Genomic DNA, 72,089 nt, shown 5'->3' with positions numbered 1-72,089 from the left:
TCAACTGCCAGGTTGTGTGCAATGCCCAAGGCATTATCATGAATATCTGTGCTGGCAGGCCTGGCAGTTATCACAACTCACATATCTGACATGTATCACAGCTGTACGAGATGATTGCTTTGCTGGGGGATGCTAGTTATGCACTGGAACCGTGGATAGTGACACCCATCAGAAATGTGCACACACCCACTGAAAAATGCCATAATGAGGTGCACACACAAACTAGGGACATCATAGACCATGCATTTGGGCTTCTGAAGTCAGTGTTTTGGTGCCTCAATATATCTGGTGGAATCCTGCAATACTCTTCAGCCACATGTGCCATACTAAACAATATGATCCTGTGGAAACAGCTGCAGCAGGATTAGCAAAGGGAAGGGATACACAGCCTCCCACCAGAGCCTACATCACCACAGCCGTAGTCACAGTCATAGGAAGACTTGGAGGAGGAACTCCCTGATGACGTCCCTGGAGGCAGATGTAGACATGACCAGTAAGAGACAATGCATAGCATATTCATTGACAACCTCAGGCCCTAGGAACTGACACCTTACTCCTACACACATACATATGGTAAAATTGTTGATGCCAGACAACCCACACAACCTGTACCTATCCAGGTATTGGCTGTTTACTGCTTGCATCACACAGAGTCAGTCCTGAACTAGAGACCTGTCAACTGCTGCATTTGCAAGGTAAGTCTCTAACCTACACACTACTTGTAAGGATTACTATTATACTGTATCATATGTATGGATTTGCTGCATTTATGCAAAGAAAAATAGTGGGCTATGTGGACAAAAGTAACAGCTACATGGGACTACAGATACCCAATCCAGTAGTATGTGTTCCTTAATAATCACTGGGCCTCATGGTTGGAATATTCACTACATCAGTCAAGAGATATATTAAACAGTGGGGTCACAAGATATTTGGACTATTGTCTTTCCCAGCAGATCATGTACTGTTGTTCCCCAACCCCCAACACAGCAGTGTTCCCATATAAGTGCTTTAACAATGGTATATCAGCAGACCAGACAATCTCATGGCTATACCACAGAACTCAATCACACACTGCATGTCACACATAACACAGGGATAACAACTTACATATTTATGCTGTTGATTGTGTGATGAAGCACTCCACTCTGTCTGGCAGCCTGTGTGGCTCAGTGGAATAGGGAAGTTAGCATGGGGGATGGTGTTGATGCCTCTAATTTGGAAGTAGGCACATGTTATGCATGTGAGGTATTATTATGTTGGTGTTTTCACAGACTGTCAGTTTGTGTATGGTGTAGCATTATGACCCTTAGTCACATATTTAGTACGGCAAACAGCTGGGGAATGCTGTGGACATATTGAGTGGCATGCAGTACTGCAGAAACAGGGACAGCTGTCTGTAATGTGTCTCTCAACCTCTTAGTGCAAGCAATCCTTTCAAAGCGTGACAAAATGGAGGGACAAAGGCCCACAAATAGGGGCATATGTTAAATACCGCTCTCATAAACTTAAACAGTTGCTAAAATAACAAGGTTTATTTCAACAGACATTTTTCCTGAGGGATTTGTAGACAGAAACAAAAATGTATGTCACTATTTAGTGACTTCAATCCTAAGTTCATCCAAGTGATTTGCCAGAAAACTACAAATTTTATGTGTAACAGACCAAAATTATGAGTCAAAACTCTGGACATTCTGCAACATTCTGGACAGATGAGACGTAAAGTCTGTAACACACAAAATCCCGGATTGGAGTATGAGTAAGTCTGGTCTGGAGTCACTTTATAAGTACAGTCACACTAGCCATGCCCAAATACTTAGTTAAAATGAGTGCAATTCTGTTGCCCCATCATCAGACTAACCTGTTATATATATATAGATATGTCTATACATACAGCCATATACATATACATATCCATCTGTCACAATCTCTCTTTCACATAGTATATCTATTGCTATGTAGTGTCAAATAGATATATACCGATATATATATATATATATATATATATATATATATATATATATATATATATATATACACATACATACATATATCACAATTATACATAGACTCTCCCCATATATCTACCTAACACATACACGTGTCACACACACACACACACACACACACACACACACACACACACACACACACACACACACACACACACACAGCTACATTTATATATCCATGTCTGTATTGTCCTACATACCCTAATAATAGTGAGCAAACTGCCACTACCACACATCCATACTGTTGCTCAAAGGATCCAAACTAAAGGTGCAACAGTACATATTCTAATTACCTACACACTCCTGTGCCTGCTGGATGTCACCATGTAGAGAGATGCAGATGAGCAGGTAGACTAATGTATAATGTTGTCAATGAATGCATGGACAGGGCCCATTGTTCCTGCCCACAGGTTTGCCTATCTAACTGCAAACAGCCGCATATGGCTATACTGGTAAATGCACACACATAGCTAGGATAATAGTTATCCCACTGCCAGGATACTAGATGCAGATAGCAGAAAGCAATATCACTCTGCAGAAAACAGATGCTGTTCAACACAAGCCTTGTTTGTGTAATGCACAAGTAGTTTGCCTGCAATTACATATACAACAGATTTAACCTATGGCGAGTGCAATAAGTACTGTGATCTATAATGAATAAGATTAGATAGGTAGGGGCTCTAATCTCACTCCAGGCTACTTGGTTTGTGTGCGTGTGTGTGTATGCCCCTGCAAATCATCTGCTATGCTCTCATGGGATATCCACCTGCAATGGCTATACACTTTTTTGCCCTATAACTTGCTGCTGGTTTCCACACCACCCTCTTCTACAAGGCCTGATGATATCATCTACCTTAAGACTACCAGCTGACAGTGTAGCATCCAGACTTAAGCTGTGGTGTGTGCAATAAATACTATGATCTATAGTTTGTAAGATCTACATAGGTAGGGGTTCTAATATCACTCAAGGCTATTTGGTGCACACGTTGTGTGTCCTCCTACAAAACAACTGCCATGCTCTCATGGGCTATCCACCTACAATGGTTAAGCACTTTTGGCCCTGTAACTTGCTGCTGGCTTCCACACTGCTCTCTTCTACAAGGTCTGATGATGTCATCCCCCTTAAAATTACCAGCTGACAGTGTAGTATCCAGACTTAAACCATCGCACATGTGATAAATACTGTGATCTGCAGTGTATAACACTAGATAGGTAGGGGGTCTAATCTCACTCTAGGTTACTTGGTGCCCATGTGTGTCCTGATAGCATAAATATGAACATCTTGATAATAAGTAGGGTTTTGCAATATTTTATTTGTAGCATGTGATGTGGCCCCTCAAAGGACTGACCAAAACAAGGCCTACTGATGTCTTCAGGCATAATATGTCCTGAACTGATAGTACTAGCAGACATGAGGTGTGTTGTTATGCATCATGTACTATGATCTGTAGTCTGTATCATTACATTGGTAAGTGTTCTCATCTACATACAGCCAACTTGCACTACGTGTGTGCCTTGGCATGTCCTGTACACTGTGATTGGAAGTACTGCTAGCCTCAGTGTAGCCATGGTTGTGTGTGAGTCTGTTAGAGCATTTCACATCATGCTATAGAACATAGGACATTTGAACTTCACTGGCATAATGGCCATACAGTGCTCTCAACCATAGATATCTTTATAGCCATAGTTACAGGATCAACACATATTGCCCCAGTTCAAGAGGGACATAGGCAGATGCCCTGTGTTGAGTGGGTTAACCATCTACTATGCCTCCTACAGATAGACAGCATATGCACAGTGCCCATATGCAAGCCACATATCACCTCTGAGTAGTCTATGTGCCACAGGTGACAATGACACGCATTGCAGACTATTCCCATTGAACACATACTGAAGACGTGAAGTGACCTTGTCAGGGACCATACTGTTGTGTGCAATTGCCAGTACTGCTTTGAAAGGTACATCACCAAATGGCCATTGCACTCAGATATTGGCATGCTGAGGGAAGAGTACTTGGAGGTTATGAGTATGTCATATACAGGTGACTGTGGCTGCAGCTATGCCATATGATTCCTGCCATACCACTGTAGAGACATGGTACTCTGAGGCACATTAGGTGTAAACCTATGTGGCCAGGTCTGTGCAGCCAGTTCATTCACCCCTGAGTATGTACATCACATGCTGTGATTGATGTACTTCTTACCATTTATGTAGGTCTAACTGATGGAATTGATACTACATATATATTTGCATAGAGTTTATGGACATTACTATGTCAACAGGCATGTGTTCACAATACCCTCTTGCAGGATAGTGGCATACACAGAGAGACTATCAGTGCTCACAATTTGCAAACATCAGCCAAAATTGTTAGCCACAGTCAGTCAGTAATTGCATGTATTGTGGTTGAATGGATTCCAAGTAGTAGAGGATCCAGGGCTGCTTCCTTTTGAGCACTGCTGCTGACAGATCAGCTATTGGAGATGGATGTCCCTATGATGTGTATGTATGCCAACAATGGGCCATTTAGTGACCCCTACAATGACAGTATTGTGGATGCCTAAGTTGGTGCTTTGTAAATGTTGCCTAAGCGAGGCATATAGTCAGACAGCTTGGCTGAGTCTAGGGGGCTGTTTGCCCTGATGAACCCTCACCCAGGTCCATGGTGACCACCTCAGAAATGTCCAACACATGTAACAGTCCTGCTCCCCCATCACACATCCAAACTGTGTACAGTCAACTGTGTGTAGAACACATATATGTGTGCTGATCAGCTCCATGATTATCGCCCCTATGGGCTTACAGATATGGATACTCAGACAAAGAGGTGTATAATTATGTTGGTCAGTGGATGCACCATCTCTTTCCAAGGGTAAAACAATTGCCATTGACCACTCAGCTGTTGTTCAGCCAGTAGTGTCGGTATGATTGCAAGTGTGTCTCAGTGGTGTAGAAATCCTTGTCAGATTACATGTGGGATGCAGCCTGGAATGTTATCATGTGGAATAGATTCATTGGTTCATAGGTTGGTACTAGGCTATCAGCCCTAGGGCCTATACATGCCTAGCCATAACAATTCCCTGGCTATTTCTTCCCAGAATATTTACTTTCCTGGCCTCCTGTCTAGCAGGGAGACTGCCGTGATCCCTGGGGTGAATTTCCTATCTCACATCCAATCATCAAGGCTCCTTTTGAAGAGGGCCAAAGATGTTGTGTATCTCCCAATGAGAGGCCAGTTATGAACTGATCTGTAAATCTGGAAGTTATGGGACAGGTTGTAGGAATGTCATGTGTTACAAGTGGGGACAAGGGATTGCAGTTGATGCAGACAGTGTGAGTGTACAGGTTAGGTATGAGTCCAGACCCATCATATGTGGCATCATGATGTATGAGGTTACTGGCAATCTGGGCCTGTCCTTTGTGGTCACATATGTAACTACACTGTGCATTGTGGTTCTGCTTTGCATGGGTGGCTATTTTTGATATTTACCATGTCTACATCACAAAAACACTATCTGCTTCTTTTCACTGAGGAGGTAGTGCCTCCATGTTGGGAGGGGGGGATCCTCATCTCAACTGTCAAACAGCACTGTTCACATGTTATTGTACAGCCTGCTAATGGCAGTTGTCCAACAGTCAGGTTAGCTGAGCCATGACAAGTCTGTGACCCTCATGTCGCATACAGCCGAGTTCATGCCATTGTAATGCTGCTGACATAATGTATGGATGTAGAGCTCTGCATACTTTCCTGTCCCATCTGAAAGGGGAGGTGCAGTCAAACTATGTCAACCATCCCACAGGAGGTAACAAATGGCTGTCTTGACATATATGTCTGTATTGTCTGCAAGGAGGGTATGTGCCGATAGTTGTAAGGAAACTGATCTGTGGCCAGATCCCACCTGGGAGGACCTCACATTGGAGGTGCTGTACTGGTCACCCATATTGATAAACACATGATGCACTACATTGATTCCCCATGTAGGGATGTCATGGTACTTTTACAGGGCATTGTAGGTAAGGAATTGGACCATCCTTTGGGCAAAGTGAGCTGCAGCATGAATAAGCAACACAGTGTGTACACATTACACTTCCCTAACATGTTTGTCTGTGCTTTGCACAGACACTTTGCATGACTCCCTGCAACATGCTGGAAGTAACTGCAATACTGACTTGCACAGAGGACAACTAGCATGTAGTGCCAAACAGTGTCCCCAGATCTCTGAGTTATGTCACCTGAAATGCCATGATAGGAGTTAACATGGAAACAAGCACTGACACTGTCACACACTTAGTGACACTGGACAAAACACTATTTCCTCTCAAGCCCAGATCATGCCTACTAACTGTAATAGGCAGAGACCATTGACTGTTACACTATGGATTGGATGTCGGACATATGTCTCACTCCACCAACCATGCCCTGACAAGGTGTATGACAATATTAGGCCAGCAGGCCTGACTGGAAACTGTACATCCTGTACAAAGTGTTATGTCAGCTGGTGGATAGGCAAGTGTCTGACAGTCATACTCTGGGAAGATAGCATTGGGAGACCTGTGCTGCAATGACACTAGTCACCAGTGGGGTTCACCATCCTCCATTAATGGCATACCCAGTCTACCTATTCCTTACCTATTCCCTCTCTGCAGTCACAGCCACTGTCAGTGACCTCTGACTGAGTACACTAGCAGGTGATTGCATAGTGGGAGCTGTCACAGACTCACACAGAACCAACAGTTGTCCAGGATGGCCTAAGACACAGTCAGTTGTACTTTGAGCCACTGACAAAGACTAGCTGCCAACTACTGCACAATACTACCCTGTGGGAAATCATCCATCCTTGCAACATATTGTAGTGTCCACACATCGCACACAGTTTAGTCATTACACATGGAGTTATGGACAGACAGAGTAATGTAGCCTTTGACTGTCACTGGTCAGTAAAATATGGAGATGCATTCACTGTTGTACAACCCATACTGACAGGTTTTGGATGTAAATCCCAGATTGTCACTGCTATACTGAATGTCACAGTCATCACAACTTTCATTGTGTGCAATGGCACCCTTGCTATGTCACTACACAGGCATATCGTACAACTGTAGTAGCCACACAGGTTCCTTGGTACACCAATACACAGCATAGTTAACATTTCCTATGGAGTTTATGTCATGGCTATACATGTGTAGTCTGTCTCCTAAATGCTTTGGAGGGGATGTGTATGGCTCTATACAGGGAGGTGTCGGATCCCACTGTGTACCACCCATGTATCTGTGACAGGGCTAACACATGTCACCTGTTCTACATGCTGACGACATCACTGTGGTATACATAGTACATGATGCAGAGACAGGAACATAACACATACAGTATGCCGTACATGAAACTGGCCCCACATGCATGTGAAGCACACACCTGCTGTGATACAGCATGTGCAGGTTACAAAATGGGATGCAAAACATGACAATCATAGCGAGTGTCAGGCAACTGTTTGTACTGGACACAGGATATTTATAGATGGGTCATCTCTGTCATCACAACTTGTAGATGCATGAGTTTCCAAAACCATGGTGACACTTTTCAAGGGTAGCAGACCTGTGCACAGATTAGGGATGCATGGGTACAATGAATATTGCCATTGTCCTTGTTAGCCTGTTATACACATATGAACCTATGGAGTCATGCAGTTAATGTGCTATACCTTGCTGAAGACATATTTCTGCTGTGCTGACATGCCATCGTGTGCTGCTTTTTTGCCAGTGTGTATCCATAGGTTACACCAACAGTCTCCTGAAACAGAAACAAGTTCATGACACATTTGTCATTGTGTAACTATACAGCCATTACAACAGCATACAACATAAGGTGCACAGGATTATGTGGCTTACTCATGACAAATGCCAGAATACAGTATATTTCGTTAACCACTACAAGTGGCATGGCAAAACGACACTGCATTATGGAAGTACACGTTGACTAATACAGTCACGCTGTGTATCAGGCACATAGCTTCATTTCCCTGCATTGATGGTGAGGATGACAGGGATGTGTCACAGGTATTATCACTTGCACAGGGTGTTGTGTGGGGGTGCAGGAGGTTTAGGCAGACCCAAACACTTGACGTGTGTGTGTGTGTGATCGGGAAGTGAAGCAGGTAAGTTGGACCATGGAAAGTGCTGTGTGTGTCTGTAGGTGACCTGTATTTGACTGTGGTGTGAGAGTGTGTGCGTGTACACAGTCAAGCTCAGTGCTAACCCTACACATGTGTATGTTCATAGGTTCATAGGTGTGTACTAGCTAAAGGCCCTGGAGTCTTTACAAGCCAAGCCCATAGGATTACCCTGACATCCTGCCACCTGACCTTAGTTCCCATTGCCTCTGTCAAGTAGAGCCAATGGAGTGATCCCCAGGGTGAATTTTCTATTTCTCATCCACTCATCAAGACTTCTCTTGAAGAGGGACAGTGAGGTGCTCTGCTTGACATGTATGGGAAAAGTCTATTCCATAGCACGGGCAGTCTCTGGGTTATGAACCTGTCACTCCAGCATGTTCTGTTGATTGTGGTAATGAGGTTGAGGTCTCTGGAGCATGTTGTGTGGAAGGATTGGGATTTCTTTAGATGTAGCATTTCTAACAGAGCTGGGTCAGACATGGCTTTGTAAGTCAACCAGAGATCCCCTCTAAGTGGGAGATATGAGACCGAATAGTTGGAGGTTTTTGAGTCTGTCCATATAGGACAAATGTTTAAGGCCTAGGATCCTCTTTGTGAGGTACTTTTATGGCCTCTCCTGTTGTTGCAGGTGTCTAGTGAGGTACATGCCAAATGGGGCATTGTACTCAATGATTGGCCTAATGAGAGAAGAGTAGAAGGAGACAATGACCTCTTTCTTCCTGGATGCAAAACACTTAGTAATGAGATGTGCAACATAAAAGGACTTTCTGACCCCAGTGGCAATATGGTGGTCAAAAGAGAGGTTGCTGTCAACCTGTGTTCCCAGATCTTTTATAATGCCTTCTGTGCTCAGTGGACTACCATCAATGTGGTAATTCAAGGGAACTGGGTTTTTTTTCTCAAGGGGGATGAGAATATATTTTTTGGCATTGAGCTTAAGGACATGGTTCTGACACCAGTCATTGTTCTCAGTGAGGCCTTTCTGTAGGATGTCAACATCACTTGGGGAGTTAATAATAGCTCCCAGCTTGCAATTGTCTGTGAACTTTGTCAGCCAGAGTCCCTTCATGTTGGCCTGGACTTCTGAAAAGTAGATACCTAACAGGAGAAAATCGAGCACTGAACTCTGTGGGACTCCACTCGTGACTGGTCTGCAGTCTGACTTGGAGTCAGCTACTTTCACACTGTGAGTTCTATCCTGTTAGCCAGTTTACAACCCCCCTATTGATATAGGGTTTGAGTTATAGTGAGTTTTTCTGTAATTCCTGATTTGAGGATGGTCTCAAAGGCCTTGGCCAGATCAAGGTAGGCTGAATGAACCACCTTGCCTTCATCCACAACTCTAGTGACTGACTCAAAGAAGTTGACCAAGTTGAGCAGGCATGGTCTACCCTTCACAAAACCAAACTGTGTAGGATCCAGAGTTTAGAGATTCCCTATAACCCTGTTTATTAGGTCCATGATGATGTGTGTCATAGCTTTGCATATCAGACTCATCAGATTAATCGGGCGATAGTTCCCAGGGTCTGTAGTCACTGCTGTTTGTGGAGAGGAAGGACTGTAGCAGTGCGCCATTTGGTAGGGACAAAGCTTGAGGTGAGGCTGTGATTGAACAGGGCACACAGGTAAGGTGCCAGTTCACTCTATACTTCATGTAGAACACAGCCAGGGATATTATCATGTCCCATAGAAGCTGTATTCTTGGCCTTGGACAGTGCTGTTTTAACCTGTGCAGCAGTAATACTGGTTGCCTGGCAATCTACTGGTATTGTGATTGGTCTTTTAGGGGGGAGTGAGGGGTAAAGTTGACAATGAATCTGTCGGCCAGTATATTGGCAATATCTGTTGGCTTGGTATAGGAGATACCATTATGCAGTAGCTCAGAGTAAATCTGGGTATTGTCATGGAGATTCTTTATATAACTATAGAAAGTCTTTACTATCTGCTGGAATTCTGTTTTCATAGCTAGCTTTAGAGGATTTGATGAGGGATCTCAACTTTTTGTTGAGGCTGATAAGGGAGTTTTTCCAGTCTTGGGACTTCACCTTATTTCGCATCAATTTCCTCCTTCTGTTGTAGAGTTTGTTAATGACAAAGGACCAGCAGATTGGCTTCCTTTTTTTGGAGGAGAGTGCCTTGGGTCTATTGGGTATGCTGAGAGCCATACATTTGTGTACGTGTTCGTACAGTGCATTGGTGTATGATTCAGTGGTCATGCAACTATTCTGCATTTGCATGGGTGCCGTGAAGTTATCCACCTCTCTTTTTAGGAGCACAAAGTTAGCTTTGGAGACGTTTTTCTTGGTGGTTACCTTTGTGGGGGATGGGGGGTGGGATGGATATGGATTTCATAGGTTCATAGGTAGGTACTAGGCTATCGGCCCTAGGGCCTACATAAGCCTAGCCAGCAAGGTTCCCTGGCTTACACTACCCAAGAAAGTTATTTTCCTGTGCCACTGTCGAGCAGAGACACAGAAGTGATCCCCGGGGTGTATTTCCTATTTCCTATCCACTCATCAAGATTTTTCTTGAAGAGTGCTAATGAAGAACTTTGCTTGACATAGATGGGTAGCCTGTTCCAGAGTATGGGAAGTCTCTGGAACAGGAATCTATCCTGCCAGCATGTCCTGTTTATTGTGGTGACAAGGTTTAGGTCCCTAGAGCGTGTAGCTCGGAGGGATTGGGATTTCTTTAGGTGTAGCATGTCCAACAGATCTGGGTTTGACCTAGCTTTATATGTTAGGCAGAGATCTGCTATGGAGTAAAGCTGGAGTTTTTTGAGGCAGTCAGTGTAGGGCATTTGTTTGAGGCCAGTAATCCACTTTGTGAGGGACTTCTGTGACCTTTCCTGCTGCTGCATATGTCTTGTGAGGTAAATTCCAAAAGAGGCGTTGTACTCTATAATGGGTCTAAAGAGTGTCGAGTAGAGGGGAACAATGGCCTCTTTTTTCCTGGATAAGAACCCTTTTATAATGAAGTGTGCCACGTAGAAGGACTTCCTGATTACTGTGGTGATGTGACTATCAAAGGAGAGACTACTGTCCACCTGGGTCCCAAGGTCTCATCACGCATTCAGTGTTAAGTAGATTGCTGCCTATGTGGCAGTTCAAGGGTACAGAGTTTTTACCAAAGGGGATGACACTGCACTTTTTGGCATTGAGCTTGAGGCCATGGCTCTGACACCAGGCATCTGTTTCAGCGAGACCCTTCTGTAGGATATCCACATCATCTGGGAACTTGACTATGGCTCCTAGTTTGCAGTCATCTGCGAACTTCATTAGCCAGGGGCCTTCTGTGTTAGCCTGTACTTCAGAGAAGTAGATAGCAAACAGGAGAGGTCCCAGGATGGAACCCTGTGGTACTCCACTTGTCACTGCTTTGAGGTCAGATTTTGAGTCTGCAACTTTTACAGTGTGGGTTCTGTCAGTGAGCCAGTTGGCAACCCATCTTGTGACGTAGGGATTTATACCTAGTTTAGTGAGTTTAGCTATAATTCCAGAATGGGGGAGGGTGTTGAATGCCTTGTCGAGGTCAAGATAGGCTGTGTGAACCACCTTACCCTCATCTACGGCTTTGGTGACTGCCACAAAGAAGTCAATCAGGTTCAGGAGGCATGATCTGCCTTTCACAAACCTGAACTGGGTAGGATCCAGAGTTTGGAGGTTACCAATGTCTTTGTTTATGAGTTCCATGATGATACGTTCCATGGTCTTTCAGACTAGGCTCATCAGGCTAATAGGTCTATAGTTCCCGGGATCAGTGGTGGCTCCCCGTTTGTGGAGTGGGATAACTGTTGCTGTGCACCATTCAGTGGGCACAAAGCCTGATGCGAGGCTTTTATTGAATATGGTGCTTAAGTGGGGAGCCAGTTCATTCTGAAGTTCGTGTAAAACTCAGCATGGGATGTTGTCCGGTCCCATGGATGCTGTGTTTTTGGCTTTAGAGAGTGCATCTTTTACCTGCTTAGTTGTGATTACAGGGACTCTGCATTCTTCCTTTATAGATATGGGCCCTTTAAGGGGTGAGAGGGGGGTAAAATTAGCACTGAACCTATCTGCCAGGATGTTGGCAATATCATTTGGTTCTATAATTTTCTTGCCTTTGTGCTGTAACTCAGAGCAGATCTGGGTGCTGCCATCGAGATTCTTGACATAGCTATAGGATGCTTTGTGGTTGTCCTTGGAATTAGTGGTAATTTTGTTTTTGTAGCTAGCTTTGGAGGATCTTATAATGAATCTCATCTTCTTACTGAGGCTTACCAGGTTGCTCCTCCACTCATGGGATTTTACTCTCTTTTGCAACAGTTTCTTCCTTCTGTTGTACTGTTTGTTTATGGCAGGGGACCACCAGATTGGCTTCCTTTTTTTTGGAGGATAGAGTTTTGGTTCTGTTTGGGATGTAATGATCCATGCACTCATGTAAGTGCTTATAGAGGGCATTTGTGTAGGATTCATCAGTTGTAACTGTATTGTCCATCTGCATGTGTGTCATGAAGTTCACCACGTCTGTCTTAAGAAGCATGAAGTTGGCTTTGGAGAAATTTTTTACTGTGGTTTCCTTAATGGGGGGTGGGGGTGGGATGGGGATATCAAGGGTGATTAGCTTATGGTCAGATCGTACCAATGAGGAGTTGACTTCAGGTGTGGAACACCGGTCACTCATGTTGGTAATGACTAGGTCTAGGATATTGTTGCCCCTGGTGGGGGTGTGGATAAGTTGATCCAGGGCATTGGAGTTTATGAATTCCAGAAAGCGTTGAGCTAAGGTGTTGGCACACGAGTAGATTTCCCAGCTAATGGTGGGGTAGTTGAAGTCACCCATTATTAGGGTGTTTGGTTGAACCATAATATTTTCCAGTACATCAAGAAAAGAGGAGTGGAAATCCTGGGGCACGGTGGGGGATCTGTAGCAAGCTACAATTTGGATTGCAGTTTTGCCCAGAGTTAGTTGCACTTGGATAACCTCGGATGCATTATGCTGAGCAACTAGCCTGGAGGTGTGTATATCCTTAATGAATATGTACACACCTCCACCTTTGGTGTTTTGGTCCAGGTTACATGGCTGAAAAGTATGGTATGAGTTATAGCTTGGTAGTGCAGGGGTGCTCTCTGGAACATTGAACCAGGTCTCAGTCACTGCACAGATATCGATGTTCTCCATTTTAAGGAGTGCCTCTAGTGAGTGCATTTTGAGATTTAGACTTCTAGCATTGAGTAGCATTACCCTCAGTTTTTGCTTGCCTGTTCCTGTTATGGTGGTGAATTTGTTATTTGAACCTTGCCTAAAAAAGGCACTATAGGGGCAGCAAGAGCCTTAGCCAGTATCCGGAATCCCAGGGGTGAAAGGTGCAGGCCATCTGTGGCAAAGCATCATGGTCTGTTGACCATGTCATCCCAAGCAGACAGATACTGGATCCCCTTAGAATGACACCAGAAGCTTAGCCAATTGTTGAAGTCAATCATTTTGTCCTTGTACTGCGGTATCATTCTGGGCGATGGCAGAATGCTACTCAGGGCTAGGATCACACCTGCCTGTGCTACAAGATCAGAGAGCTCTTCCATGTCTCTTTTCATGTAGTCCAGGGAGGTACGTCTCAAGTCATTTGTACCAACATGGACAATGACAGAGTTATATTTGTACTTGTTATGGCATGACCTGAATGTGTGGGTTATGTGGCGGATCCTGGCACCCAACAGGCAGCTGACAGTAACCTTCTCCTTGTTTAGCCTGGTGAGTGGGACATCAGTGTGCCTGCCTACAGAGTCACCTATGACTAGTGTGCTGGGTACGTTGTTTTGCCTTATTGGCTGTGGTTGAGTGGCACACTGAGTCTGTGGGCTATGTGTCATTTGGGTTGTGTTGGGGGATGGAGGTTGCTTGCGTTTATGCTTTGGAGGTCTCTGTTGCTTAGACAGATTATTATTGAGAGCCTCCTCAAATGTTTTTGTGTTACTATGTGTGGATTTTGGTGGTGCAGATTTAGTGAGACTATGTGATGAGTGTGGTGTGGTGCAAATGTTTACCTTCTCCTCATGACTGTCAAGTTCAGTCTTGGTTGGAGAGAGTTTTACCTCCAGTTTGGCTAGATAAGTGCATCTCTCACAGGTTGTAGTGTTGGGTGGTAGGAGGATAGGGTTGTTTGTGTACATGAGGCAATTTCTACATTGCCTCAAGATGCCCAGATTCATCAGATAGACAGGGGAGAACACTGGGAGCTGACCCTTGGACATGCCTGAATAAAAAAAATATTTTCCTCTAGGTAAGTGAGGAAAGTGAGTACAAGAGCTGTTTTTCTCTAAGCAAGTGAGAAAAGTAAGTACAAAAACTGTTTTCCTCTAGGTAATGAGGAAGATTGAGTGCTATAGTAATTAGTAGCTTATTTAGTGCTTACAAGTTCTGAACAAGTGCTGAGCATGAATAAGCAAATTCAAATGCTAAAACTAAGAATCTGTATCTACACTAGACGAGTTACAGGACAGAAACAAGTGCAAATGCAGGCTTTCAAATCAGAAAGTTGAGAGAGATGGAAGAGATTGCCCAAACGGCCAATAACTACAATTTCTGGGCCAGAACCACTCCTTATGTGGTAGACAGGTTACCTAATGCTTACCACTCCCACTGATAAGCTAGAAGGCTTCCCTCCAACACAGAAAGGCTTGGGGGGCTCATAAACTTACATACAGTCCTGGATACAGCAAATCTGTATCTGGAACGCTAGTTACAGGAAAGATAGGAAACAAGTTTTTTTTTTTTTTTTTTTTTTTTTTTTTTTTTACAGAAAGGTAGCAAAAACAGTAGTAAAAACAATTCACATGCAGTGCAAGCTAGCACACTTGAGTATGTAGTAATATTAGACCAAACACAGTTTAAAAATGCAACTAAATTAAAAAGAACTAAAAGCAAGTGCAGAAAGAGTTTATTGGGTAGAATGTGGTAAATCAAATCTACAGTGGGGCAGGCAACTGTAAAAGCCACCAAGTTTAGTTTCAACAGAGATCTAAGCAACAACTAACAGTACAAACTGTAAAACCAAAAAAAAATACTCAGCTCTGGATATTTGCAGATCAGTCTCTCAGAACAGTGAGACATTAGTTTCAAAAGAGATCTAAGCAACAATTAACAAACTCTATAACCAAAAAAATATACTCAGCTCTGTATATTTGCAGATAGTCTGGAATGCAGTCTCTCAGAACGCAGGTTCCAGCAATTAAATGCAGGCTGTTACTAACATGTCAAATTAAGAGATCCTTGAGTTAGATAACACACAAGCTGTAAAAGCCAGTTATACCAACTGAAGACACGGCAGAAAATGGGGTGGGGCAGTTTCAACAGAGACCGAAGCAACAACTAACAGTACAAACTCTAAAACCATAAAAATATATTCTGCTAAAAAAAAAAATATATATATAAATATATATATATATATATATATATATATATATATATATATATATATATATATATATCTCAAAAAATATATCTCAGATGCATTATGTTGGTCTATCAGTCTAGAGGTGTGTGCAAACTTTATGAATATGGAAACACCACTGCCTTTGGAGCTTTGGTCCAAGTTCTGGGGCCAAAAGGGGTGGAATGATTTATAGCCTGGTAGTGCAGGGGCGCTTTCTGCTGCCTTGAACCATTTCTCTATTACAGTACAAATGTCGATGTTCTCCATTTTAAGGAGTGCATCAAGCGAGTGCATTTTGAGATTTAGACTTCTATCATTGAGCGGCATGACCCTCATATTGCATTTGTTTGCAGCTGTTATGGTGGTAATTTGGTCTTTGGAACACCGCCTAAAATACGCACTTTAGGGGTGGAAAGAGCCTTGGCCAGTAGCCGGAAGCCCAGGAGTGACAGATGCAGGCCATCTCTGGCAAAGCATTGAGGTCTGTCAATCATGTCATTCCAGGCAGACAGATACTGGATCCCCTTAGAATGACACCAGAAACTTAGTCAATTGTTGAAATCAGTCATTTTCTGCTTGTACTGTGGTATCATTCTGGGTGATGGTAGGATGCTGCTCAGGGCTGGGGTTATACCCGCCTGGGCTACATAATCCGAGAGCTCCTCCATGTCTCTTTTAATGTAGTCCAGGGAGGTACATCTCAGGTCATTCACGCCCACATGTACAATGACAGAGTCATACTTGTAGCTGTCATTGAGGGACCTGAGTGCATGCGTTATGTGGTGGATCCTGGTGCCTGACAGGCAGCTGATGGTTACTTTCTCCTTATTCAACCTAGTGAATTGGACATCAGTGTGTCTCACTACTGAGTCACCTATAACTAGTGTGTTGGGCATGCTGTTTTTCGTTAGGGGCTTTGGTTGAGTGGCATACTGTTTAGGAGCGTTATTTGTCTTGTGATTAGTGTTGTGTTGTGGTGGTCGAGTACATTTTTGTCTTGGAGGTCTCTGCTGTTTGGGTAGATTTTTATTGAGAGCCTCCGCAAAGGTGGGTGTGTTGTTTGTGTTTTTATGTGAAGGCAGTGCTGTTGTGTGTTTTGGAGAGCTATGTGTTCCATGTGGTGTGGTGCAAGTGTTGACCTTCTCCTCTTGACCAGATATTCCGGTCTTGGCTGGAGAGTGCGTGGCTTTCAATCTGGCTGTATAAGTGCCTCTCTCACAAGTCTGAGTGTTGGGAGGTAAGAGGGGAGGGTTGTCAGTGTACATGAGGCAGTTGCTACATTGCTTCGGGATGTCCAAGTTCACCATGTTAATAGGAGAAATCACAGGGAACTGACCTTTAGACATGCCTGGAGAGGTGAGCATTATTAATAAGTACTGGAGCTGTTTCATTGTAGAATGTTTAGTGCTGGTAGCACTTTTGTGTGCTTCAATAATTGCTACAGGAAGTCTGGTAAAGTGCTAAACTAATAAGCTAGTAAAAGTGTAGGAGAGGAGGGAAGTAGTAGATCTAAGGGAAAAATTGAAGACCAGACTTTGGCACCACTCAGAAGCTTACAAACAGTCCTGGATACTGTTTCCTATTTCCTGGAATTCATTAATTCCAATGCCCTTGACCAGCTCATTCTTTCCCCCTCTAGAGGTAGCAACATCTTTGACCTGATCATTACTAACATGGGCGACCATTGTTCTATACATGTAGTCAACTCCTCCCTGGTTAGATCAGACCACAAAATAATCACCTTGGAAATCAACATCCCTCCCCCTCCCTGAAAAGGTAACCACCATGAAAAACTAAGCTAACTTTGAGCTCCTAAAAACAGAGGTGGCTAACATCACGACACCCATGCAGTTGGAGAACAGCTGCATGACCGCCAAATCATATACTAATGCCCTGTATGAACAAGTACACAAATGCATGGATCTTGCCATACCCAATAGAACCAAGACACTCTCCTCCAAAATAGGAAGCCAATCTGGTGATCCCCTGCTATAAACAAACTCTACAACTGAAGGAGGAAACTGATGCAGAATAAGGTGAAGTCCCAAGACTGCAAAAACTCCCTTATAAGCCTCAAGAAAAAGTTGAGATCCCTCATCAAATCCTCTAAAGCTAGCTATGAAAACAGAATTGCAGCAGATAGTAAAGACAACCACAAGGCCTTCTATAGTTATGTAAAGAATCTCCACGGCAATACCCATATTTGTTCGGAGCTATTGCATAATGGCACCTCCTATACCGAGCCAACAGATATTGCCAATATACTGGCTGACAGATTCAGTGCCAACTTTCCCCTCTCTTCCCCACCAATGGACCAATCACAATACCAGTAGATTGCCAGGGGCCCAGTATTACTGCTGCACCGGTTAAAACAGCACTGTCCAAGGTCAAGAATACAGCTTCTATGGGACCTGCAATATCCCTGGCTGTGTACTACATGAACTACAGAGTGAACTGGCACCTCACCTGTGTGCCCTTTTCAATCACAGCTTCACCTCAGGCTTTGTCCCTACCAAATGGCACACTGCTGCAGTCATCCCTCTCCACAAAGGAGGAGAGACTACAGACCTTGGGAACTATCGTCCCATTAGCCTGATGAGTCTGATATGCAAAGCTATGGAACACATCATCATGGACCTAACAAACAAGGATATAGGGAATTTCTAAACTCTGGATTCCACACAGTTTGGTTTTGTGAAGGATAGATCATGCCTGCTCAACCTGGTCGACTTCTTTGAGTCAGTCAACAGAGCTGTGGATGAAGGCAAAGTGGTTCATACAGCCTACCTTGATCTGGCCAAGGCCTTTGAGACCATTCCCCTCTCAGGAATCATAGAAAAACTCACTAAGCTAGGCATCAACACCTGTATCACTAGGTGGGTCACAAACTGACTCACAGATAGAACCCACAATGTGAAAGTAGCTGACTCCAAGCCAGACTGCTGAACAGTCATGAGTGGAGTCCCACAGGGTTTGGTCCTGGGTCCTCTCCTGTTAGGTATCTACGTCTCTGAAGTCCAGGCCAACATGAAGGGACTCTGGCTGACAAATTTCACAGATGATTGCAAGTTGGAAGCCATAATTAACTCCCTAAGTGATGTTGACATCCTACAGAATGGCCTCACTGAGACCAATGACTGGTATCAGAACCATGGCCTTAAGTTCAATGCCAAAAAATGTGTTGTCATCCTCTTTGGGAAAAACCCAGTTCCCATGAATTACCACATCAATGGTAGTCCACTGAACACAGAAGGCGTTATAAGAGATCTGGGAACACAGGTTGACAGCAACGTCTCTTTTGAACATTGCCACTGTGGTCAGAAAGTCCTTCTATGTGGCACATCTCATTACTAAGGGTTTTGCATCCAGGAAGAAAGAGGTCATTGTCTGTCTCTACTCTTCCCTCATTAGGTCAATCATTGAGTACAATGCCCCATGTGGCATGTACCTCACTGGACACCTGCAACAACTAGAGGGGCCACAAACGTACCTCACAAAGAGGATCCTGGGCCGTAAACACTTGTCCTATATGGACAGACTCAAAACTCCAACTATTCTCTGTCTCATATCACCTACTTAGTGGTGATCTCTGCTTGACTTACAAAGCCATGTCTAACCCAACTCTGTTAGAAATGCTACATCTAAAGAAATCCCAATCACTCCATACAAAATGCTCCAGAGACCTCAACCTCATTACCACAATTAACAGAACATGCTGGAGGGACAGGTTCATAATCCAGAGACTGTCCATGCTATGGAATATACTTCCCATACCTGTCAAGCAGATCGCCTCACTGGCTCTCTTCAAGAGAAATCTTGATGAGTGGATGGGAAATAGAAAATTCACCCCGGGGATCACTACAGTAGCTCTACTTAACAGAGACACTGGGAACTAAGGTTGGCTGGCATGATGCCAGGGTAATCTTATGGGCTAGGCTTGTAAAGGCTCCAGGGCCAATAGCCTAGTACACACATATGAACCTATGATAGAGGAAATCTGTATTTGGACTAGACTGGTTACAGGAAAGATGGAAAACAAGTGTAAATGCGAGTTTTTAAACCAGACAGCTTTGGACAGCTTTGGACCATGCATGGTAGAGTTACCATTTCACTGTCTACAGCCCCGAACATGGGAACTGACTCTGCCAGCAGCAGCACTGGCACCTCCATGCCCAAGGTTAGAAGCGATGTTCATACTTGATTGCGACTGCTTAGACAGTAATGCCCAAGACCATAACCCCATGACCTGCCATGTCCTGCTGTGGACAGCACACTCCCCTCTGTAGCACTGGATGTACTGCCAGTACAGGAGAATGCTTGTGCACAGCTACGTGGACTGCCAGCAGACTAGGTTGCTGACCTATGTCCATGAGTCTGATGCTCAACTCCAATCACACGTTCCAGCACAGACAATGGGTGGTCCAAGACAAACAGTGTCTCAGCCCACCTTCTGTCCACTGCATCAGTCAACTGATCCAGGGTGTTGCCAATGCAATGGGGGCAGTCACGGTTATCAGACTGTGCTGCATCAATAACCCATGCATACATCTAGTGTTCTATTCAGAATGTGCCTGTGTCTCCAAGATGGCCCGAAACATGTGCCAAGTGACCCGTGATGTGACATCTGCAACAGGTGGTGAATGGACAGTAGGCCTCCTACAAGCACTTTTATCAATCCACCTGCATGGGACCTTGCCAGCTCTCTGGCTATGGCCAGTGTCTTCACTTGGAGTCATAGTTGCCACATTTTCCTATTCAATGTCTCCACCCTCTGACTGTCCAAAATCTGTGTCCTCCGGGGACTGGGTATGTGTGGGCATACTGACTGAGTGTGGTGACAATGGAGGCAGAAGAGGGATGTCTATCTCTGAGACAGATTCAGCCCCAACCTGTGCCTCAGTGTGGCCACCATCATTAGCAGAACTGAAGAGACACTGACATCAGGTTGTGTAGGGGACAGAGACCAATCCACCCGTCACCTGTGATAAGAAAGAAAAAAGCATTACATGAATACCTGCACTATTGTGTATGTAAAATCCAACAATACTCACAATAACAAAGACCCACAACTGGATTAGCAATCAAACTTTTTTCTTCTCCGCTTTCATTCAAAATAGATTTTCTCAAAACAAATTATGCATTCAATTCCAGACCTTTATAACAATCACTTCAAGTAAATGAAGTACAACGTGATCAGTAAAATTTACCTTTTAATTAAGCAATATTACATTATACTTGATAAACCAACACATAAAAACCCAGTACACCTATCTTAACAAATCCATTGAAATGCGTTTCATTGCCTAATTTAATGTCCTTTCAACCTTTTTATTTTTTTAAAAGGCATTTTAGAGTAAATGCCTCATTTAAACCAGGAGGCTTATTTTTTCCTAACTGTCACTGCCAACATGTTTCTATTTGTTCAACTGCACTCCTGTGATTACCCCTCTAAGATCCTTATATACCTGTTCCAGAATGATAAATGAAAACATTCTACCCTGTTTACACAAGAAATTATGTTTAAATATGGCATTATTCAGGCCCGTAACTTTAATAGAATATAAATGTTCCTTAACAAAACAGTGTCATGCTTACCAGGAGCAGGACCATGGTCTTGCCCAATATCTGATGGACCTGTGAAAAGTTGAGGGTGAGGCAATGTCAGTACCAATGCATGTTGCAGCACAACAAGGTAATACATCCATATATCTCACATAAACAGTAGCTACTGTGTTGCTTGTTGTATTGGTCACATTCTGAGTATGAGACTACAGCTGAGATAACCCCCTCAAAGAACAAAGACTTGACTCCCACATAAAGGTGTATACAGCCTGACACACTGATTGCTACTGTATTACAATGCAGATCACAATAAGCCTACCTGCACACTCCTCTGCTGTGGAAACTGTGGCACCCACTTCTATGATGTATAGTGTGATGAGTGCCTAGGAGCTGTCATGTGCACCTAAGTTCACCAGGAATTTCTCAGTGGCCAAGAGTGGTTGTTCTGCTGCAGGCCCTCCACCTGTGATGGCATGATCCCTGGCTACATCTGTTGCCCTTTGTCATGCAGCATTTATCATGTCCATTGCATGGTGTTGAACCTGCTCATATGTCCTGCCCTGATGGCCCATGCCATTCACATTACAGACAAGGTCTGACCAAAATGCATCCCACTTATCTTTGTTATGCCTCCCCCTGGACAATAGGAAGTGATGATGTTGCCTTAGTCCTTCCAGTATAATTTCATTTTCCACATCTGAGAAGGGTGCATGGTGCCTACAATTCATGATTCCTGAAAGACAACAAAAGGGGAACACATCACAGGATCACATACGTGGAAGTACACTATGTAGAGATACAGCATGGTCAGCATGGCTGGCACTATCCACTGCTTGCTCAAACATGTCATACTCCACAGTGTGCAAACATACTAGCTGTGTGGATACAACTGAGATAGTAGCAATAGTCAGGTATTCCCGTGTGTGCCATGACAGATACTTCTGTATGATCATACACCAAACACTTGAGTCTACTGTGGTGTGTCCCCTACGGGCAACCCTCCGATAATATGTCATAGGAACAGTGCCACACAATTAGCAGTGTGATATTACACCACTATAAAGTGACAGTCCAATGAGACCAGTGTGCCACAATGACAACAGACAATGCACCCTTGATGTATTATATGCCCTGTTTAGGTGTAAGACAGCAGGAGATCAATGACATGTCCTTGTCACAGGTCTACGACAGGCTTACTTCTGTAATCCCTCTTCCCCGTACATCTATTTACCCATTTGCATCCTGTTCCTCTGTTAATATGTGGTGATAGTAACGTTTTCACAAAGGAGTGCTCTGTGTGAGGAAAGTCTCACACAGACTGGTAACCCATAGCCAGCTGCTTGCCTTTTAAACATGCTTCTCATCAGCAGGTGATTGGTTTAGAAGACAATTTGTGGGTCTGAAATGCTAATTGCAGCTAACACAACTGATTTGCACTATCATCACCCAATGACATGCAAGCACTGTACAATATATAAGGCCTTCATGTAGATTAGGGCCTCTTTCTGATTTGTGCTGGACAGTACTGGGGTGAGGAGACTACATCGTCGCAGTGGGTAGGTCTGTAACAGAAACCTTATCATAGAGATGTGTGTGCTATATGCTGCTGCTGCAGGTAATAGACATAGGCAGAACGTGTGAACACTTTGGAGGGCAACAACTTATAGGAGTAACTGTGGGAGCTGTGTTAGTCTTGTTGTAGCCAGAGTGAGGCTACTCTTTCCACTCCAAATAAGGCATGTGTTTAAGGTAAGTATGTTAGGGAATGGTATCACTAACAAAGTACTGGGCAACATGTTTTGTGTATTCTTGGGTAAGATGGGGTATAACTATAAGAATATTTCCAACATTCTGGCAACTACCAGGCCATGTGTTATAGTCTGGTAGTAATTTGCAGTGTGTATGAGGGCAGGCCTTGTTACAAGCAGGGACTTCTAATGTGCATGTTAGCTGTGCAGCTGTGAAAATCTGTACAGTGGCTTTGGAAGGATTGTGTGGTGCACTCTGATATTAGTGGTCCTCATCTGCAGTATCTGCATTGACATTCTGTGTGAATGCATATTAATGCAAGATGTGACACTTTATGCACATATAGTTTTGCTATAGGGATATGTGAAGTGTGTTCCTACCTGTAGGCCTATGACCTCCATCAGTGAAAAGCTGACATGTCATTTGAAATGCATTGTGTGGATAAAGAGTGCATAACTCAATCATTAATTGCTGCCTCACAATACTGTACATTCACTTCTACACCTCACTGTATTTGTATCCAGGACTGTCTGTGGCAAAAATATACGCTTGCAAGATGATTAACAGACTGCACTATGGGGTCACTGCTGCAGCAGGTGTATTTGCAAGATATATGTGCACATATACAGGCTGTTACATACATTTTCTACATCCATCAGTATCTGCATGGGTTTATATGGATGTATGTGTGCACCAAGGTCACAGCTGAACATGTATTTTGCCATTAATGCCTTAACAAGTGTCTCTGCATGTTGCTGCTGAAGGGCACATTTACCTGCTATCACAGGCCACATTTACATCCATTATTATGTCTTTGGCTTTCTAGTGGTGTACTATTCCACCAGGGTCCAAGGTACACTCCCATTTTTAATCATTTAAATTTAATTTCTTTTTAACCAAGTTTGTGTGGTGCAGTGTGGCACGCAGCTCAGCTGAAAGATGTTTAATGACTGTAACTAGCAATTATTATGTTTTTTAAACCATAAGGAAACACAAACTTAAAACTCGAAAATAGCAACTGCTGTTGTAAAATGAAACAAACACAACTGCCCCAAGTTGTAAATCCAAAAAGCACAGACACAGAATCTTAGTGCTTTCATTCACTTTATTACATGTGAACTTCTTCAGAAACAATGATACCACCCCTAAAGACAATTTATATGCTTAAAAAATCACATGATTGATGATGTCACTTAGTCATATAATTTCAACTATTTTTAAATACAAAATATAAATTATAAAAAAATAAATGATTAAATAAAAACTTGTTATTCAGGAAACATAAAACTTTTTTTAAAAAAATATCAAGTTTTATACTTGTAACTAATATAGTTACTTATATTGCAAGAAACATTTGATTTTGATGTAATCATTTAAACCTGGTGCTTGATCTGCACCCAAATGTATTTGCCACAAAGATTCCTTACACTCTAACAGTGTTTTGTAATCCCCTGTGTACAAACTCTGGCCAACACTATCTATAACAAAGAAAGTGAACCTTTTGAAATCACTACATGTGATAGAATCTCTTGCCAAAGCATTTGTTTGCTCTTTTTTCTTTATGGCAAGCACATGTTCGTAAATATAGGTGTACGACCAAAGTTAATTTTTAAAAAAACACTTTAACTTGAAAAGTTTATTAGAACAGGAGAGTAACCACAGTAACAACATCAATAAAAGTGTCATTCAGACCAGAGGCACTTTTTCTTGCAATAATTGTAGACAATGCAGGTATATCAGTAACTCTTCTTTAGTTAGAATAGGTGAAAAGAGGAAAACCCTTTGGTCAAAGGGCTACTTCACTTGTAATAGTGAGATGGTAGTGTATATTGCACAGTGTGAATCATGCCCCACTTATTATGTTGGGAAGACCATTAGGTGTCTTAAAAGGAGGATTTACGAACATGTGCTGGCCATTAAGAAAAAAGAACAAACTAATGATTTGGCAAGACATTCCATCACATGTAGTGATTTCAAAAAGTTCACTTTCTTTGTTATAGATAGTGTTGGCCTGAGTTTGTACACAGGGGATTACAAAACACTGTTAGAGTGTAAGGAAACTGTGGCAAATACATTTGGGTGCAGATCAAGCACCAGGTTTAAATGATTACATCAACATCAAATGTTTCTTGCAATATAAGTAACTATATTAGTTACAAGTATAAAACTTGATATTTTTTAAAAAAAGTTTTATGTTTCATGAATAACAAGTTTTTATTTAATCATTTATTTTTTATAATTTATATTTTGTATTTAAAAATAGTTGAAATTATATGAATGAGTGACATCATCAATCATGTGATTTTTTTAAGTATATAAATTGTCTTTAGGGGTGGTATCATTGTTTCTGAAGAAGTTCACATGTAATAAAGTGAACGAAAGTGCTAAGATTCTGTGTCTGTGCTTTTTGGATCTACAACTTGGGGCATTTGTGTTTGCTTTGTTTTTTAAACCATCTGTTTTAAGTAAGTTATGTGGTGTGGCAGGTTAATGCAATGGTCTGCAGGTGGATTGGTCTTGGGTTCAAAATATGGGACAGGTGTTTCTTTTGTAAGTGTGTATTACAAGTTTATAAACACATATAGTCAACATAGCTCTGTTTAGCTGAGCTTAACGAATTTGTGTGATGTGCAGCACCTCGCAGTTACACGCTAAAAAATTATAAAGAAAAGAAAAATGGGGAGATAGGAAAGTGATGAAATACAGTGCAAGCAGGGGGAAAAACATAGTGAAAGGCAGGTAATGTTGTGCAGGAAGGGTGTAGGAAAGAATTATAGCTATCCATTACTTTTACAGCAACAACTGTGCACTTTGACAGAATTTGTACATGACTTTGAACTCTCAGTTCCAGAGAGAGGGATGAGGACAACATAATAGCACTGTCAAGCCAGTTGGACCAAATTATGTGTGTCCAGTGGACATGTGTGTAAAATGGAAAGCTATGTATGGGACAATATTTTTGGGGGACAGGTGCTCTCTCTTTTTTGTAAGGTGAGAGTGGAATGTTGGGGAAGGGACATAGGTATGGTAAACTGGATAGGTGAAAATGCATTTGAAGACAGATAAGACAGACAAGATAGCAAGCAGGGTGCAGTGTGTTTTACATGAGGGGGTGAACACCTTGGACAGGGAGGATGTTGTGGAATCCAAGTCCCATGTGTCTCCAGATGGTAGCCGCATGACTCACATCCCCAACCATGGGACTGTCAGCACTGCTCCTTCACTGCCCTGATGGTTTCAGTACTGGAGGCTGTGCACTGGGGCAAGGCTGTTTCACCTGGTCAGCCAGCATGCCCTCAATCTGGCGCAGGTGGTGGTCATACCCACTGTCGACTATCCTGCACACCAAGACCAGCAGCTCATCCTGGGTGACAACATCCCCTTCACCATCCCCCCCAGAGGGGGGCCGTGCCCCATCCCATGGGGTGGTACTACCTGATGCTGCAGGTAGTGCAGAGGCAGCAGAGAGGGGCACCACCGGTCTGGATCCCAGACATACTGGGACCCGATGCCATGGCCGGTTGAGGCAAGGTAGGTGAATCAGCCTATCTTGATGTGCTGTGGTGAATGAGGTATAGCAATAAGTTAAGGTTAGAAATAACCAAACCATTGTTAGCATTAACAGAATGGAACATTATTTGAATTAATCCAAATACATATTAATATATAGTATGTGTAACACAACAGTAAATAACATAGCAGTCAGTATGATAACAGCATGCCAGTAAGAAGTAAAACATAAGGGCAACAAAATAGTTAGTTTACCAAAGCATGTTAATAGTGAATTATAATAACACATAACAATATTACATCACATTTTGCAAAAATATAGTTCGTTTAAAACATATGTTAATATTAAATCATAATAATAAATAACAATGATAAACAAATGAAGTTAAGGGGTGAGGAGAGAGAGAGAAAAACAATCCATTACTGACAATGCAGACTATATCCCTGAAAATACTGATAACAAATACTCTACAGGCATGTAGTGTCAGTTCTGAGTACAGTGACTACAATTCTCCTATAGCTGAGGTAGCACATACGTACCTCTCAAGCTGTTAGCATGAGTCAGTATGGACCAAGCAATAACAAATGCAGGTATACTACTACACATAACACTTTCACATAATGTGGATTTCTGTAACTACCAAGGTATTCTGTAAGCAGATTTGGTAATACATAATGCATTCTAAGTAATTATTTTTCTGATAATCCTGTGAGAGATGGATTAAACAGTTTTAATTACATTACATGAAATCATGACACTTGAGAGGCATGTTTGTGTACAGTATATAAACTAGACATCCATCATGCCTTAGTTGGCAGGCATGGGACTAGAACCCAATAGTTGTGACTGCAGGGGACATCAGTAAAAAATGTAACTTTATTGGTATTGCTGATAACTGCCTGTAAAATGCTAGCACATTCATATCTGCTCATGACATGGGCTGCCTCAACCGTATACCATATATCATTTGTTCCTGGAGTGGGAGAAAAAGAGAGCATTATGTGACTGAATTAATTTTGCAATCTACAACTATTACAGTGCTATACTTGACTGCAGTGACAATAGAGCACACATGCATGGCATACAGCAGTACTGCATTTATTGAAATAAATGTCTTTGGGAATCAACTATGCTGTTTAACACTTTACTGGTATTGCTGACAAGTGTCTGTGAAATATAACCATGGTCATATCAGTTCATAACATGGGCAACCTCACCCATATACCTTTTGTTCCTGGGGTGGTAGGAAAAGACAGCATTATGTGACTGAATTCATTTTGCATTACAGAACTATTAAAGACTATTACAGTGTTATACTAGACTGCAGTGACAGTAGAACACACATGCATGGAATACAGCCATACTACATTTATTATAGCAGACTTCTGTACAAATCAACAATGCTGCTTAATATTTTATTGATATTGCTGATAAATATCCATGAAGTCCACACAATATCTGCCCATTGAGTGGGGTAGCTCACCTATATACCTTTATTACCTGGAGTGGGAGGAACAGAGAGCATTATGTGACCAATATTGGCCTGGAGACTGCATTTGACTGTACTATGAGTAAGCAATACAGTTTGCAGGCCATTAGTTTTGCCTTCTACAGCTATTACAGTGTTACACTTGACTGCAGGAAACCTTACCTTAGACAAGTAATGCATACAGCTCTACTGCAATGGTTATGACAGCACAATCCTGCTGTACACAGCTTTGCTTACTATTATTGGTATTTGTTTATTGTTTCTTGCAATACAGTTATTGTTCATTTATTGCACTACAACTCTACTTGCCCATTTATTGCAGTGCAGTTCTACTTGCACATGTATTGCACTACAGTTTTTATGGTGTATACTTTATTGTAGTAAATCTTTCTTGCTTACAACGCTACAGTTAGCATAATAAATCCGTACATACCACACTCACGGTGCAACCTGGCTAGGAACCCGGCATGGGACTTGACATTGCATGCCCTGTCAGCTGCAGCTGTTGGGAGAGAAGCACACCATTATGCATACCAGTTTTGCAGACATTCAGCTTGCATATTGGTAAAACAGAGGAAAACATACTTACATATTTAGACAAGTTATGGAGCTTATAGAGCTTTTCTCCCCGGGCCTCCACTGAAAATGGGCACTTTCTGGCCCAGTGGACTTCCCCTGTAATCAAACTGGAAATAAATAAATAATACAATAAATAAATATTTGTAGGGCATTCCCAGCTCTAGCTTCTTGGACCCCTCTTTCTCCTGTTCAGATCATCATAATACTGAGGACACTGCACACCTGTGTGGGGGATACCAGTAACACTGGTGAGTTGCCTGGCCAACTGGTCCCAGGTCTCTGCCTTACACTCCGAGCCCTGGAAACCACTCTGCAGCAGCCTGCGCTCATGATTTTTTACCAGGAGCCCAATAAAGAACCTGAACTCTTGAACACCCATCTCTGCACCTGAAAGCATGCGCCTTCACCAGCACTGCCTGCCATATCACCAGTTAATCAGACTCCAAAGACTGTTGTAGAATTCCTGCCTATTGCACCTAATGTAGGCTGTTTTCTCACCCTTACATATCACTGAGCAACATTCAAGAAAGCACCACATTGCTTAGAAGCGTGCAAACCAGCTAAGTGCAGGTAAGCAGTGTGAGAACTTGCACAATTGAGGTTTTAGCTCAGCTTAGCATCACACAAACAAATGTAGGCATTAGCATGTTTCTGCAATGCTCAGCCCAGTGCAGAAGTGCCATATTTCATAAATTTGTTTTTAAAATTAAACATATATAATAAATTAAATTACTTACATCTTATCACTGCTACAGACTCAAACCCAGGACCTACTAAGCATTAGGCTGTATCTCTACTCATCTAGCTTCTTGGATATTATGAAATCTAGTATACCTTCACATATACTACTGGGCTATCTGTCAACATTGCTAACCACCGAGGCGTGCCACACAAACAGGCTTAAATAGACCAAGACATAAACAATTAATTATATCCGTTTTCTATTTTAGATGTCTAGCAAATGTCAGCTATGTATGTATCAGTGCCACTCGGTTCTGAGGCACTCCACGCCATGCAAACAGCAATTAAAAAAATAGCTAAAAAATACAAAAATATTTACAATAACAAAAATACAACATTATGATAATTAATGACATCCATTTTCTATTTTTAGATGTCTGACAGGGTTCAGCTGTCTATATGTGAGCACAGCTTGGCATTGCTGCATGGAGTGCAGCAATGCCAAGTACATACAAAAATGGAAAAAGAAGACTTAAAATAAAATATTACACATTTGACCCAATTCACAGCATTTCAACAGTAGTGGGGAGCAGTACAGGCCATCCACAACCGTGGGTAGCCTCTACACCTCTCTCTGAACTGATTCAATAAACCTGTTCCTATGCTCTCCCTCAGCAGCATGCCATCATTAATATGCATGGTGCGCTACTGAGGGGGAACCATGGCCTTGTACATGGATACATTCCATGTAGGTTCTACACAGTGCCTACATTGAGTTTATTAAATCCTGGGGATGGACTTTTTTTTCAGAATTATTTAGTACAACATTCATCTATGTGTTCTAAAATGGATGGTAACATAAACCTGGTTGACATTTCAAATGTTATCGTGGAAATGCAGATCACTTTATATTCTTTTCAGAAAAGTGCCAAACAGTGGTATTTAGACTTAAAACCAGTTGTCAGAAACAAATGTGAAAGCAATTCAGCTTTAGGTTGCCTCAAGTAACCTAGACTGTAGGGTTTTACAGTTAGAAAAACAAGTAACAGAGCTTAGAATTGCTAATAATGACTGTGATTTGACAGTTAAGATATTGTGCTGTCTCATAACATTAGCACCAGAATGTACCATTTCAAATCAACCTTTCACGGCAATTCACTTTGGAACTCTCATGGATTAGCAGGAAATCATTATAAAAACATGACAGAATGGCTGCATTTAATATGATGGGAATCTACTCAGAATTACAATTACTCATCAGCAGGTCAAAATAGTAAGTGCTCATATGGGTGAATGATTTTTCAGGCTGTGAATAACAGGAAACGCGCATGTGAGTGAACATTATTTTCAATGGACTGTGGGATTCATTAACAATTATGTCAGCTTTGCATGAACCTACACGACTTAAGAGCATTAGTGCAATGAGTAAGCAGTGCTAAATGAATATGCATACCGCATATCATGCTTACACATTTATAAGCACCTTTATGTGGCCAGCTGCAGTGTTGCCAGCCATGAAAAGGTACAAGGAAACATGAACACACAAGGTAAACAAAACAGTTTGCCTGTAAGCAAACCTATTATGTGAGCACTTGCAGAGAGTTTGTATGAAGGAAGGGCAAGCTAATTATAAGAATTAAGATGCAAGGGATATGAAATGGGGAGCATGTACACAGAATACAATGGCATTAGTGCAGGAAAAAGTAAGAGGGCATAGTAAAAGGAAAAAATGTACTCAGATGATGCAGACAAATGTGCTTATGTCACAAAGAAACATTTTAACCATAAATATGTCCATTGTGATGTAATAATAATTAATCTATTGATTCCTGACCTGTGCACATAACTAAAAATGGACATACTAACACAGGATGTGAAAGGGACACAAAGAAGCATTGTAACAAAGGAGAATAGATGTGATATTAATGTTGGTAACATGTTGAGTTGAAATAAAAGTTAGTAAGGACAGTGGATACATTAGGGGCTATTCGCATAGACTGCAGTTATTAAATATGATGTGTGGGTGTGTATGTGTATATAAGAACAAAAAAGGGAAAGCACTTCATCTGATGAAGCACCTTAGTGGCATGAAAGCACATATCCATTTTTGTTTTTGCATTTGTAATAAATAGACTGTTTTTATAGCTGCGTTAGCTGGCTTTTCTTACATACAAGAAACAATCTTAATGCAGGCCCAGTCATACCTTGATGACCTTGAATCATGCCGTATGGTGAGAAATGTAATGTCTATCCTCATGCTCTATAAAGCTGTGCAGTGTGAATAAAATAATTACAAAAATACATAAATGTTTGGATAAAGACATGCAATCCAGAGCATTATAATTTGGAAATTAAATAATGCCTGTGAACAATCAATGACATACTCAACATTTGCATCTTGCCAGACCTGAACACATGCCAGGAGAAATATCAGAAAACTATGTATCAACCTTTAACACAACAGAAATAGGCATACTGTGTATGCTATGACGAACACACGTGAAGGGATTACATCACTTTCCTATTGTATCAGGTACAGATCCCTGCCTCAAGGGTGATGCCTTAAAAAAGTGACCCTATGACTGCACCACAGATGCTTTCTTTGCCTAAGCGACTCCTGTCTGACAGACACGTTGCCAGATTCAAACCCCTGCCTATCATTCTGCACACTCTACAAAGCTGTGCATTAACTATCTCTCTGCCACATGGCATAGCAATAGATCTTGTCACAAATAACTGAAATTAATGTGTGATGTAAGAAAGAACATTTGATAAGTTGTACAATATTATTTTTTTCAGAATGATTACATAGATGTAAGTAATTTATGTTCACACAGCTGTGAGTAGTGCAATATCAATGTTTCTTGGCCATTGAAGCTGCTTCTGTTGTTCTATGTGCACATTGTCCCAGAAGTGAACGAGCCTCTATTTGTGTAGATATGCTATGCAAGTCATTACTGAATACATGTGCCGGAGGGGCACTTACACCATGAAATTTGCGGAACAACTGTTTCACTGCCAGGAAATTACAAAATTAGTTTATATTTCCTGCTCCAAAGTAAACATTGAGAATAATAAATGCATTCAGTGTTGTTTGTGTAATGTCAGTGAATTCATTTAATGTTAAACTTTGGGGAACTGAACAGCAGGCTATGTAAGTCCACTGACTAGCAACATGACTAGGAATCACAAGCACCACAGTGGAAGGCTTAACACAGACCTGAGACTCCACTGAGATGAAAGGGATGGGGGAGCTTCTCCCATTGGAATTGTACATATTATAACAGTTTGCGTGTCATTCCTGCATGACTGCATAAGGACTCATGATGCATATAGTCACCGCATTTTGCTGTTTTTATTTGCTTGCAAGTATGCTGTTTTGTGGAGTTTGCTGGTTACCAGTTTTTGTGTTGTCTGCATTTCAGAATGTCACAGCTTGATTTATTTACTGAGTTGGACATGGCTTGTGCTCTTCCTGAAGGTTCACAGTTGAACTTAACCTTGGTTTTGGATTATATTGTCCAACTTAAAGACAAGGTAACTACTTGCTTAATGGCACCTAATGGTTCAGGTATTTGATCTTTTACTGACTTGAATATTATGAGTATTGGTAACACTGAATCTGATTGTAATTTTAATTCAGTACCAACTAGATCCTTGACTTATGCAGCAGCTGTGTGCTCAAAAGGACTGCATACAAAGCACAGAACTGAATATCATGGTAATAATGCTGAAGGAGCCCATGGCATCTGCAGGCTCTAAGATGGAGCTATTCACCAAATAAAGTGAGGCTGGGCAATTTTAATATTCAGAACTGTTTGTAAGGTATACAGTTCTTTGGTGATATGTATTCTGAAAGGTTACGAGGTGAATAGCAGCAATGATTTAACTTTGAAAGAAATGATAAAATCCTTTGAAACATCCATCAAGTACAATGTTTAACAGATGGATAACTTGTTTTTGAACTTCTGTATTCATAACAAGCATGTTTCCAAGGGTCTTTGCATTTTTAAATACCCTAATGGGGTAATTGTTGGTTCTGTTTTCCATTAAGAGCTGCTTGAACTGTTTGACAAAATGGGCATTGAGTTAATGAAAATTATGGTGAGGGACAATTTACGCCAAATTAGTAAGCTCGAGGAAGAAATTCGGAGGGTGGACAATCGTATTAAGGAATACTTGCTTTTTGACTACCACCAACAGGACTTGGAGCATATTCTTGAAAAGGTAGCTAACTATGAGGTTACTGCACTTAAACATAAACAAAAGAAATTTTACAAGATGCCAATGATTATAAAACTAGGTGTGTATACCGTAAACCACCTGGGAATAGGGACGGTGCCAATTTTAATTCATATTATGGGCATGGTCCAGTGGAGGATGACAAAAATGATGGCACTGGTGATGGTAGACCAGAATGCATCAACCCAAGGAGATCTAAGAAGATACAGGAAAAGAGAGGAAGAAATGTGACTGTTCTCATAATCACCATGACGGCCAAACTGAGCAGGATTTTCCAAAGGGCAATTACTGCAACAATTTTAGAGGTAATGGACTTAATTGATCAATTCCCCGTTGAAGGGAAGATAGTCAATAATATAAGGGGCTGCAAGTTTTATAATTTTTCTTCTCTAACGATCAACCCCATGCATGGAGCACTATTTTAAAAAGGCCTTAAATTCATGCCATAAGCCAACTGAGAATGGTTTCCCTGCTCACTGAACTTAAACTTTATATGAGAAGCTCAATTTCAAGATAATTATGACCGAGGATGAAGAGAGCCAGGAAGACAAGGTTTTAAGTAGGAGCAATACATAAAATCCACCATTGGTCCCATCTATCTTGTTATTTGAACAATTTTGCAAAAGCAGCATTAGAGAGTGGTGTACCAAGAAGAGGTGTTTGTATTATAACCTCACAGCAAAAGAAAGGGGATTGATCTTATCACTATGTAACTATAAAAATATATGAATAACGAAACCTAACAAGGGACAGGGGTTGTTTTAATGGACATGTTTCTTTATTCATCCAAGATGCTGGAATATCTGAACAATGAAGAGTTCTTTACTGATGCTTCTAGAAATGAAAGCAATAATTAATATAGCCTGTTATGGCATTTATTTGACCATACAAGATATTGCCATTGCATATAACTTGGTTATCAAGACTAGGAACTTTCTTAAGGTGAAGAACCCCAGGATCCAAGGAATTTTTGGGATTTCTAAAATACATAAATCTGTGACTGAACCCCCTTGAGACCAATAGTGGCATCTGCAGGCTCTAAGACTGAGCTATTCACCAAATTTGTGGAGTTTAAGCCCAAACATTTTTATGAGCATAAGATGCACCTACTTAAGGACTCCTGGCATTTCCTTGAAAGTATGGCTGGCTTACTATTTCTATCAAATGGCCTGTTTGTTACTACAGACATTAAAAATCTATTTTCAGTAACACCCCATGACCATGGCCTGGAATGGTATCTAGAAGCTATGGTCAAAGGGACAGACTTGGACAGTAATGACACCAGTTTGATTTATCAGTGTGGAGACTGTGCTTACTAATAATTGTGTCTACTTTGAAGGCAAATATTGCAAGCAACACAAGGGATTTGTTTTGGGAGCAGCCTCTGTGCCCATTTTTGCAAAAATGGTACTTTGGACTTGGGAAACCAACATTGACTTCAAGTCTCCCTTTTTATCTAATGTTGTGAGCTATATGAGCTATTTAGATGTTATTTTCATTCTGTGGAGGGGAAGTGTAACTGAGCTCATGTATTTCATTAAATTTCTCAATAATTCAACCAATGTCTTACAGTTTACTCACCAACAGCACAACAATGCTTTTAATTTTTTAGATGTCACCATATATAAGAATGTGGAGAAGTGCAGATATGAGTCCAATATCTATAGGAAAACAGACTTTTTCCAACCCCTATTTACGTTTTAGAAGTCAACATCCCTCATGGCAGAAAAAAAAAATAGTTAAAGGCCAGGTGATTCACCTGAGTTGGCTTGTCTCAGATTATGATATTTTCAGAAATAAGCTAACTATATGAACCAACTTTTTAGGAATCATGTGTACACATCCAACATGGACAATTTATATAACTGGGTTTTGGAATCTAGGAATACTAGATATCAAACCTTAATACAACACCTCCACTCATTTCATCCTAAGTAGTCTGCTGATAGTCACAAATATATGTCTCAAGCCTTTGTGGTCGAATACAACAGGTTCCTTTTTCTTTAAAACAGGCAATTAATAGTCATTGGAGCATGTTTTTTGACACTTTTGTTATGACAAACCAGCTAGATGAGCAACTGAAGTCTACAAAACAGTAAGAATTTAAAACTTTTATTTGAAAGTAACAAAGATTGCATTAACGTTCTAGTTAGAAATGCTGGAATGAAGTGCTATGGCACCTGTAAGCGATACAGGTTTATTTTACAAGGTACTTTTCTGTGGCAGTTTATCGCAGTTTGTTATCAGTGAGAGGCAATTATAACTGTGAAACAAAAGGGGTTGTTTACATTGCCTTTTGTTCTTCCTGCCTAGTATTTTATATTGGCAAGACTATTGGGGCATTGAGAAAAAGAAATTACCAGCATGTTTATGTGATTAAAAAGAAACACAATGTAAATGATCTATACAAATGCTCTATTATATGTAAAGCTGTTTCTATAGATCTGGAGAAAGTCCGATTGCCTATTGGGGGAGTGGGGATTGGAAGCTCCATTTAGAGCAGTGTGAGCTTTTTTGGCAAATACATTTGAATGCAGGGGTTTACTCTGGCATAAATTACTTAAGTTCCATTAAACCTGCACTTAAAGCTAAAGCTGCTAGTGTTTGCTTGTGTATCTATTTGACCATATAATTTTTTTAAATGTTATACTGCTTTTAAGATTTTATTCTTGTCAATGTTTTTCTACTTTTACCAGGTGTTTGACACTATCTTTTTAACTTAAAATTATTTTTGAATTTGGTCTGCAGTGTTGTGTGCACACACATTTTCTAAGCAATGTCACTTTAAGATTTTCTCATTTTGTCACTTTTTGGGTTATTAAATGTATCCAGGAAATTGTTTTACTGTTCCTGAAGAAGTTCCTGTAGTTTTTGTAATGAAAGCATTAAAAACAGGATTAAATCTATTCACTGTGACATCTATGCAGTGTTGTGTTGTTTTTAACATCTGACTCTGTGATGACACAGGGTACATGATATTGAGTGAATGCACCATGATGCGAGTGTTCCAAAAATCATGATATATTTGGGCATTTGAAGCTCTGACATCATATTATTGCTGCAAGGGATATGTGTATCTGGAATTTACTTAAAAGACTGCTGCTGTATGTGTATTTCTCACACAACACTGCTTGCTTTTTGATATACCAAACACACATGATGAGTACCAGTTGTCCCTGTGATGGGAAAATGGCAATAATGAATAATGTGTGGATAATCACAGATTCAAACACATGCCTTATTGAGACAGCTGAATGCAGAACATTCTCTCATTTCCTCATGGCACAGGAAAAAACTTAATAGTTTTCTTAGGAGAACCACATTTCATTGAATGGCACCATAATTATCAAATAAAGCAGTTCTGTGTAAAAAATGGACAGAAATTCTTTTAATAGGAATCTCCAGCAATATATTTACACAGAATATAGCTGGGTGTGGCTTTGTTACCTATCTGTACATACACAGTCATAGTGACCCAAGTGAATCTAAGAAGAAATGGCTGGATTTGAAGTGACTACCTAAAATCATGAGATACAGAACACTACCTTAATTGCACTTGCCATACAAGACATACAACGCTTCACATACTGTATGAATTAGAAGCCACAGCATGACAAGCACACATTCACAGCAGTCACTCATTGCTGGATTCAAACCTTCTATCTATTTAATAAAGATGATGAAGCCAGTCAGAAGGCTAAAACACAGTTTTAATCTAAAAATCTTGAAAGTAACAAGTCCACTTGGTTAAGCGCATTCATCTACATTAAGACATCCTCAGAACCAAGACAAATAGTGAAATAAAAACTTTTAAATACAATGCAAAGACACACCCATTTGAAACCTTCAATAGAACAAATCAACCAATTAAACATAGCAAACAGAAATAAAGCAACAGTAACTAGATGTTACAGCCATAATGCTGAATATAATAGATGCTTCATATACTTTAAAATGTAAGTGAACGTTTTTTCAACTGACTTGAAATTGAAATGTGTTCATTTAACCCTGGTAGTTTGTTGCATCACACCTAATCTGCCACAACATTTCCCTGTGCAATAAAATGTTCTCCCAGTCTCCTGAAAATGGTGTTGTTGTAATTTGTTCAAGTATCAAGAAAACAAATTTATTGAAGTTTTGACAACATGCAGCATGTGACAACATGCAGCATGCCTTGCCAATGCACTTCTATTGTCCCCCTTTCTTATGCGCTATACATGCTGATATATTCGTTGTTTCAAACTATTCTTAGTCTTACCTATATAAAATGCGCTGCATGTGCAGCAAGTAGCACGATAAATAATTGTTTCTGCTCCACAATTTAAACATTTTACTGTGTCCCAATGATTAATAATGTTCAAAACTCCGTTGTCCTCATTCACATTAATATAGGAACAATATGCACATTGGTGACATTTTCTAGTCATAGGTACACCCCTGCTCGTACAACTTCTTTCCAACATCATCTTAACATTCTGCCTGTTTTTGTATGTGAAAAATGGTGGTGATTTAAATAAATGACAGATGTTACTATAAACTTGTAACAACATCCAGTTTCTATTGATAATCTTTTCAATAGCCTTAATATCAGTTGTATAATGCAACACCATATTTGTATTCGGTGTTAATACCCTAGTAATTTTGTTTTCCATTGTGTTAACCGTGCTTGTCGCCCCATGTTTTATAATGGGTACATATTTATCCTGTCTCCCAACCCAAACTTCACCTATAATTTTCTCCAATAAATGTATGGGATATCCGCTATCAATAAACACTTTTTTAATTACTGTAAATTCTTCTAAACAATCAGATGAATCAGAAGTGAGATGTGAAGCTCGGATTAGCTGACTCTTAACTACCCCCTTTTTCTGATGAATGGGGTGGCAGCTCATGTAATGCCAATATGTGTTACAAAATGTAGGTTTCCTAAAAATTCTAGTAGCAAGAGTAGCATCACCTTTGTTAAAAAATAAAATGGCTAGATAATTCATCACTTTCACATCCTGTTTAAATGAAAACTTCAAAAAGTCAGAACTACTTTGCATAAAATTGAACAACATTTCTAACTGTTCTCTAGTGCCTGTCCACAGGAAAAATAAATTGTCCAAAAACCTAAAATAGACCAGGCAAAACCTATATAGTGGGAATTTGAACAAAATGTTCAGTTCCCACCATAACATGACTGTGTTTGCGAACAGGGGGATGCATGCAGTGCCCATCATAACCCGATGTTTCTGTTTGTAATATTCACCTTCAAATGTCAAAAAATTGTTACTTAGCACCAGTTCCATAAAATTGCATATTATTTCTTTCTCATCATCGTGAAGGTCACTATATTTAAAAATTATGTCTCTAAACCAATCCAAGCCAGTTTCTTGTGGGATTACTTTGAAGAGACTGTTCACATCACAAGTCACCAAAAATACATCATTTGGTATCACTGCGGTTTGTAACTTACTCAAAAGGTCCCAGGAGTCTTTTAAAATGTGGGGAAATCTATCAAAAAGATGCTTAAGTCTCATATTAACATATTTTGCTATGGGTTCAGTCACAGACCACCTTGCTGCAACTATTGGACATAGCGGTGGGTCTTCTTGATTAGAGTGAATTTTAGGAATCCCAAAAATCTTACGTAGTAGTGGGTTTTCTACCCTGAAATAATCATAGAGGGGTTTGGAAATGGAGTCAGATAACAACAGTTCATCCAGCACAATCTTCACAGACCTGTATGCTAGATTGACTTCGTTCAGGGAAACTACCCCATATACTTCAGTGTTGTTAAGCAAATTCATCATATGACCACTATAGTCTTCTGACTCCATAATGACCAATCCCCCTCCCTTATCAGGCTTCATACAATGAATTCCTTTGTTTTGCCTGATTTCATAAAGCAACTGACTCTCATCTTGAAATAGATTGTAAAATCTACTGCGTTTGTTCCCCAACAATGATCTTAATTCCCTTTCACATTGCCTTTCAAAAACATTAATGGCTGGATGCAATGGAGGGTTAAATGTACTGGACCTTTTGAAGTCATAATTTTCCCTTATTTCGGATCCCCTACCATCATACATAACCCTGAAATTAAGTTTGCGATTAAACATTTTTAAATTGAGTATGATGTCCTCTACTCGGGCTCCTTTTGCAGGAATAAATTTAAAACCTTTCAAAAATAGACTGTGATGTTGAAGCCCTATAATCATACTCGAAAAATTGTAAATGTTGAAATTGTAAAATGAAGTCATTTTTACAGTACCTGATCTAGTAATACTGGAGCAGGCTCCTGGAATTGACCCATTTAATTCCGATAGTTCTGGCCTTTCTTGAAATTGTGATACTTCCTGCCATTCGTCGGTTGATGCCCTTGTCCCTGCCAATTCTTCACTTGCTTTCTCCCTGCTAGTCTCTCTGACCTTCTCGGACCTACTTGCTCCAAAGGGGCCTCATCTTGCATTGCCCCTTGTTCATCACCGACAATGGGGTCATATATACCATTCTGAATTCCCCTAGTTGAAAAGGGTAATGGATAGACTGTCTTCCTCTGGTATTCGTAGTTGTCATGTTTGTTTTTTATCTTTTCACATCCTGATAGCTCCCATTTTGTGCTCAGTATATTCAAACACTTGAGTGAACCTTGTTTTATGATCTTGGAACTGCACATCCGCAGTAATGGACTCCACAGTTTTAGCAATCTCCTGTTTGTACTCGTTCATCCTTCTTTCGTTATCTTTAATCAATAACCTTGTCAATTCCAGTCCAGTATGATCGAATAACTCAGTAAGCTCAACATGAAAAACTGAGTTTGCTTCAACTCTCTGGGGGTACTTCCAAACTCGTAGTCATTTAGGTACATGCAGTCTCCTCACACTTTCTTCCAAAAAATAGTTGTCCAATTGTAACGTTTTGAACTTGTACAGTACCTTCTCTAACTGCCCAGTCTGTTCTAAAATCATCAGAACTCGTCCAGAGTCTGACACAATGGGTTCCGTTGCTTGACCACCACCCAAGTTGTCGAGCCAAGCATAAACTTTCGGAACCGAAGAGAAGTCAAGCATGATCCCACACCCATGTCTGACTGGTTACTTTGGCTTCTATCTATTTAGTTATACAGTCTAGAGAGCAAAAAATCAACAGTAAGTGCCACATGATAAATCATTCTATAACTGTGATGTAGTTCATTTTTGAAAGCATGACATAACTATTGTGTTTCCAAAAGCAGGTATTGCCTGGGGGTAATATAAATTTATAAGGTAGCACTTTGCAGTGTAAATACATCTTCTAAGTGGAACCGCACATAAGGGGTGCTGTCACAGAGCCAGTTGTACATGACAGTACACGTAGTCACACTAGTTAACCATTGTTGTATTTGAAACCCCTGCCTGTAATCTAGAGAACTCAGTACTATCTGCAAGTGTCACAGGATAAGTCTGACTTTTATAGTGAGAGACTGCACTTGAAAAAATTACCTCATCAATGTTTTGCAGAGATGATGTTTGTGGTAAAGGTGGTATAAGGTTTGGTCTGATGAAGCGGATGATATCCGTGAAAGCACTTACCCATTACTGGAATAAAGCATTTATTGTGTGCATTAGTCTGCCGTGTGGAGCCATTGTGCTTCATTTTGTTTTGCATTTTACTAATTTTTGTATCTGGTTTCTTTGTCTGTTTCAGAGGTTTGTTTTTACATTTGTTATATATATTAAACCCACACACAAATTCATCAGTATGAGAGTTAAACTTCCTACCTGTCTAGTTACACAAGCTAGAGAACACAGTGCTAACTGCAAGCAGTGCAAGAGAAGTGTGACTTGCACTTATGACCTCAGCAGTGTGTTGCAGAGAGGATGCTTGAGTTTAAAGTGGGATAAAGTACAGAGGGAGTGGTGTCCAAAGTTAAATTATCTTCCTGAGTAGAAGTGAACGCACACACACACACACACACACACACACGCACGCACGCACGCACGCACACACACACACACACACACACACACACACTCACTCACTCTCCCTCACACCTCACACACACACTTCACCAGTGTGAGATTTGAACAACCTTCCTATCTAGTTACACAATCTATAAAACACAGTATTAGTTGCACACACCACAAGAAAAGTCTGCCTCTTAAAGGAAGAGAGTGTACTTTTGACAGGATGACCTCATGATTGTGTTGCATTGAAGAAGTTTGAGTTAAAAGTGGGATAAAGTGCAGAGGGAGCTATGTCGAAAGTTAAAGCTTTCTACTGAGTGAAAGTGGACACAACACATTTGTTGGTGAGGCTTTACTTAGCACCACACACACACACACACACACACACACACACACACACACACACACACACACACACACACACACACACACACACACAAATTCACCACCATCATCTTCATACCACCTATCTAACTAGTTACACAATTTCAAGAGAAAAGTATGAATCACAAGTACCGTAGTAGAAATCTGGGAAGTGATGGGCAGTTGCTGACAGGAATATACCTACAGACATTCTAAGAGGTTAGTTTATGTTGCATTGTTGCACATATTTGTGTTGTGTTGTGTTGCTCTTCATTTTGTCTTCATAATTATATTCAAGAAAGATCTGAACAAGTAGTGTTCCCAATACAGCACAAATACATTAATATAGCAGTGGGATAATGGTGCGTTAAGAAAATGTCTAGTCAGCAATTACAACCAAAGGAGTCATAGAAAACATTCAAAAGAGTTTGGCATACATCTGAAGTCAAACCTTGAAAGTATTACAAAAAGAGTTCCAGACCTGACTAATAACAAATTACACCACATAGGAACTCTTTCTTTACAATGTTTAAACCTGGCAACAGAGTGAAGCAAAGGAGAATGTATGTATTAGTTTTCATTGCACTCATGACAAATGCAAAATCCATAATGTGTATAAAACATTCACTAGCCTAAGTATGAAACAGTAAAAAGTGTTGATACAAAAGTGAGAACTGATGGAGACATGGAGTCAAGGATACAAACAGACAATGAATGTTATATTTTTTGGTCATTTTTTTAACATCCTTGGGATGTGTTACTGTAATGTTTTTCCTGATAAGTAATGTGTCATGCTATGTATAATCAAGTGTTTCCAGTAGGGAACAAACAGGGTTCAAAAAGTAGAAACATGACTGAGACATAAGCAGGACAATGATGGGTTACTAAGATATGTAGACAACACTTACAACATAATAGTAATATAAATAAAAAATGAAATATAACATTCACATATTTTTAGATACAAACCCTTGACAATAGATTATAAAAAAATAAAAAGCATTTTACAGATGTATGACTCATGTCAACACACTACACAAGAAATGTTACTTCACAAACTTAATTTTAATGGTTTGAAGTGACAGTCACAAAACAATGAAGAAAGGAGAATGCAAACATCAGGCTACGTCATCATAAGGTGACCATTACAGCCAGCAGCATAATAAATGATCCAATGCAGAAAAGAGATGTGTTATCTTAAAGCATTATGTGTCACGATTTGCACATTTGTCATGAAGCCAGCAATTATTTGGCAGCATACTTCTTGATGTTTGCAGTTGGATCATCCTATATGATGTCTGTCTAACTCTGCAGCCTGTTCAATGGAAAATTAGACTATGTACATAACACAGCATGGCTAAGCACAGCAGCACAAAGGGCACCACAGTAATGCGGCCAAAGGCAAAAACTCACAAGATTTTGCCATAACCTGTGTACTTCCCTTCTCCCTTAGACGTAACTGCCAAGCATTGAGCGAATGCTGAAGAGACAAAATGATGATACATATGGGGAAGAGACACACATAGAGAAAGAATGGGAGGAGGCAGAAACAAGCAGATTATGTCAAGAGCAGGATAAAGTTGGCTCAAAACAATATGTAGGCAGCAGCTACATATAAAATATTGTAACAAAACCAGTCAACAATACTTTTCTTATGTCAGTGTAAACATCTGTGCATTATCTCAGCCTAAGACAAAGGAACTCCTGCTTCACACAATTTAAATCACACAATTGAAAGGACAGTGACAACATTTTGATGCAGAAGGGGTGAAGAGAGAGACAGAGAGATGGAGAGAGAAATATCAAGAGTTTTGTTTATGGGATATTTCTAACCATCTTTATGGTGTGCTACTCTAAGCTGTTTCCTCATTATTACTCTGTCATGCTCTGTATTTGCTATAGGGAATAAGAACAGGTCGGAGGATAGAAACAAGAGTAAGACATAATCAAGTTAAGGGTGGTTTACTAAGTCTCAGGGTTGGAATTTTTTATTTTTGCAAATGGTTTCTTGCTGCAGTATTTAAATGCTATGTTGAAGTAATATGGTAACTACAGATAAATACAGACATTTGCAGTCAAACATATAGGAATATAAAATTATATGAAATAATATTTTGACAGACAGTTGTAACTGAACCCTTGATACTATGCAGTAACATCAGTCTATAGATAGAATTATCTTAACACACCACAAAGGAGCTTTTAGTCTATTACATCCAGCAGCCTAAGAACTGTTAGAGTAACTATTTCAAAGTCATACCATTACTCTACCTTTACTCCGTATGCCTACAGCGCAGCAGAGTTAAGCTCATTTGTGTGAAGTGAATGTTGCTAGTACAGCTTAAATTGAAATCTGCAGCTTTTTCCATAGCAACTTAAATGCCATTCACCATCACTCAGCATTGGTACTCAGTGCCAAAATCCAGAGAGTCACCACATCAGGGTTGGCTGACAACAGATCAGTGTTGTATAGCCAATTGGACCAGCTCAAGTTCATAGGCAAGCAGCCCTATTGGGCCTTTTTAAGCCCACCCAATTTTCTTTTCAAAGGTGTGAATCAAACCCTGTACCTTGTGTTAAGACAAACACCTTAACAATTATGCCAAATGCCAACATTATGACACATAGGCAAAGCAGACAGAGTTATGTGTGGGGCAGAGTTTTTTTTTCTGTAGGACACATGCACATTTTTTTTGTATGCAGAGACAGAGGAATGTTGATGAAGGTGCTTAGGAATGAGAGAGTCAGGTATGTAGAGTAGGTTAGGCAGCATGCATAGACATACAGGACATGCAAGATAGAGATGATAGACACAAAAGACTGGGAGACACCATGATTGGGGACAGATAGGGGACCTCAGAGGCTCATCCATATCCAGCTTGGGAACAGTGAGAATCTAGTCCTCACTGTCTGCTGTGTCAGTTGCCTGGGTCAGTGCTGGGTGTGGCATCATTTTGGCAATATGACATAGAATCTTTTCAACTCTGCTGATTCGGGCTCTGAGGTTCTTCCTTATTATGCCCTCCACCAGCTCAGTCATCTTCTGACTGGTGAAAAAAGTCACCATCTCTTCTACTACTGCTCCCAAAGGGTACCACTGCACCAGCAACTAGGGCACAAGCTACCTGATGCAGGTGGAGCAGGTCAAGATGGTGTTGTGGAGGCAATGTTGACAAGTTGTGACCAAAATGTGCTGGTTGACTGTGCTACCTGTGGTGGTGACACTGCAGCCACCTATTCAGTGCATGGTGGTCTGAAACCCTGTAGTCAGTCTAGCTCCCTGTGCTGATTGCCATTTTGTTTTCAGCAGCAATGTATTAAAAAAAATCTATCCTATCTATCTATGGGTATATCGGAAATGACAGAACCACCATAATGTTGAATGCATAACAGTGACAAAATAAGTTTGATCATCCACAATACCGAAAACAAAAAAAAAAAGATCACAATAATATGAAGAGAAGAAAAGTATTTCCTCTCAAGATATTAAACCTAAACCTCCCGTCACACTCGCCTCAAATTTGTCAGAATAGTGGCAGTGTTATGGAAAGATTTTAATGATGGTAAGGTGTAGGTTAGGGTTGGGTGAAGGGGCAGTATTAGGGTTAGCGGTAGCACCCAGTACTAAGGAGAGGGGGGGCTTCCACCTCCCAACCCTACTTACCTGTATGGACATTCCATATGATCGACTTATTTATCATTTGGCCATCTGTACTGTTGACATTAAATCATACCCCTGCATTGGTTGAACAAACGTATGCAGGGGGACTGATATATTTACATATAAATATATATATATATATATATATATCACAATCAACAAACAACACATTCCCCATCCAAAACGTCCGGGCCTAACCCTAACCCGCGCCTCCCGCCCTAACCAACCCACACACACTCACTAACACACTTACCTGACCCTGACCCGCCCCTAACCTCTCTTATCCACCCCTAACCCAAACATTATCACAACAACACATTCACCTTAGACCCCGACCCTAACTCCTAACCTAACTAATCTCACCCCCTATCCACACTTACCTTTCTTTCTTACCCCGTCCTTACAACCACCGCCACACTTACAGCTCCTTTTTGGCATCCTCATCTTCAGCGGTGCTTTTCCATCCGGCTGGCCGGTCGTCGGGTCGTCTCGATCTTCTGGGTCCCTTCTGTCCCACGGTTCCTTGCACTTTGCTTTTCCTTCGCCCCGGGCGTGTCGATGTTTCGTCGTGCGGTGAAGACGGTGGTAGAACCATATATATATATATATATATATATATATATTTATATGTGTGTGTGTGTGTGTGTGTGTGTGTGTGTGTGTGTGTGTGTGTGTGTGTATGTAAAAAGAGATAGGGTGGGGAGGACAAAAAATAGAGATTAAGGTAATGGTATGTCACATTATTTTATTATGTAAATACATAATCCAATATGACAACAAAACAAGTATGCCTTGGACACTTACATATATGATGGGAAGGTATTAATATGTCATACACTCAATCAATCAATCACAATGGTATGATGTGACAAATAGAATCATATATGTGACTATGCAGTATCAGATATATGCCTTTGCAAAAATTGGATTGTTAATGTCGTGTACCATTGCAGTTAATATCTGTGAATACTATCTTGTAAAAAAAAAAAAAAAAAAAAAAAATATATATATATATATATATATATATATATATAATCTCTGTGTCTGGATACTGAACCCATGTACAATTCAGTTGATGTATCCATTGCCTAATGCAGTCACTAAGAGCTATTGGAGCAGGCATGTATACATCATATACAAGTTAAAGTTTGCCTGTTCAAGATGATATAGAGTGATGGACTGAAAACATTTTTCTGCCTTGCATTCATATCTGATGCCTACTTACCACATACCTCTTTGAAGCAAGTTTTTTTCTCTTGTTATGCCTCAATTTTCTGCCATCTCTGCTGCAGCTGTACAGTAAAAAAAAGAAAAAAAAGATTTATGAAAGCAAAGTGAATAACTGCATCGACTAACTAAATAATGCACATAATAGACAGGTGATAGGTCACCATACTTAAGACAACTGAGTGGTGTTTACAGTCTTAAATATATCCTCCCATTGACTTATGAGTCCTGCTTGTATTTCTACCCATCACTGTAGTGGTGATGGCATTGTTCTCCAGGGTGAGTGGGATGCCAGTTACACTACAGATAGCCTTGGCGAAGCTTTTCCAAGCCTCAGCCTTATACTGACGCCCAGTATAATCCTGCTGCAGCAGCCTCTATCTGTAGCATTTGACAAGCATACCACTAAAAGGCCTGGACTTCTCAACACCCCATTTTTGTGTTCTAAATGGCGCACCATCCCTAACTTTGACAGCCATGTCTGTAGAGATCAGGCTAGAAATGTGTGCCTGAATTGGCACCCAATTCAGATCTGATGTGTAACAGCTTGTGTACAAAGATGCACAACCTTGCCAGCTGCATTTGTGCATTTGAAAGCACAGCAATGGCTTGGTAGACACATCAACATTGATTACACCAAAAAGCACAGAATGTATGAAATATGTCAGTGACAACTGGCCATGTGTGGTGTTCAAACTATTGACACATGTTTCAATACTAAGGACTGAAATGCTTTATGGTGTTTGTTATAACTATGGTTGGTTGGAGAAAAAATGGTATGATGTGTGACCTGTTGGGACTTGCATACTAGTAAGATTGAGTAGTACCATTTGGGAATCAGTCCCATGAGAGAAAAAAAGGTTAAAAAGTTAAACTTTCCTTATTAACTGTCTGTACCACAGAAGAACTTATTTTAACATGGTAATTAGAGGTATACTAATGTGACACTGACTGGAGATATACTTCAGAAATGCCTGTATGTCTGTGAGTTTACATAGTCATGGAACTGCATTTCTGTGTAAAAGGCAGTATTTTTGTCTGTAAATGTATTACAGATGCATTTCATTGTGTAATCTGAGTAATACATTGTGGTTTATCACTGTCATAAACACATAATTATGACATGTAATAACTCATAATAATTATACTATTGTGCACATCATACCTATGCATGTGCTTTCTAAATTAATATTCATTGTCATGCGTAACATAATTTACACACATTATATTGGGATTCCATAGCAAATATTAATTATATATTTATTGCAATAAACATAATTGTGATACTCATTTGCATGTAATGTAACATTCCTAATCAAAATGTTGTGACAAAAGGCATTCTGACCCCTCTGTAAAAGTATCTGTAAATTGGATTTAAACTCTGTATCAGCTGTCTACTTTTTCTAAGATCACTACACTTAGACATTGCACCACAGAGAAAGTTATCTGAGAAGTGCTCTTTCTTCACTGACTATCCAAAGAGCTGGCAGTTACATACTGCTGCCAATCTAGTTTGCATTACAAAAGGCAGAGCAAATTAAATTGTCGACTGTTATCCTCAGCAAGTGAATCTTGATTGTGATCTACTGAGTAGAGTGTAAATGCAAAAGGCTGTATAAAAAATTACCTTGCACTACAGAGTAACACATTTAATTGATATATGCAGAAAGCAACATAAGCAGTTGTAGCATTAACATGACACATTCATCCTTTTCACAACTGCTTGCAATACCACAAAGTAGCACTTAGTTTACATATAACAAGGATTTCATGTAATGGCAATTGTTCTGAATGGGGACATGCAGATGAACACTTCATTCTTGCTGCAGTACATACAATTAATCATGACATCAAAGTTTACAATATATTAACTTTCATGATGAGCACTTGTAAGATATGGATAAGTTCACTAACAAACATGGCACAAACTACAGAACGAACTGGCAACCCACCTAAGTACTATGTTCAATCATAGCCTCATGTTAGGCTATGTACCTACTGAATGGCACACAGTGACCGTTATCCCACTCCACAAAGTGGGTGCTACCACGGACCCTGGAAACTTCCATCCCATTAGCCTGATGAGCCTGGTCTGCAAGGCCATGGAATGTATCATCTTGGAGCTTATAAACAAAGACATAGGTAACCTCCAAACCCTGGACCCCACTCATTTTGGGTTTGTAAAATGTAGATCATGTCAACTAAACCTGATTGACTTCTTTGAAGCAGTCACTATAGATATAGACGAGGGTAAGGTAGTGTACACAGCCTATCTTGACCTCGCCATGGCTTTTGATACCATCAACCACTCTGGAATTATAGATAAACTCACTAAACTGGGCATAAATCCCTATGTCACAAGATGGGTGGCCAACTGGCTCACTGACAAAACCCACACAGTAAAAGTAGCCGACTCCAAGTCCGACTTCAGACCAGTGACAATTGGAGTGCCATAGGATTTCGTCCTGGGTCCTCTCCTGTTTGGCATCTACTTCTCTGAAGTGCAGGCCAACATAGAAGGTCTTTGGCTAACAAAGTTTGCAGATGACTACAAACTGGGAGCCATAATAGAATAACCTAATGATGTAGACAGTCTACAAAAGGGCCTCACAGAGACAGATGTTAGGTGTCAAGGTCATGTCCTCAAGCTCAATGCCAAGAAGTGCATTGTCATCCCCTTTGGGAAAAACTCAGTACCCATGAACTACCACATAGGCGGTAGCTCACTAAACACTGAAAGTGTGATAAGAGACCTCAGGACACTGATGGACAGTAGTCTCTCCTTTGATAACCACATTGCTACAGTAGTCAGGAAATCCTTCTACGTGGAACACCTCATCACAAAAGGGTTTTCCTCTAGAACAAAGAAGGTCATTGTTTCTCTCTACTCATCCCTCATCAGACTCATTATAGAGTACAATGCCACATTTGGCATGTATCTCACAAGACCCCTACAACAATTGGAAAGACCACAGAAATACCTCAATAAGAGGATTACCAGCCTCAAACAGATGCCATACACAGACCATCTCAAAAAACGCCAGCTGTACTCCATTGCATATCGCCTACTCAGAGACGTATGCCTAACATACAAAGCTATGTCAAACACAGAGCTGTTGGACATGCTGCACTTAATGAAATCCCAATCTCTCCAAACCACATGCTCCAGGGACCTAAATCTTATCACCACAATAAACAGAACATAGAGGATGGATAGATTCCTGCCCCAGAGACTTCCCATACTCTGAGACAAACTACCCATTCATGTAAATGAAAGCTCCTCATTGGCCCTCTTTAAGAAAAATCTTGACGACTGGATGGGAAATAGAAAATTCACCCCAGGGATCACTTCTGCAGCACTGCTTGACAGGGGCACAGGAAAATAATTTTCTTGGGTGGCAAATGCTAGGGAACCTTTTTGGCTAGACTTATATAGGCCCCAGAGCTGATAGCCTAATACCTACCTATGAACATATGTATGCATAACATATATTACTGTTTTTGTGTTAGCACTTTGTACAAAATGTCATATGTCACAATATCCATAGCACAGCAACACACTTTAACATCAATTCACAGGGTCTACAGGTATCAATTTTATCATGTACCACATAATTTAGCCTGTTCATTTCATATACAACAGTGGGTGGCAATATTTATTTTGAATCCAGTCATAAAAAATAACTGAAAACTGAAATTGAACCATGCATTATATGGCTTGTTTCTTACACCTTGTGCCATAGAATTAGTTAGCTGACAGGTGGAATTTATTCACTCAGTACTGTTCAGAGTGCTGATGAAAGCAGACCTGCACCATTCTCAGTTGTGTTACTGATGGCATTTCAAATTGAAATTTTCAGTTGTTACCTTAGAAAATTAATTATTTCTCATTGTTAGAGACTGCTGCCAGTCAAAAGTATACAAGGCCAAATGGCAGGCAAAGATACTAGAAAAAATATATATAAATGGAACACTATGAAACATGCATTTTAAATGTACAGTTATGATTTTACCTCCTCTTTGAGTCTTTTAACATGAACATATGCTACTTGAACATCGGCATGTTCACACAAATAGCACCATCTCTGGATTTGAATCATCAAACCAGTGACTTAACAGCACACAGTTAAGATTACTATCAGTATTTTCCACAGAGATATAAGAGGAAGAAGAAAGAATAGATATCATATACATGAGATTGTACCAATTATTAAAAATGCATTTTAGATAAGCTCTGAAATATGTCCTTTGTAATTTGTAAGTAGATGTGTGGATGAATGTGATTTGTAATTTGTAAGTAGATGTGTAGATGAATGTGATAGCAACAGTGTAGATGAACGTGATAACAACAGTTAAGCTGATATTTCCTCAGAGACAATGAAACAATATTTTGCAACACTACAGCTATTTTCTTCTCTTTGTTTTATAAGCAGCATTCTTTGATTTTCTAACAACAATGCTATATCCTTTGCATGGCTATTGATATGTGTTTCAGTGAGTAATGTACATCTTTAGATTGCAGAAGAATTGTTATTCAGATGCCCAAAGTGTGGTTATAAACACTGTAAAATGTTAAGAATATTGTTCTCCTAGAGCAGTCAATATAATCCCAGAATTCAGTGTTAAGTCTCTTCTCCCTGACACTCCCTTGACAAGAGTACATCAAAGAAGATGGACTGTGAAATATTTTTTTTACTACAGTCATGCTAATCATTCACACTTGCAAGCCCTTATCCTATAACACTTCTTATTGTTCATTCTTGCAGAGGTAGGCTGTGTGCACGTAATCATGTAGATCCTTACACCATGTTTACATTCCCTGCTTTCAGTGCAGATTTTTAATTCATTAATGCTAATGGGTTCTCACCTTATTTGCATATTTACAGGGCTCAGATGGCTGAATTTGCACTACATTACATTAATCACATAGGCAAGAAATTTATATCATGGTAGGGGAGACTGTTTGGAGTCATAAAGCTCCATACTATTATTTGCTTGTAAAACTTCTTTCTAGTTTCACCATTGACTTGATACAAAGGTATGTTGCTGTTTTTTTTACAAAATGTTATATTTCAGCCTTATGATGGATTGCATTTCACAATACACCCATTGCTTTACTGTCTGCATTGTTTGTCACTTGCTGGTAGCACAGGCATGCATACCAGTTATTTTTCCATTGCAACTTTTTGTAATGAATGTAACATAACATTATTGAAAATTTTCTATGGACATCTGACTACATACTGCAGAAGAGGTTTGTATACCTTATTAGCAAGGTCAGGGGTTTTACATTTGTAGCCCACAAAATGTGTTAAACTGTGATATATATCTGACTGCCTTCCACACAAGTGGACATTCAACAGCAGCTTTATCCATATGTAATGCAAAAATGTAGATTGTTTTTGTTAATGCTGAAATGGACTTCACAGTTACACACCTATTGCCCTCCTTAAATAATTTGAACACTTGATTTTTTCTTTTCTTTTTTTCTGGAGGGGGTGAGTTCTGTGTTTACTTGTGTCTACCAATCTGGAGCTTTAATTTTTAAATAATTTGTACATGATGGATGCATACATTCATACATACATACATATGTCATATATATGTTTCATATTATAGAGATCTATAGTGCAAAAGACATCTGAACACTGTAAAATACCATACAGTGATGCAGAGAATGCAATTATTATCCAGGTACTATGTCAACACAGCTTCTTCCTATTAGAATGAAGTAGAACATGTAGTCCTGTGACTATTTATTTGGGAGCAGATAGTCAACTGTGTAAATTGTGTCTGGGGCCATGGTCATACACAAAAGCTGACAAAGGGCCAGTGACATGATAATGTCCATGATAAATATGGAAGGTGAAATTTGCTAGAAACATATGGCTCAGCAGAGGAGGTCATGCTAACACACCTCCATTGACTGAAACTGAGGAGTTCATGTCCACTGTCAGAGATCTCTAAGACCTAACCAGAGGGTTTACAGAGAATTGTTAATGTTGGTTCTAACATGGAGAAGTCCACTAGTGTGCATACTGCAGAACTTCTAAGTATGCAAAACAATTCAATTATTCACACTCACTTTTTTGGTGTTATGCTTACCGTCATGTATCCCCTACCACCACCCTGTGCCAATGATGATGCCTGTGCCCTGTCCTTCACACATTTTTTTAATTTACTTACAGTGGCATATATGTGTGGAAAAGTGATGTGCTTGATGCACATTTTTGGGCAAACTCCATAGCTGGATATTGCAGACATTACTCATACCTTATTATGCTCAATACTGTACACATGAGAGATGTCTCATCTTAGAGACATAGAACTACTTGTATATGGGACTAAGTTACCTAGCTCCTTTTTTGTTTTACAGACTGGTTCCACACTAACTTTGGGCCCCATGTAAGAGTTGAAGAGGTTGGATATTTCCGCCACTGTTTCCCTGAATACCTCGTATCACTCTAAAATTTCTGTGACATTCAGTCTGTAATAAGTCAAGCAAGGTATAAACACTCTTCTTCTTGGCACAGGTTTGGTGGATCAGCAGTGACACCTAAATTTAAAACCTGTCGCACATACAGGTTAATGATGGCACCAAATAATCCATAGCATTTATTTTTCTAAGTATAATCATGGCTGTAATCCAACGAGTTTCGGATTTTAGGGTAAATGACTACACTAATTGTACATGATTATTTTTTAGGTTACTAAATAGCTCTGCCATGTTATATTGGTTAACTGACTTGTATCATTAGCATTTTCTGTTATATAACCTTGTTTTCAGGCTCTGCACTAAGTAGAGAGCTGCTTAATGAATACCAAATAAGAGTTCTATTTTGTGCGTGATGTACCTTGCTGTTCATGAATCTGACCCAGAGTTTTTCACAGCAACCTTTTGTATGGGATCATGCTGCAGCAGGGTATAGTAATTTGCCCTTACCCTGTTGTTGTGTGGTCTTATAATTGGTATATATAATTAGCAAGGTATGGGATGGTGTGTTAGGAACTGCCTCTCCTGCAATTTATTTATTTATTTTTTTTGTGCTTGAGCATTTTAGATTCAATCAAAAAATGATTGTTCTTTCTTCATTTTTCTTTTGAGCATTTGATTTTTGATGAGACACTCAATTATTCAGCTTTGGTGACAGAACCGTGTCAGAGTTTTTACCATTATTAAAAAGGTTAAAACAACATTAACAGAGTTTCCCTTCAGTTTTCTGCACACTTAAAGCTTTCATCTAAAGACAGCATTCTTTTGTTCTTAACTTTAAAAGAAGCAATTGCTTTTCTTAAAAAATTTAACTTAAATACAACCTGCAAAATTCTATGGTGGGGTGGCTGTTAAGGATGCAGTTTGTTTATTTATTTGTCTTTGTTTACTGTGAAAGTCTGACTGGGTAATTTTCATTTTCAACTGGGGCTAGGGGAGAAAAGCTCCATTTACTTGCATTACATTATACTAAGTTTCAGATGAACACAGAGTAGTTACATTTCTATTTACATTTATACATTAACAGTAGTTACATTTATATAGTTTAAGATTTTACAGAGGTGGAAGTTACTAAAGAGAAATCCCACATGCAACTTACTGTATTGTGCAGGCAGGGGTTATGTATAAACTTGTTTTGTCATTTCAGTGAGAGGTTTCGAGTATTCTGTTTTAGGAGAGTTTGTTTGTATCCTTCGGCTTTTCTTGGTTAGGGGTTTCCACAGCGGAACTCCGGTCCACTAATGATTGGCAGTTGATTTTTACATACCGGCTTGTCAGGCCTGATGCACAACCTTCAACTAAGGTACACCCATTCACGTATGTCTCCACGCAGAAGACGCTCTAGCTGAGAATCGAACCTTATCGAACAGCAGCTTACTGTGAGGTGACAATGCTACTGCAGCACCACCACCGCGGGTTTTAGGAGAGTATTAGGTGATTATTATACAGTGAACACAAAGACTTAGCCTTGGGATGAGCATGTGCAGGACTAAGATTTGTTAAGATGTTGTTTAAGCAATGCTTTAAAACTAATGAGTTTGTTGGAGAGTTTTATTTGTGTGTGGGTATTATTCCAGAACAACATACTGGGAGTAGAGTGAATCTCTTGCAACATTATTTGACTTCTTTGAAAGTGCAAAGTATTTGTTAATAAAGTGACGGCCCCTTGCTGGACAGTAGGGCAGGAATAAGTTTTGTAATGCAGGGCATATTTCTGGATGATGAATGAGTTTGTGTGTTGTAGTTAGTTGTGAATATGTTAGATATTTGAGTAATTCAAGCCAGTTTAATTGCTTTAAGCTATGACAATGGTGGGTCCTATGAGGGAAATTGGTAGCAAATTTCATTATTGTATTGTAGCTGTAGGCAAGTTTCGTTCATTGAGTTTTATTTAAGTTTGTTAGTATAGGAGCAGGGTATTTTTCTTCCAGTGTCTGTAAGGAATCCATTGATCCTATAAAGGGAGCCAAGTTTCTGGTGTGTAGATTTAATGGTGTGCAGTATGCTGGTCATAATTGAGATTGGCATCTATTATAGAAGTTTACTTTGAGTTACAGTTTCAATGACAGCATTTTTTGCTGACTTTATGGTAAAAGATTGCTTTTTGAGGTAAAAAGCTTTAACTTAGTTTTCTTGAGGTTGAGTAGGAGGTTTGATTCTTTGAGCTAGGTTTCGATAGAGAAGAAAGATAGTTGGGTAATGTCGTAGAGCTTAATTATTGTTGAGGCTGCACATATTAATACTGTCTGCATACTGAACTAACTACCATGGTGACTGGTGGTTTGTAGGTCATTAATAAATATATTATGCAGGAGAGGACCCAGGATAGAGCCCTGAGGGACACCTGTAGTAACTGGTTTAAAAGATGAGTAGGTTTATTGCTATTTAACAGCTTGTTGCCTTCCAGATAAGTAACTAAGTAACCATGACAAGGAGTTTTGTGAAAGTTCTGTTGAGGAGAGTTGAACACACAGTTGCTGGTGTGAGACAGTATCTAATGCTTTTGACAAGTCTAAGAACATAGTGGACACAAGCAGATCATTGTTTTTATGTTGGCTTATTATATTGGAGAAATGCAGTAGTGCAGTAGTGGTGCTGTGCTGGGGCCTAAAGTCATGTTGTGTTTCTGAGAACAGGTTATTTGAAGTTAGGTATTACATCAGCTGCATATGGATGCATTTCTCTAATAATTTGGAGGGGGGAATTGCTCTTTGTATGTAGTTATTAAACTCTGTAGATGTGCTATCTTTGTACAGTGGTATAATGTAGGATTTTTTCCACAGTAATGGAAAGTATCTTTCTGCTATGGACCTATTGATTAGTGTGTACACAAGGAAGGCTATGACTCCTGTAGCCATTTTTAGGTAGTCTGATGGTAGCTAGTTTACAGCTACAGAAGTAGTTTTTTACTTTAAGGACAAACTTCATTATGAGTGGGCTGTGGCTGTTTTTGATTGGACAGGGATAGAGAGAGGGGGCAGCTGTATTAGTGTCTAAGATAATACTGATTGTATAAAGTAGGAATTAAACTGTGTGGGGATAGAGTTTGCTGTGCTGTCTGTTTTTGGAGAGGGAGTGGTGGTCTTACCAAGGTGGAGTAGTTTATTTAGTGATGACCAAAAAAGTTGTGGGTTGTTTTTACATTTGTCTTGTAGTTTGGTATAGTATATATGTTTTATGCAGAAAACATTAACAGATATGTTATCTAGGAAAACATCTGAACTGATCAAGCAAATAACCATGATTAACGAAACTGCTGGATGATATACAGGTGCAGATATGAGATTTTAGTCATACCCAAGTTTACCTCTTTGTAAACTTTAATCTTGTTACTTTTTTACACTCGTTTGACAATTCTGCCATGTGTTAAGAGAGATGTAACCTAAAAGAATATTTTTCAACAATGATTGAACACTTTTATAATTAATCTGTACTTACATGAATTGCTTTCGTTTTCTTTTTTTTCCTTCTACAGTAATATTAATAGTATTCAAGCTGATGTAGTTAAACATTCTGTCAATAATCAGAATGTATGTCAATAATTATAAAAGTATCACTTCTTACTTTTATGCTATGGTGCCTTTAATAGGTATTATTTAGTCATTATTATATCTTAGTCTATATTTCTTAGTTATGTTGACTAAGTATCAACTATATATATTTATGATTGCCTTTGTATACATGTCAGTGTTAAATCTTTAACATTGTATTTATTGTTGATAGACTTGAGTTTTATATTTTTAGTTTCTAATTTTAGCTATATTTGTTATTATGAGATGTAATTGAATCTATTTAGCAAGTAAGTATATGTAATTATATTTCCTATATCTAAAAAAAGAAAGAAATTATACCACAGCTGGAGTACTGTAAAAAACTTTAATTCACCATAAAACAATAAAAGCAAAACACAGTAAGTGCTTTCACAATCTATTATACAACTGCTTCTTCAGACCTAAAACCACACACAGGCTAAGCTCATTTATACCAATAAAAGCCCAGTCAGCAGGCAACATTAATTAAGGCATCTAATTCACTCAGACAGGTTGCAACAAACAGAGAAACCTTTAGTGAGTAAGGTGTCATGCTTTCAAAACTGGTTTCAAAGAGACCCTGTCATTGAGCCTGAGGAACTTATCACTATTCAAACATATAATCCACTCTTGTTCTTTCACCTCAGTAAAGTTCTTAAAGTCTCCCCCTCATGAATGTGTGACCAAGACTTCTAATACTAAAAATTGAAAGCTGTGGTTCTGTCCCTTGCCCAGTACATGCTGGGCTAGGGCATTCATCATTTTCATATTTTTATGTCATTAACATGCTTTAGCACTTTATCTGTCAAGCATCTGTTAGTTTTCCCAATGTAATAGGCATGGCATACCACACAGTATGCAAAGTAGATCAAGTTCTTAGTTAGGCAGTCTGCATAAAGGGAAGTCTCAATAACAAAATTCAGCGTACGGTGTACAAACTTGTTACCTATATGTATAAACTTGCAGGTCTTACATTTCCTGCAGATAAATGTCCCTTCACGATCTAATAGGGGGATATATAAATCCCTCATGTTCTTATAGCATAACTGTCTCTTCAAGAATGGTCTATTCCTGAATATAAAACTGGTTTCTCACTCAGTGCCTTTCCTAGTTGCTCATCTGACTTCAGAATAGGCCAGTGTTTCTTAATATCACAGACCACATTAATATTACCAGAGCATGTTAGAGCTTCTTTCCTAGATGTCTCTTTTAGTGTATCTGTGTCTGTATGGGCTCAGATAAAAGCCCTGGGTTTCAGCATGCAGCCATGCAGGAATAAGTTATTCCTGCATTATAGGGACTATTCCTGTACAACACAGCAGCACACCTTGCATATTCATGAAGACGCGCTGCCTGTGCTGTTAAACGGACATGGAGCTATGTACAAGTGCAGGGGGTGTGTCTGAGAGCAGAGCTCTCACAATACACATGCTCCTGCACTCCAGAATTGCCTTTCAGCAATTAAAATGAGTAAGAACACTCATAACACCCCAATGTCAGGAAAACAAAGGTGGCAAAGGCAAAAGGGACAAATGTCCTACCACCATACCTCTCAACTGTACAGAGTTTTGCAGAATGTCAAGATCTTTGCCGTGTTCCTCCTAAAATCTGTACTTTCCTGGCAGATAGTTGAGGATTGAAGTCATTAAGTAATGACAAACATTTGAGTTTAAGACTCCACATCCTTCAGAAAATTCATGCTAATGCAAAATCTATTATTATATCAACTTTCTAAAAGTTTGTAAGAGCAATATTTAAAATCTGTCCAGGGTTTGTCCAGATTTTTTGCTCTAAGAGGTTTAGAGGTATGCCTTTCATGAAGCAGAAAACGGATAAAAGTACAGGGTTTAGCATTAGCAGGGATATTCTTAAGGATATAGCTGAAATAACACAACAAAACTTTTTTTTTTATAAATGCGATAAAGTTTAAGCGTAGCTGTGTGGGTGTGCCCATTGCTTAACTATGCTTAGTCCAGCGTAAACAGCACAAGTAGTTAAATAGCAAGAGACATCCAACATAAGCACTATTGCAATAGTGTAGTGGTTAGAGTGTTTGTTTTGCAAATCCCCACTGTAACCAATTCCCATTTTAAATGTGACAGCAGTGCATAAACAATTTTTTTGTATTATCTACTAAGTAACATATATTTCTCACCAGAGTACTGCATTGAGTCCAGATGTGAGGTGTCAGTTTAATAAAGTTGTGAAATCCCCATATAAACATATCCCCATATAAATACAAGTGCCTCATACAGTATAGTCACACATGAATAAAAGTAAAGAAAGCACATTGGGGATGTCAGAGACAGTAAACAGATTTATAATATGTAATGAATGATGAATCAATGCTGAACAGCAGACAGTCTATAAAATGAAAAATAAGCAATGCTAAGCATTGCACAACTCTGCTTACCAGGTGTAAGCATTGTGTAAATATGACTGCTAAGCAATGAGTAGCCCAGCTAAATGGATTTGCCCATTGGTAAGCAGTGCTGAAACTGCCCCTTTAAGCAATGCCAACCTTAGCTAAGCAAATTTTCCCGTAGCTTAGCTTAGCTCAGCATATTCAAAATCATCCAATCATGGCAATGGGCAGGAAATTGGCCATATTTAAACCCCACAAGCGGGAATACAGCTCATAACTGGTTGCAGCTTCACACTGTAGGCAGAATGGCTGGAGTCAGAGAGGCCATGCACTTCCATGTGCAGCACTGGGGCATCAAGGAGTCCAAAGTCATGGTAGGACTCCTGGTAAAAAAGCATGATGAGAGACTGCTGCAAGGCCAGTACCAAGGCTCCCAATATAAAGCAGAAGCCTGGGACTGACTCCCCCATCACCTCACCAATGCCACTGGTATCCTGTGGACTGGTGAGCAGGTCAGGCACCACTATGCCAACTTGAAATGGGGGAAGAGGGAGTTCTTGGACCAGTGAGTCCAAGAATCAAGGCAGAGGGGCGATGTCCCAGCAGTGTGTAAGTACTCATACCAGTAACTGTTTAATAATGTCCTGCCTGTGTATATGATGGATAGGTATGGCTAAATATTTCTCTATTTCCCTTACAGCTGCAGCTGAGTGGGCTGTGAATCAGGAAGTCCATGCGAGTAGTCTGCAAAGGCTGAGCTGCAAGGCTGGTGAGTAACAATCCTTCATGTAGTAGTGATACCAAATAAATATAAAATTAGTAGAAAGTCAGCTGCCAGTATAAAAACTGTTTTGTGTATGGGTTGTACTGAATAAACCAGACAATATGACAGTAATAGTCCCATATAGATTGTATTTAAATAAAACTGGAACTGCCTGACAAAAAAGCTCTAAATCCTGGACTGGTTGTGTTTACTCTGGTATTGTATGGTATTTTTAGTGTTGCATTCTCTGAATAGTAATGTTGTATTAATCACTATTACTCACACTGTGCTACATAATAAAAATATCTAGGAATGTCTGTATAAGACTGTTGTAATTACAAAGTCAGACTGTAAAACTGCGAGAGACTTAGACAGAAAACACTAAAAATATAGACAGCAATATCCAAACAGCACACTCTGCTGAAAATTAAATTGTTGTTTTTTTATTAGACATAGCTATGGTTCAACTCCTGGGAGGGGTAGTAAGCTGTATGCATAATCATACCTCTCAACTGTACACATTTGTTCAGAATGTCTAGATAATTGGCTCATATTTTCTGCCTGTTACCCTGTCCCCCTGGCAAATCAGTGGGATGATCTCAGAATTTTAGTCAGCAAATAATGACATACATCTGATTTTCAGACCTCAAATTCTTCAGAAAATGTATATGAAAACACTAGCAACTCTCCAAGATTGAGAGCAATATTCAAAATATGTCCCTAGTTGTACCCCCATGTTGTCAAGGTATGACCAGAGTGTATGCAATAAGAGATTGAGAGTTATGTGCATAATATTAACACAGAATCTGGGAATATGTGTAGAAACTGTCAGGTAGTGTTAACAAATATTCCCTCCACAGGTCTATTAGATAAGAAAAATATGCCTGCCAATAAAGATTGAAATTCTGGACTGGAAATGCAGAGGCTCCCCCTGGGTTACATGAAAGTTTAAATATCAGATGTGTCCTTAAATGGCATAGTTAACCTTTTATCATTGTATAAATGGAATAGTTAACTCTTTTATCATTGTGTTCTTTTCTGTTAATATTTAGAATTTACTATATAGTTATGAATTATTCATGATCTACTGAATATTACTTGAATATACATAGGATATGTTTATGCACTCATGATTACTTGTATTGGACCTTTAATTGGTATTTTTACTATTATGTCACAATGTCATTACTGCCTTTATATGTTGACGCTGAGAATGTATTATTTCATATTCTGATGAAGTCCACCATATTAAACTGGATAAAAGCGCTAGTTATTGGCTCTCTGTTTCATTTTTCAAGTGTTCAGCTTTAAAAGTGTTATTCTATGAAGTTTTTATCTCATATTATTATTTTCTTCCTTATTTATATGAGTTTTGTGGTTATTAATATAATTTCTCGCAATTATGTCTAATGATTCTCTAAGAGAGCTTGGCTCTAGTAGCCCATGTTACGTTACTCAATATTTTGAAAACTAAGACAGATACAGTTCTTTCTCTCTTTCAGTGGTATTTATTAACTACAGTACACACTTGTGGGAGCCTCATGGAAAGCACCAGGGAGACTCCCAGAACAAAGAAATAAACAAGCTTATATACTTGTGATATTGCTGACAGTACAAAAATATAAAAATGAACCAATTAGATCACTATACAGGGCAATTAACCAATTAAAGGTTTACCCGTAAACATGAGGCAATTCACATCATCATATCTCTAGGCAGAGAAAGGAAATCGGATACACTTCCATAAAAGGCACATTTCCTGCTTTCAAGCAGACTCTTGTTTTTCAGTATTTTTTCATTGCTCAGAGTTCATTCAAAGTTCACAGTACACAGTACATTTTAATACATACAGACTGTCACATACTCAATTCCATCAAACACATGCTTTGGCTGTTCATATTTTACAATCCCCCCATTTGATGCTGTGTAAGCATCACCATTTAACCTATCATACATTTGTCCCAAATCTAACATAACCATGCTACTGGTCTTTTTATCATTGGAAAACATTGTCATTTCATCGTCTACATTTATAGCTGCAGGCATATAAAACTTAGGCACTTTTTTTACAGTTTTTGAAGACATTAATTTTAAGATCAGTGCTTTGATTAGAAATAAGACAAGAAAAGCAATAATTGCTAATACTGCAATTAATAAAATCAACTTTAACAGTCCACCTCCCCAGCCTGAGAACAGGTCGGTTAACCATACCCATGTTGAACTATCAGTCACTAGTTCTAAAGCAGAAAATGTAGCACTGCTTAATATTGCAAGCAATTTAGATAGCTTTCTCAGTTCCCAAATTGATTTCACTGCTCCGCATGATGGAATTATACCAACCCATGATATGACATCATCACCCAAGTCCATATGGGACAGTCCTTTGGTACTATCATGAGCTAAGTCATGGTGATATATCCATGAAGCATCAACTCGACCTACAGGATTGGCAGGCTTCTTAACCTCTCGAATGTTTCCAATTTTCCCTTTAGGTAATGCAGATACATGTCGAATAGCTGGAACCAGGTAGCCCAGGAAGCAGCTGCCAGACCAGTTTCCTGGTAGCCATTTATATGCTTTTCTTTCACACACAAAATAACAATTTTCTACTTTAATGGTGATGTTGATAGACTTGAAGCGATCCCCGGCGTCCTGCAGTCCTTGGAATATTTTCCTATAAACAGTTTCTATTTTCTGGGAAAAGTTAGCTGTAGAGTATTTAACAAGTCTTTTTATAGGTGAGAAATCTGTTACACAACCCGAACTGTCTGCAGTGTAGTTATATACCACTGTTTTGTTACAATGGCTCCACCCGACTCTAGTTTTACCAAGTTTTTGAAAACACACAGGTCCATTTTGATGGAGGGACAACTGTAATGCTGTCTTGTCCTTTGAAATAACATTTGATGCATCGTAGATCAGATTCGTCCAGGTTTCATTAACCCCTAAAGAGTCTATATTTAGCATCAATCCCCCATGAACAGTAGGAATAGCAGTGCAAATCCAGCAATCTGAGACATTGAGGGATGATGCATAAGCATATTTAATGGCTTGGTAGGTGTTGAAAGGTGGATGCCATGCAGCTCGTTTGGCATAAGGCGTAGTTGGAGCAGGAAATAAAAATGGCCATAGTAAAAATATCAAAACGACAAGAATAACCGCCAAAATAGTTGTGCAGTACTTTTGTGGAAATGGCAGTTGCACTTGGTGAGGTTGTCCATATGGATAAACGTCAGGCATTGTCAGGTGCTGGTACAGTATGACTTTGAATACGAGTAGCAATAGGTGGAGAATCAGGAGTAGCAAAAGGTAGAGGTTGTTGACCTTCCGATGGGATGACCTTTTTAACGTGTGATATGTGAATCCAGGTGGGTGAGCCTTGTAGTCGAACCGCTGACGATGTCGTCAGTAGAACCAGGAAGGGCCCCTTCCAGCATGGTTGAAGCGCTGTTTTTCGAGAGAATGACTTAACGTACACCCGATCTCCTGGTTGTAGCGCCGAGGACAGGAAAGGATCAGGAATATCTTGAGCCGCTGCTACCTGGCAATGATGAAACTGTAAAAAAGAAACAAGAGAAGTGCAATACCTAAGAATATCATGATCAAATGCATCATACTCAGAAAAGGGTGGTGGTGGAGTCATGGGCAAATGCATAGGGCGACCCATGAGGATTTCATGAGGAGAAAGACCTTTAGTAGGATGTACATGCTCACTCATAGAGAGTAGGGCTAATGGTAGGGCCTGTACCCAAGTGAACCCCATTTTAGTAGTAATTTTAGCTAGTCTGGTTTTTAAAGTCTGATTCATGCGTTTAATAATACCTGATGCCTGTGGTCTATATGGGCAATGAAATTGTAGAGTGATGCCTAACATTTTACACAGTGAATCAATTAACTTAGCAGTAAAATGTGTTCCATGATCTGAATATATTTGACAGGGAACACCAAAACAAGGTATTAATTCATAACAAAGTTTCTTAGCAACTGAAATAGCATCATTCTTAGTGCATGGATAGGCTTCTAACCACCCAGAAAAAATGTCAACAACAGTTAAAACATATTTGAAATGAGCACAAGGCAGAAGTTCAATAAAATCCCATTGCAAAGCGCAAAATTGTCCCAGTGGTTTTGGCAGTGGTTGTGTGGGAGCCATAATGCCTTTTGAAATGTTATACTGTAAACAAGTGGAGCACGTGCTCAAAAAATGCTGTACAGAAGCAGAAAGTCCTGGGGCAAACCAATCCTTTTGGATTTGTTTTATTAGCGCTTGTACCCCAACATGAGCTGGCAAGTGATATGCTTTAACAAGAGAATTTAACATAGACATTAGGCAGACCATTCTGCCATCTGGATGTTGCCAAATGAGATCAGAGTGTTTAAAACAACCTTGAGACAGCCATGTTTTTTTTTTTCTGTTTCTGGGACTGTATCCTGTATAGCTTTTAACGCTGTGGTATCACAAGTAACTATTGGTTGCAGAGGCTGAAAAATGTCCCTGAACAGTTTGTGAGAGAGCAGCCTGTTTAGCATCCCAGTCAGCAAAATTATTGCGGTTAGTTTCAAAAGAGTTATTAGATTGATGGGCTGCACATTTAACAACAGCAATGTTAGATGGTAACAATAAGTCCTGTAACAAGTTATTAATATAAAAATGTTTTTTAACGGGTGACCCGGAAGAAGTTAAAAATCCTCGTTCCTTCCATAGTATACCAAAATCATGAACAACACCATGGGCATAATGGGAGTCAGTATATATAGTAACAGACTTGTCCTTAGCTATTTTGCATGCATTTGATAATGCCACTAGTTCCGCAGCCTGCGTGGAAGTGCCTGGGGGTAATCGTGCTGACCTTAAAACTTCAGTCAGAGTACAGACTGACCAAGCTGCTTGGAATTCTCCTGAGTTTGTTCGTAAGCAGAATCCATCAACAAATAGAACCAAATCAGGATTTTGCAAAGGAGTGTCATACAAGTGTAACCTAGGAGAAAGAACAGAGTTAACTACAAGCACACAATTATGTGGTTCGCCCTCATCCGATGTTTTTATTAAAGATGCAGGGTTTAGTAGTGGGCAGTATATGACTTGTAGGTCAGGATTATTTATTAAACTTAGTTCATATTTAGTAAGGCGTGCATTTGAAAGATACTGTGTTTTTGTCTTTAGAAGTAGCGCTTGAACAGCATGTGGGACTGCTAATATAGTATTATGTCCCAAGGTTAGTGGGGCTGCCATTTTAACCAAAACAGCGGCAGCTGCCACAGCCCATAAGCAAGCCGGGTAACCAGAGGCAACCAGATCTAGCTGAGTGGTAGCCACCAGTGCATTGCTGGGCTAGGAGACCCAAGGCAGTTTTGTTTTGCTCACAGCAAAATAAAACAAAAGGTTTGGAATAATCTGACAACCCTAAGGCAGGAGGATTTACCAACTTTGAAAAGACAGTGTATACTAAATAGAACAGAGTACTTATATTGTTTTAGTTTTTCGTTTTTTTATTTGAGGAACGGACTAAACTTCAGTTAAGGAAAAGACTGCATTTGTTTTGTTAGCACTATCACTTACAGCATGTACCATTTTTGCTCATATTTCCAATCATCACTTGTTGAGTTATTGCAACTCTTTATAACCTGTAGCATATAAAACAATTTTAAGCTGTCATTATTATTATGACCCCTAAAACTATTACCACAGTATGTATAAACCCATTTAGCAATTTGGTTCCAGATGATGACCATCCTGTAAATATGTTCAACTAATTATGGGCAGTGTCAAGCTTTTTGTGTTTTACTATTAACACTGGGTTATTTGAAATCACACATACAAACTGTGGTGCCACTTTAAACAAACATTTTGAAATTTGAAGGCAATATTGTCTATTTACACACTAAATTGTAATCTGTCTATTAAAGATACTTGTAATGACTTACTAAATAGTAGGATTTTATTTTGCTTGTAAATGTACAATCTGTGAGATATCTTGTCCTACTAGTTTTTATACCAAGCTCTTTTAAATCTGCATTTGGTAACTTTACAACTTGCAATATTGATGTGCAATATTGTTTTTTGGTTTTGTTCATACCTCTCAACTGTACAGATTTTTGCAGAATATCCAGATTTTTGCCTCATATTTTTTCATAAAATTGTGATTTTTCTGGCAAATTAGTAGGAAATCATTAAAGATTGATGTTAGAAAATAATTACAGACATATGAATTTCAGACTTCATGCCCTTCAGAAACTTCATGCTAATGCAAAACATGTTATCTATCAGCTTTCTAAATTTGTAAGAACAATATTTAAAAAGTGTCCCTATTTTTGGGCCTTTGTTCCACTTTTAATTATGGCTTTGTCCAGATTTCTTGTTCCAAGAGATTGAGAGGTGTGGTTTTGTTGTCCTATCATGGTACAAGTGGATGGTACTTTTACCACTTGATCTGTATGGAGTACTGGCTTATTACCCAGAATGGTAAGTATTTTAACCCATGGTCCTTTTTCATGCATCTTTGTGCTATTTGTACACATAGAGTATTGGTAGAAATCATACCTGTTTTTTTTCATCAAATTTATTTTTATGTTTGTGTTATTATTAACATTTTTTGTATGATGTCTTTCCTTGTCAAGCCTATTATATTTATAGGGGGTAATGTACAGCATTTAATAAAGACTGAGCTGTTTACTGAAATGCTTATGTCAGTCTTTGATTTTTCTTTTACCTTTATGTATGCCTGACCTTGTTTAGCTAACCATGAAGTTACATTTGTGTTAAATGTTATTTTTCCAAAGGTACATACTGTATGCATTTTATAACTGAAGTTGTCTTGTGATCTATTTTGTGTAGCATTTTTTTAACTTACTGTCATTCGTGAAATGTTGTAATAAACAACCCTGATTTCCTCTGTTTGGCATTTTACCAAAAGGAGTCCACTGAGTACAATACTTATAACAACAATCACATTTTTTATGTTTATCAAAACTTGTTTGTCCTAATAACTTTTTGGGAATACTTTTAAAAACCTTTGCACAATGCTTGGCATTCAGTCTTGTACGTTTGTTTCTAAAAAAGAGAAACAAACTTTATTGAGCATCTGCTCCCCTTCTTTTAAAAGCGATGCATTTTGCTACTGATTACTGTAAACAATGACTCTCATTTGATTCCTGTGGACTAGCAAGGTCTTGTTCTTTTTACTTTGACCTTATAGCCCAAAGGCCCTATTTGTTCTGTTACTTGATCACACTGCTCTGTGATGTCTTTTAGCCATTTTTGATGTTGTTCTACCTTTAACAAAGGTCTGTTATGTCCAATCTCTGGATCAAATGGTAGTTGTGTGGGCATTTTTCTGCATGTCATGATTTCAAATGGTGAAATCCCTGTCTTGTTGTTTGGGGTAGCTTTTACCCCTAACATAATTTTTTGGCAAATGTTGCACCCATGTAGCATTTTTTTTTAAACTAAATTTTATTTATGAAATATTGTAATTGCCTCTGTTTTGATGTTCAGAATGATGCAAATGAAATGCAGATGTCTGTGTTGAATGCTGTGTGCCTTGTCTCACAGCTGCATTTTTATTTATAGTCCTTGAAGCATGTTTTAGACACTGAACATTCAGCTTGTCTCAAGCTGTACCTGACTTTGTTACATTGCATGAATGAATGCTGCTTTATTTATTTGATTCCATGCTTTTAGTGAAGACCATTTTAACTCTTTAATATATGTATGCTAGTAAAAAGAAATACACGTACCTAACTGACTATATTATTTTTACATATATTATAGCAACAGATGTGTATATACATCTAACTAGCAAATGGATGTGCACATGCATTTATGCATTTTTAAACCTATCAATGTATAAATTTCCTCTGTTTTATTTTAAAATACAAAACTGTTTATGTTAGTAGAAACACAGTGAGAAACAAAACCTTTAGCCTTTTTTTTTTGTTGTTGTCCTTAAGACTACTGATGACCGAGTCCTTTTACCTTTGTTTAGCCTCACACATCCAATCATTAAAAGCTGCCCAGCACAACCCTGGTATTTTTTCTTTTTCTTTTATCTTCTTTTGCAAATTAGTCAATATCTCTTTATTAAAACTACCATTTTCGGGAAAAGCAAGGTCACCGTCATTTTTAGTAAGGGCGATCCACTGATTTAAAAACATACAACTGTCCCGGGACACATGACAAAGCATATAACCAGCTGGTGTACCTCTTTCTGCCTCAGTTATTTTTTCCACACTCGCTCCCATTTTTACTTAGTAAGCTATACTTGTTTAACACTGGTTTAGCTAAGGAGTTATATAAACGTCTTGTTACCCCACTATCATTTCTCCTTTCATACGTATGTCGCCAGTATTTCTGTATTAACCCACACTCATACTGCACATTTAATAGCAGAAGAGAAATGCATGCTACTTACCTCAAAACAATTGAATGAGAGAAATCATATCTTTTTCTGCATAAAAAAAAAATTTCAAATCTTTAAGGCAGGCAAATACAGAGAGATGAAAGAAACACTGCAGAAACTGAAAAGTCTGTTATGGGCCCTTTCATTAGCAGTATTTCATCCACTTCCTGACTGATGCAGCTTGTTCTCAATTCAAATCCGAGTCATGGCACCAATTGTTATGTTACTCAATACTTTGAAAATGAAGACAGATACAGTTCTTTCTCTCTTTCAGTAGTATTTATTAAATACAGTACACACTTGTGGGAGCCTCATGAAAAGCACCAGGGAGACTCCCAGAACAAAGGAATAAACAAGCTTATATACTGGTGATATTGCTGACAGGACAAAAATATAAAAATGAACCAATTAGATCATTATACAGGGCAATTAACCAATTAAAGGTTTACCCATAAACATGAGGCAATTCACATCATCATATCTCTAGGCAGAGAAAGGAAATCGGCTACACTTCCATAAAAGGCACATTTCCTGCTTTCAAGCAGACTCTTGTTTTTCAGTATTTTTTCATTGCTTAGAGATCATTCAAAGTTCACAGTACACAGTACATTTTAATACATACAGACTGTCACATACTCAGTTCCCTCAAACACATGCTTTGGCTGTTCATATTTTACACCTGTCATATCAGGACGTTTCTCAGTTAATTATCCCGCCTAATTTTTTTGCATCTATGTATTCTGATGCTCAGGAGGAATGATCCAGCAAATTTACTACTACAATTACTACTACTTCTTCTAATCCTACAGACACTGTCAGTATAACGGCTGCTCATACAGCTCACATTGCTAATGTTCCAACAATGTTAAACCACACCTGCACAGGAGTACAGCTACAATAGTTACTGAATGGCAATGTCTCTGGTGTAGTTACTGCTATTAATGCCACTAAAAACACTTCAACTATGACTACCAGGAATAGCCCGATTACTTCCACAACTACAATATCTCCTGCATTGCTTAATACTGCTATAACTGCCTCGACAACCTCTACTGTCAATGTGGTAACTGCTTCTGCAGTTTCTAATGTCAATTCTGTCAATGCTTCAACGGCTGCTACCACTTCTAATCAAAGAGCTTCTACACTACTGACTACAATGACAGCCTTTGCAGTACCTTCACCTGTGATTAACCCCAATGTAACTTTGCCAACTAACAATGGGGCTATTTACTTTAATGGGAATAATGCACAAGAAATGATACCTCCTAATTTTATAATTACACCAGACATCCCATTTAATGGCTCCACTGCTGTTTTAAACTGTCAGGAGAGGCCATTCTATAGTCTTAAGTCTTGACTGGCTTCTGATTGGATGGGACGGACTCATGTACCAACTACTACTACCGGACATTCTTTCCCGATGGATCCAACATTTTTAAGGCCACAAACTGCTCAATTTAATGTGACAGAAGATCTCCTATCTTTTATCAACTCTGATTGTCTGAACAATCTGTTTGCAGAAGTGATCAATGCTTCTAATATGGCAGACTCTTTGTTTAATGAGCAGGCTACTCCCCCTTCCATCAGAGTATTAAAACAGAACTTATTCAGACTTGAAAGACTTTTCATTGTCTTTAAAAACCTGCAATATGACAACTTTTACCTGACTTGTTGTCTCAAAAAAGACATAGTCCCTTTGGGGCTTTGTATTTCTAAATTCCCCAATAATCTATCAAGGGACTCCTCTCTGTACAAGGAATTGGTAGCCCTGTACAATACTATGGGCTTAATAGTTCTTCAATCGTTAATTGAGCACAACAAGCACAAGCTTTCTGATATCAACTCTGAAATTCTTGCCTTACATGAAGAGATCATAAAACACCTGGACTTAAATGTTCTCTTACACATTTTTAATGGGATACATCCCAGAGTCACTAGACACATGGCCACTATAGTGCATAGGAAGAAATACAAATTACAGAGGGATTTGCTACAGTATGCTCAGAACAGTGCTTACCCTTTACGGTCGGAAGGGAAGTTTAGATTTAGTTTCAGAAGCTTCAATACCAGGAATGACATGTTTAATTTCAATAAAGGAAATACCTTCATACCTACTATTCGTGCTTATAATGGTTTTACTAACCATAATTGTAACATGCATATTTTTTCTACATTGGCCCCTCAGGATTTTTCCCACCATAATTTTATTCACTCATCTGAGGCAATGCACACTGACTTCTCACGGAACCTACTTCCCGCTGATACAGCATTACAAACACCGCACTCTTTAAATTCAGCTGACCTTAATTTCCCTATTCAGTCTGCTATCAATCAGTCTGCTATTAATCGCAAAGCCTCTGTGCACACTCCCTTAGCAGACCCTGCTGTTTCTATTATTGACAACCAAGGTTCAGTTCCTACCACTGTTTCTGATAATTCATTCCTGGCTACTTCCACATCGAATAATAATGTATCTGTCTTCTACGTCTGACAACCTTATAAATCTGTTACATACAACTGACACTCCAACTATTTTGTATGTCAAAGCTGCCTCTCCCATGATTTCTATGGACCCTAACAACATGAACAATTCTAATTTTTTTATCCATACGGAGTCAGGCCATGTCTCCTTCCCCGATCATTACCAGAAGGAGAGGGAAATTAATTCAATACAGAGGCAGAGGCTCATATCCTATGGAGCACAAGGAGACTGCTACCTATCAGGATTCGATCCTTCCCTATACCACATGAAATTTTTCTCTGAGATCAGGATCTCAGATGGGGAGAGGGTTTCCTCGAGGAAGACCAAGGAGGTTTCAGACTCGTTGAATTATATGAAAAGTGCTTTACCGGATTTGGACATTAACTCTAATGTGGACATTATCTCTAACATTAACTCTAATGTGGACATTAACTACAATTTAGAGGCATAAGGTTATTCTAACTCAGAATTTTTAATTTATCTGATAGAGTAGCTGTGTTAGTCTTCTGAAGTTGGGATTCTCTTTTATTTCTGCCTGTCATGCTGACATTTCTTCCCTATTACTAGATCTTAGATTATTTGTCAGGAAATTAAATTTAAAATAATTGCATTTTAAAAGTACTGTGGACGTTGATGATGGTGATGATGATGTTGACGGCTGCCTGCTTAGTGACAGTGTTGATAAGCAACACAAATTACCCATTAAAAAAAGCCTGTATAACTCTCCTTTATGTAATACTTTACAGATTTTTTAAAACTTTGTGAAAAAGATTTACACAGTCTGATGACTTCAAATAGCTCTTTTAAATGGTTTAACCTTTCTACTACATACTTGTTGACCACAATAGTGCCACTGACATCAGAAAGTACTGTAATGTGTTACATCTCCTGACTGTGTGTTATCCAGCAAGTAAAAGGACATGGCACCCTGTTCCATCACCGCAGTAGGCAAATAAATGCTTACAGTGGCCCTTTTGCTATGTTTCCCACTGGACACCTGCAACAACTGTAGAATCTGCAAATCTAACCCACAAAGGGAATACCATGCCTTATACACATGCTCTGTATGGACAGATGCCACTAACTCCACTGAATACCTGTATCATCCTGTCAATATAGGTAAAAGCATGACCTCTGTTCCATAGCCAGGTCTCACTGAATGAGGTCAGAAATGCTACATCAGTAGATAACAATCTGTCCACAAAACATGCCCTAGAGACCTTAAGTACACTTCCACACATCAAAGAGCATGCGTGTGGGACATGTGCACAACCCAGACACTGTCCATGTTATGGAATATAGATCACATACATGGGAAGCAGTGCACATCACTGGCCACCCACAATAGTAACCCAGATGAGTGGATGGTGAATACAATACCCACTATTGTCATGTGGCCTGAGCCAAGGTATTCCCTTTGCCTAGCCTTGTATAGCCTTCAGGTCCATTCACCTACTACACACCTGCGA

This window comes from Protopterus annectens, chromosome 11.part0 (assembly GCF_019279795.1).
Source record: "Protopterus annectens isolate FY-2018-M chromosome 11.part0, PAN1.0, whole genome shotgun sequence".
NCBI lineage: Eukaryota > Metazoa > Chordata > Ceratodontiformes > Protopteridae > Protopterus > Protopterus annectens.
This window is presented reverse-complemented; position numbering follows the sequence as displayed.